The sequence below is a fragment of the Bombyx mori genome, chromosome 28 (genome assembly GCF_030269925.1).
Source record: "Bombyx mori chromosome 28, ASM3026992v2".
NCBI classification, from domain to species: domain Eukaryota; kingdom Metazoa; phylum Arthropoda; class Insecta; order Lepidoptera; family Bombycidae; genus Bombyx; species Bombyx mori.
Window position 1 is genome coordinate 7,978,575 of NC_085134.1, and position 72,089 is coordinate 8,050,663.

The 72,089-nt window shown below is 40.9% G+C and overlaps 1 protein-coding gene across 1 annotated transcript; it reads right to left on the bottom strand.

Moving 5' to 3' along the window:
• Positions 1-34,569: 34,569 nt before the first annotated feature.
• LOC134201577 (uncharacterized G-patch domain protein DDB_G0278987-like) lies at positions 34,570-50,506 on the bottom strand. The gene is made up of 5 exons (XM_062676713.1): positions 50,407-50,506; positions 49,764-50,075; positions 48,793-49,184; positions 35,124-35,313; positions 34,570-34,592 (listed from the first exon to the last, which is right to left on the bottom strand). Exons 1-5 carry the CDS (start codon positions 50,504-50,506, stop codon positions 34,570-34,572), a joined length of 1,017 nt encoding a protein of 338 aa, XP_062532697.1.
• Positions 50,507-72,089: the final 21,583 nt, after the last annotated feature.

A 72,089-nucleotide genomic window follows, 5' to 3' on the forward strand; every position in this document is an offset into this window, starting at 1 on the left:
CACAAAATACAAAATGCGTCACACCACAATACAAGCTTTCTCCAAAGTGAAGATGGCGCCTCGACCACGCTCGAGACAAGACGCTCTGCTCTGATTGGTCGCTGCCTACGTGATTTACAGTTATGGGACCTTTTATTACAGTTTATTTTTATGAAAGGTTTTAAAGTTATAGAAAAAACGTAACAAACAAGATAAAATAGAATTAGGAATTATAAAAGTAATTACAACGTAAAACTAATAATAATAAACATTAAGCATGTAAACAAGAATCAACTCGACTCATTGCTTCCTCTGACATATATATAAAAATGAATTGCTGTTCATTAGTCTCGCTAAAACATGAGAACAGCTGGACCGAGTTGGCTAATTTTGGTCTTGAATTATTTGTGGAAGTCCGGAGAAGGTTTAAAAGGTAGATAAACATGAAAATGCTCGGAATTAAATAAAAATAACAAATTTGTTTTCCCTTTGATGCGTCCCCCGTTGGACGGATTCCTTTTGTTTGTTTTAAATTTAATACAAAAGTTTAGGTCTTTTATTTATCGACTGAGGCACTACGAAGTCTGCCGGGTCAGCTAGTCAGTAATATAAAGCAAAGTCGGCAATGTCACAACTCCGAGTACCTACACTGGGCGACTTATCCTTTAAGCCACGATGACTTCAAAAGACATAAGATTGAAGATAAAATTGCGTAATCTGTTAAGGAAACTTAAAACGAACCTTATTATTTAACGCGCAAGCACAATTTTTAAGCAAATGAAGACGCGTGAAAAATTACGCAAACTAATTTACACGCTTTATTGTTCTATGTTAACTATCAAAGTCACCTCTCAAATATATCTCATCATCAAACCTCGTCGAAATACATTTGGAGGTCCATAACTTTTAAGTTTACAGAAATACAAACAGACTCGCCTTTGTTCATACTATGTTGAGATAATAAAGAGCCTCGCCCAGTTTTAGTATGATTGTGATACCGTGTTAGGGAATGGTTGACAAAAGTGATGTGATAGTTTTCAGAGATTTGACTGGTTTTTTATTACTATTATTATTATTATGATTCTGTACGAAATCTGTTGCAACTGTTGACTATTCATTTATATTGTAATTGTTGCTTTGAGAATTTAGGTAATGCTAATTCTAACAACGACAAAGTACTGTGCCAATTATGGCTTTTTTTTAATTTTCATTTCATTGCGCACCTGGTGTTTAGTGGTTACCGAAGCCCTACAACGTAAATGCCTCCATCCACCTTGACATATGAGTTCTAAGGTCTCAGTATAGTTACAACGGCTGCCCCACCCTTCAAGCCGAAAGGCATTACTGTTTCACGGCAGAAATAGGCGGTGGCACCTACAAATGCGAACTCTTAAGAGGTCCTACAATCAGCATTTAGATGAAGTCATTAAAAAATTTGGGAATTTCAATTTGGGAATTTCTTTTTGTATGAAATCATAGTGGCCTATAGGATAAGACGCCAGGTGCATTCGTATCAAACGATGCGACTGTGCCGGTGTTTGAATTCGTCAGGCAGTTACCAATTTTTTTTCTAATGAAATATTCGCTCCTTTAGTACGTATGTTGGTAATATTTGTACTCTATTGATTCCGATAAAGACTTAAAACCAAGTAGCCATGAGTGCGTCTACTCATATAAGTAATAAAAAAAGCAATAAAATTAATAATACGTAAACCTTTCTACGGCTTTATTATTGGTTCGAAAGATTCGACTTTAAAGTTAACTTTACCTACTATAACTTTGAGACGTAGATAAAACCTTAAATTGAATTTTTCAAAGCTGTTCAAGCTCCAAGGTGCTCTGCAAAGTCTGCTGATACATTTACAGCATTAAAAAAAATCAATACCAATAAATTTAAAATGATCTTAGTATCTCTAAGTTAAAGCCGTTGGCATGTACCAGTCTTAATCTTCAGAGGCAAAACCCAAGGTAGCTCAACCTAATGCTATATTGAAAGTCAAATATAAATTGCCCAAAGGCTTGGCCGTTCCCAGAAATTTTAAAACAATATCACATAATATTCATTATTTAAATCAATTTAGAACGAAACAGTATTCAGAGCACTCCAGTTTCAAACTTTTAATTAATTGTAACAATTTCGCAATTTATAACATACACTCTAATCTCATTTGATTCAGTACACAGAACTATGAAAATTTGTGGATAGGTCTTTTTGGGACACAAAAGCATCTAAATTTGGCTTTATTATAATTGTTATCGAAGATAGACCTTCGCCTTTGTGATCTGAAATCGGTGGGGATTAAGTGGCTGAGGCTACTCGGAGATCATCAACAGCACTCTGAGTATGGTTGAGGCTTTTTACGGAATCATTTAAGCTACGTTTGTATATCTGGATGTTATGGATACCGATATCTGTATCGATAATATTGCATATTCTGAACTGGAAGGGTAAGTTTTTTTTTATTGCCCAATCAGAGGAGCATACGGCCCACCTGATGGTGAGTGACCACCGTCACCCATAGATCTTAGCAATGCCAGGGGCAGGGTCAAGCCAAGTACCAAAATTATGTCTATTTATACCACGTAGTGGTCTTGCGTCCCAGATTTAGAGATGGGTCTCTTACATATATACTCCAATTAAGACTTTATAACGTGCCTGTGTCTAAGGGTGCCCCTGGTATGCTGATGTTACATGAGGCCCAGTCGCGTCACTCCCGAAAAGGTGGTCTATGGGTCGAGAGACACGGGGCCGAGTCACACCACTTCTAGACACGTCACCACCGGTAGACAACCGGTGAACAGGAGACTCTGTGAGAAGGATCTCAGGGCGCCACCACTTACCGCTCTGGGAGACACACACCAATAAATAAAAACAATTATAATATAGCAATGTTGTGTTTATTCTATACAAATAACACGGTTTACAAAGATTTAATTACTGGTCAGGTACAATGTTACAGGTGTGTCGGTAGGTATACCGAACACACGAGAAAGTTATCAACGAAAATTAGTTTAAAATTAAATAACCAGAAACAATGAAGGTTTCACCAATTTAGTTAAAAAAAGACGATGAAGGTTCACCGGATCGTTTCCCCGCAACTGGGGTTACTGGATCCGAGCAAGGCTGTGTATGCAGGTGTGTTCTTGGTCTACCGTAGTCAAGTACTCTTTCTTGGATCGCCTAGCCAGAGCACCTCGCTTCCGGCAGCGTCCACACAGAAAGGTACTGCGGGATCTTGAAGGTGATCTAAAGGTCACTCTCCGCACCCTAACTGATGTTCATATAAAGTACCAGTTACTAGGACCTAGACGATAAGACATAGTGATGTTAGCTTCTAGTTAATTATAGTTTGTGGACACAGTGTGGAGAATAAATTATAAAACACTTATCCTGGTTTAATACAAGACACCAAGGAACTATTAAAATGACTTAGGACAAGGAACTATTAAAATGCTTAAGAATACTTTCACTGCAGCTCGAGAGATGTTGATAGAAAAAGGTCTTGGACAAAGTGACTTGTCCTTTTATAGTAATCGTCTGACGGTTCTCGAATATTCTGCATGATAGTGCTGTGCCAATTTCGCCTTCGAACTATAGACAAGATCATACAGTCACGTCATGCAGCGTCGAGTGAGAGAACTAATTAGTGTGTCATAATCATTTTACTTCCCCACACTGCGCCACGTATACGCTAGATGGCGTTAATTTAAAAAAAATGAAATTTAATTTTTCCAGCGTTACAACTTCAGCTGTATATTTCTGGGTGGTAGGCCGAATTCACCTTGTTCATATAGGCTTTGCTAATGACATAACAAAACCGATTTCATACATACAAAAAAAAAATTCAGTTTCAGCTCAGTACAACAAGTACGCCGTAATGATGTCGAATAAATGTAACTAGAGGTCCCGCAGTAGTCGAAATTCGACTATAATTAATTGATATTGTAAGTTTGTACACTACTATGATTGTATTTTATACTTCTATAATCACAAATTTCGCCAAGACTACTCTATAAAAAATATTAACAAAGACAAACAATATTTAATCTCAATTTGACAACAGACGTCAAGAACAAAAGTTTGACAATAAATAGTATGCATGCGTGTGTGCGTCAAATACATGGTATGTAGTGTGTGTAATGCTTTCTTTATTGATTTAATGAATCTTATATGCATTATTTTAAAAAAAAATTAGCATTGTGCACTTCTTCTCTATATTCTCTGTAAGTATGGAAAATTTCATACTCCTCCGTCCGCGCAATTTTCGTAAAAAGGGATACAAAGTTTTTGCTTCACGTATTAATATATAGATATTTTGCCTGCCTAACTTCAAATAGCAATAGAAAGTAATCTTCGCATAAGACGAAAGCTTTATCAAAAACAAGACGATAGAAAAAACGGTTTTTGGTGAAATTAAATTCAAATTAACTACAGCTGGCTACAGAATAATTGGATTCGCTTTTGGATAATTCAAACTGAAGGCATTACCCCTGTAAAGCTGTCTGGAGATTACTATACGGTAATGAAATGGAATTGAGCAAAATTCAGAAAAGCACTGGAGTGAAGACGTTGTACTGGACGTCGTAACGTAGGCAGACAGCCAGTGAGCTGGACTGATGACCTGGTCACAGTGGCTGGTTGAAACTGGATGCGAAAGGCGGAGACCGAAAAGAATGGAGTCTTTTTGAAGAGACTTACACTCAGCATTGAATGGACACGGAAGAAGGGAATGAAAATGCAGCAGTGACTTTTAATCTTGTAATTGACACTCATGACAAACCATGGCGATCAAAGCGATCCAGAAATAAACATATTGTTACGCGCTGGGGTTCGGGATAAATAAAATTTCACCAAAGTACGACTTAAAAACTGTATTCAGCACTTGAAAACACTTTAAAACTCTCAATTCGCTTGTTCCGCTTCGCTTCAGGTGATCCGTTCGCTGTTTCGCTTCGAGTAGTTCCGATTACTGACTCACTGCGTGCCATCTCTGCAACGCTTTTATAGCCGATACCTCATTCCTAGAACTATCGAGAATATTCTACACGCCTCTAGTCGTAGTTTCCGCTATCTGTCAACAGATGGCGTTGAAATTCTCGAGCATTCTGGATCCTTCGATATTTGTTCGACTATTCGGCGATAGATGGCGTTACTCTTACCGGCGTAACAATATCAACATTTGAGATTAGAATTAAAGCTCACACGTTTTGTAGCTCCAAGATAGTTTTGGAGAGAATTTGAATATCCACGTGTGGAATTAATTAAAATCCTGGAACTCATCCAATGGACCTGGTTTGTTTCCTCCTATGCTACCTAATCTCAAATTGTGCATGGTAATACCTCAACATTTCCTTCAAAATTGAATCAAAACATTAGGATTAAAATCATATTAACAAGATTATAATTGAAGGTAGATTTTCGTATATACTTCTTTCTAAGTAATTGCGCTAGAACCGATTCACGCACTAGACGGCACAATGTGAATTCCTTCATCCACCTTGAGGTGTGAGGTCGAATTTTTTATTTTACTGGTGGTAGGACCTCTTGTGAGTCCGCACGTGTAGGTACCACCACCCTGCCTATTTCTGCCGTGAAGCAGTAATGCGTTTCGGTTTGAAGGGTGGGGCAGCCGTTGTAACTATACTTGAGACCTTACAACTTATATCTCAAGGTGGGTGGCGCATTTACATTGTAGATGTCTATGGGCTCCAGTAACCACTTTACATCAGGTGGGCGGTGAGCTCGTGCAATCATCTAAGCAATAAAAAATAAAAAATAAAAAATTACTGCATTTTTTTATTTATTTAATCAGTATTTAATCAGTATTTAATTATTTAAATTTTAATGCGTATACTTATAAGAATAAAATACAAGTCACAGCACCAAAAAAATAGATAGTCCTTTCCTCTGGCGCGTTGCAATGGATATGCTATTGTAGATATCGCCCAAGGAAGGTTGACCTCAGGGAGGCGACCGGTCGTAAAGCTCATGCCAGATCCTTCCGTAGCTTGATAAGAGAACATGCTACGCCGACCACACATCATGTGCAATAAGGATACGAAGAAGAATAAAACATTGCGAGATTAGACATTTTTAATAATAATAAGTCGTCGTGGCCTAAAGGATAAGACGATAAGACCAGTGTTCGAATCCCAGGCGGGTACCAATTTTCGTAATGAAATTCGTACTTAACAAATGTTCACGATTGACTTCCACGGTGAAGGAATAACATCGTGTAATAAAAATGAAACCTGCAAAAATTTTAATTTGCGTAATTACTGGTGGTAGCACCTCTTCTGAGTACACACGGGTAGGTACCACCACCCTGCCTATTTCAGCCGTGAAGCAGTAATGCGTTTCGGTTTGAAGGGCGGGGCAGCCGTTGTAACTATACTTGAGACCTTAGAACTTATATCTCAAGGTGGGTGGCGCATTTACGTTGTAGATGTCTATTGGCTCCAGTAATCACTGAACACCAGATGGGCTGTGAGCTCGTCCATCCATCTAAGCAACAAAAAATAAAAAGCTCTTACAGTAAACAAGGAACTTCCATGATGCGTTAACTCAATTGCAGAGAATTTAAATCACTTAAATGTGCTATAAATTCACGAACGGTAAAGCTATGAATCGAAAATTTAATATAAAGCCGTATTTACATAACAACAAAGAGCCGTAGCGGACCGATAGTGTGTAACTGACCGGCGTGGCACGCTACTGTGTGTTGGAGATAAAACCTTTAATTCGAATTCAATTCATAGAGCGTTAAATTTATATTTGATTACGATTGTTCATTTTATATGTAACAATATGTGACTTGCGTTGATTACTGGTGGATAAAATGTCATTAAATATTTATTTTATTGCTTTGATGGGTGGACTTAGCTCTTATCCCACCTGGTGTTAAATTGTCACTGGAACCTATAGACATCTACAATGTAAGTGCGCCACCCACCTTGAGATATGAGTTCTAAGGTCTCAGTATAGTTACAACGTCTGTCGCGCCCTTCAAACCGAAACGCATTACTGCTTCACGGCTGAAATAGGCAGGGCGGTGGTACCTACCCGTGCGGACTCACAACAGATCGTACCACCAGTAATTACGCGAATTATATTTTTGCGGGTTTGATTTTTATTACACGATGTTATTTTCCTTCACCGTGGAAGTCAATCGTGAACATTTGTTAAGTACGTATTTCATTAGAAAAATTGGTACCCGCCTGCGGGATTCGAACACCGTTGCATCGCTACATACGAATGCACCGGACGTCTTATCTTTTAGACCACGACGACTTTGTTTAAATGGAAGTTTTATTTATATTGTACAATCAATGTACTACCTTAAAATCAACCAATGTTGGTATCTATCCGCGCGGGCTCAAAATAGAAAGTACCAAGTCAAAATATCAAGAAAGTCAGAAAAAGAAAAATATTCGGTGTTCGGAATCGCTAATATGTTCTTTCCGTAAATATTTCCGGCATACATAGAGGAAAATCATAGCCTGTGGCATCAGCATGTACTTACTTCCTCTACTACCTTTATTTTTCGAACGCATATTTCTTATTGAAATGTTTTGGGTTATTGAAAACTCGACTTTAACAATTGAGCCGTTGTTTTGTTTTCTGTCAAAAGCAGTAACAAAGTGAACTAGCTGACAGGCGCGCAGTGACGGAGGGCACAAACTTCTCACACGACAACCCTTCGTCACCGATGCCTTATTAACACTAAAGTTATAGTTTGGTCGGTACTGAACAGCAGTGAAGCAAGAAATAAATTTTAATTTGAAAATATTTAATTTTATTGCATACTTAGTTCCTCGAACGAGCCTGTAGTCCTCCTCAAGTTTGATGGTTATCGGAGCGCATAAGCTTCCTAATACGTGATGCGGCCAATCTTGAGACATAAGGTCTAACACTCAATTATCTAGTATAGCGGTTGTCCAAACCTTCAAACCGACGAACCTGCGCACGAAAACAGCCTAGGGTGGTGGAATCATTCACGGGGCCACCTGAGTAAAAGTCGTAAGTTTTTTTTTTTATTGCTTTAATAGGTAGACGAGCTCACAGCCCACCTGGTATTAAATGGTTACTGGAGCCCATAGACATCTACGACGTAAATGGACCATCCCCCTTGAGATATCAGTTCTAAGGTCTCAGTATAGTTACAACGGCTACCCCGCCCTTCAAACCGAAACCCATTACTGCTTCACGGCAGAAACAGGCAGGGTGATGGTACCTGCCCGCGCGGACTCACAAGAGGTCCTACCACCAGTAATAAGAGCGACCGGTTGTCGGTATATCGCGTCCCGATCTGGCAGGCTAGTTCCAGCCCAGCGGGGTATTCCGAGACACTAGCGGCACCGCCTGGGCGACTCGCGGGCCGCTCTCAGCACTTACGGACTGTCCAATCCCACATACCCCGCGCGCCTCCTGGGCATAGGAACCTCGTAGGAAGTTCGGCCATCGGCCAAAAAAAACGGGTGGTAGTACAAAATACTCTTCTACCAGTGATGTACGAAAATTATAATTTTTATCGTATTTCTTCAGAAAAATTGGTACCTTTTTATTTTTCCTTGATCAATTATAAAAATTTGTACCCGCCTGCGGGATTCAAAAACCGGCAGGAAGTGTATGCTTTTTCTTGGTTTGTCTCTTTATATTTTTTGGGTGGAGGATCGAATTTATTGCACGATTCCCGTGCCGATGAGGCTGCCGGAGCAATTTACTTCCGTCCACAAAACGACTTCCTTGTACTCTCCGCACGCCTCGCCAACGTCACTAATCGGTGGTCTTTCGAGATACCAAAAGTAGCCTGCCGATATTGAACGCATTACACAATCAACACGGAGGGCCTTTAGCGCGCCGCATGGTCTTCGGTAGCTCCAAACCGAGACGCACCTTGCTGCAGAGGCTGTATTATGACATAGACCCTGCTCTTTCCCTGGCTTGATATTGACGGATCAGAAAGGACAGAGAAGGGCTCCCTCTCTTACGTTCCGCCATATCCTTTTGCGAGATATTGACTCGTTACTGTTGACCACGGCAGCTACGATCTTTGACAAAGCACGAAGCTGCTTTTCCCAGATGGACCAAGCTCCAATTGCTCCGACATGAACTCATCACAGCCTTAAGGCTTTCTCCATAATTTAACGTAAATTAATCTACTTTAAGTTTTATCAAAATCCAACTGATTTGAATGTAAGCGAAGCCGGAGTTATGAAAATAGTAAAAACAATAATTTTAAATGAGTAATATTTGTTTATAGCAGGGCCTAGGCAAGTAAAAAATATAGTCGTTCTTGTTTAAAATGTATTTCATATTTCACATTTCCACCAGCAAGATGCTCAATAAGTCTGCCATAATTTAAATGAAGAAAGACATCCGCATGAGAAGTCGGCAAAAAACAGAAATACGAAATTCGCAATAACTCATGCGTATCCTTTCTCTGTGGTTTTCCCGTATACAATTAGGGAAATCCTCCTCCGAGCTCAATTTCCCATGGAAACATGGAAACACCCACAGGAAGCCTGTGGCAGGAAGCCACAAAATTGCGTACGTGATTAAAAGTCGTATTGGATTCCTGTTCGCTTCGATAACATTCCGAACCCATTTAACTTTGGTGCTTTGGAAATATTGTCTGTTTTGAAACTACAACTAAAAAGATTAGTTCTTTTTTATTGCTTACACGTGTGGACGAGGTGATTCGACGGAGAACCAAAGTTAGGGACATAACAGAGCGATTTAGTAAGTTGAAGTGGCAATGGACTGGCCGTATTATCAGGACAACCATAACCTTTGGGATAAACGCGTTCATGAGTGGAGACTGCGTATTGGAAAACGCGGTGCAGGAAGCCCTCAGGTTCGGTGGAGTGATGATCTGTGCTTGGTGGCTGGCAGGGGATGGACGAGAGAAGCCGAGGATCGTGCTCAATGGCAAGCAATTGGAAAGGCCAATGTCCAGCATTTGACTGCTATAGGCTGATGATGATGATGACGTGTGGACGAGCTCGTGGCCCACCTAAAGAAAGGCAAGTGGTTGCCGAAACCCGCAGACATCAGCTACGTAAATGCCACCACCAATATTGAAATATGATTTCTGAGGTTCACTTATAATACATACTACAACGGCGAGAGAGACCTTATGAAATTAAAATTTCTTCCATTTTAGACTGTGACCTCACGAAAGTAGGAAAAAAAGATGTGTGGTGTCGTGGGACACCGGATAGTAACTAATTATAAAAATATTAATTTTAAGTTCTATTCGAGGTATATAGAAAATAATTATTCGGGTATACATTTTTTTATTATGATTTTTTTATTGATAAAAATAAAAATAATCGCGAGGGTCAACCACTCCGCAGTACAATGAAGCAGCCTAGCCCTGGGGAAACCGCCTTCATGATCACGGTATCCCCTACGTCAGCTAAGTATGATTTAGTAACAGAAATACGGGAACGTCTATCAACTGTGTAACTTCTCGTCACCGCGATTCAGGAATTCTTGAATTTACGTGCAGTGACATCTGTTGATAACAAACTAAATAGAAACAATCTTACGTTACGGACGTTTTTCCCGGTTAGAGTACCCCTCCGCATCGTCCCATAAGGAACTTTGTTCCTAAAAAATGCATATATTAGTTATAGTAGTATATTCCTTGAAGTAGTTTATTCAAGCGATTCCCGTTCACTTTATAATTGTCCAATAGACAATCATCTACCGCCCTCAACGATCAAGTTTGATCGTTCAAAATAAATATAAGCCAGCCGCGTCCTGCGGTCGACTCAAATTAATTACTCTATGAATATTAATCGTTGGTCAGGGGTTCCTGGATAGAGTGTGGTACAAGACAAAGGAGATAGAAAAAAAAAGATGTGTGGTGTCGTGGGACACCGGATAGGAACGAAGTTACTTTTTATAAAAAATATTAATTTTAAGTTCTATTCGAGGTATAAAGAAAATAATTATTCGGGTATACATTATTTATTATGATTTTTTTGTGATGATAAAAAAAACTGCTTTACAAAGTTACGGCTTTATTTTATTCACAATGATTTATAAAAAATATGTTATTTTTAGTATGTTTTTACAAAGTTAAGTCGTCGTACACTGTGTGCATTACTAATAAAAATCTTACGTTACGGACGTTTTTTCTCGGTTAGGGTACCCCTCCGCATTGTCCCATCAGGAACTTCGTTCCAAAGTATAGCAATTTACTAAATTACATTGTTGATCAAGAGAAAAAAGAAAAAAACGCTTCTCTAAATCTTGAAGCAAAATTTGGTTTTTCGTGGCCTTAGCACTAGTGGCCTTATATCAATTTATGGGATTCTCTCTCTCCCTCTTTTCCTAGCTACTTATCCTACATGGAGGTGGGGTCAGCTTTCCTTACTTTACTCCTCCATTTCGCTCTGTCTTCGACATCTTCGTCAGCAATAATATCAATTTATGGGATTATGTGAGTATTTAAAACCCGCAGGTACGCTTCGAATTACGCCTTAATTAATTAGGAAATACGCACTTAACGTATTTTCACGAACGAGTTCACGATGAAGGAATTAACGTCGTGTAATAAATCAATACTTCATTCATATTTCAAAGACAAAATCGTTTAAAGACCACAGAATCCACGGCATATCTGAATTTTGAGTGATTAGTAAAGCAGTTGTTTTAGTTGACAGAGCAAATTGTGAGTTAACGTTAGTAGATGTCCCCGCTCTCATCGCACTTGCCGAATATGACGAAGAGTTTGATGTATTACCCAACCAATAGACACAACCCACTAAGTTTCTCGCCTAATTTTCTCAATCGGTCGCGATTTCGATCCTGAGCTAGATTCAGCGAAGTACTGCTCTTGCTATTATTATTTTTTTTTTGGTCAGGAGGAAATCGCCGGACTCCCACCCTCCACTGGGGATGGAGGGTGGGGCATGTCGGAGTCGAACCGACTAAAACCTCCTGTCGCTCAACAACCAACGTCCAAAACTCGCATGAGACAGAACTCATGAAAAAGCAAAGAGAGGAAAGTGAAGCGTTTAGTGCGGAGCACATCTCTCCCTTCACCCTCCCCCTCGGGACGCCGGGCCAGCGATCGTCGGCGCCACGACCACCAGCCCTCTCGGAGTGCTGGCAAACTCTTAGATTGAGCCTGTGACCTCATCTATTCGTCCAAGCGTAGCTGAAATAGCCTCTTTTAGGCTACCAGCAATTAAATAGGTGAAATTCATCAAATACCCCATCACATTTTGTTAATCGCCCGCGCTTGTCCCTCGCAGGCTTAATGTGGGCCAAATCTGTATATCGATGTAATGCGTAATTGGGATCAAGGGTGAGTGTGTTGAGACATGTTTTAAACGCGTATCCCGTGGCCCGACGTCCTCATGTTGACCGGTCAATTATTGTTCAACGATGAATTTAATCGGAAATTCTGGCCCATTTTGTTTGAAGCAATTGTTGTGTGCTGACATGCCGGCAGCTTAATTTTACCGAATTAGGGTACATTAAAATTTAACTATGCCCGAATGGGTAATTGGTTTGGAAGCCGGCTTTGTCTAATTTGGGATGTTATTTTATCCGCTTAGGATACACGGGTCATTGGTGAGTCAATTCGTTGTTGTTTGAACGAAATAGACTTAGCTTTAAATATCCGACCCAGACGAGACAGCGAACATTCGCCGTCGCCCCAGATATGTTCTCTTGGACCCTTACGATCCACTCTCTGTGCTTTTAGGCATTATAGTTACAGTGTTGAACTTGTTGAATATTCGAAGTGCGACTTAACTTAAGTGCGCAATAGTGATTACTTCCCACAGTTCATAAATAGTTACACATTCCCAGTATCTCAATCGAAAAATACTTTTTGGAACGGAGTTCCTTATGGGACGATGCGGAGGGGTACCCTAACCGGGAAAAAACGTCCGTAACGTAAGATTTTTATTAGTAATGCACACAGTGTACGACTTAGCTTTGTCTTTAATAACGTACAAAAAATCACATATTTTTTATTATAATATATTTTTTATAAATCATTGTGAATAAAATAAAGTTGATAACTTTGTAAAGTTTTTTTTTTATTAATAAAAAAACGATGATAAAAAATGTATATCCGAATAATTATTTTCTTTATACCTTGAATAGAACATAACATTAATATTTTTATAATAAGGAACTTCGTTCCTATGCGGTGTCCCACGATACCGAACATCTTTTTTATTCATTTACCGTTGCACCAACAATGTTTTGATAGAAGCTGAAAGGCGACATTAAAACTTCGCCTCGACTACATCTCAACACGCAAATCCACCAAGAATCTTCCGTAATGACTTCCACCGTCACTTACGGTTCGAAGCTCAAGATAATCCTAGCTCGAACGTAAATTGGAACGTTCAGACCTAAATGGTCAGTAGATAAGTTAATGAGACCTCTAATGAGTCGGTGTGACCCGGTACAAGAATTTAAGCCAGTGCTTCTGGAGCTTTACCTTCCAAGGGAGCCAAAGATCCGATAATGTTGACGGCAGCTCATGGCTATCAATACCGGAGCCACAATGTAGCTACTGAGGAATTTTCTGCCAGAATTGAATGGTGGTGATGGTATGTGGCAAAAAGTATCTCTTCAATTGTTTTGATAATAAGCACTGTGGGACTAGGAAGTACTGATGAACTCTGTTTCGGTAGCTGGTGGTGCGATTATCACATAGAGAGAGATAATTGGATCTGAACTCTGTTTCATTAGCTGGTGTGGTGGTGAAATAGAGAGAGATGATTGGGTCATCTGGTAGATAAAACATTGAAAGTTTGATATATCGCTCAAGAGTGTACTACCTATCCTTCTTTACAACATAATTAACAACTACCGCGCTGTCGAACTAGCGACGCTAGGTGGGGGAATAAAATCCTCGAATGGAGGCAAGGATGGGTACCAGGAGCGTGGGGGGTCCTTCAACCAGGTGGACCGACGACTTAGTGCGCACGGCGGAAAGTCGTTAGATGCGGAAGGCGGAGGACCGCATTCTGTGGAAGGCATTGGGGAAGGCCTATGTGCAGCAGTGGGCAGATAAAGGCTGATGATGATGATGATGCGCTTCATTAAATACGAAAATCAAATTAATTTATTGATATAGCCTGCGCACCATATTCCTTACCAATTTAGACGAGTGACAGCTCATCTGGTTCTAAGTGTTTTTTTTTTATTTTTTTTTATTGCCCTTGTAGGCAGACGAGCATACGGCCCACCTGATGGTGAGTGGTTACCGTCGCCCATGGACTTCAGCAATGCCAGGGGCAGAGCCAAGTCGCTGCCTACCGCTAATGTTTAACAGAACCCTTAAGATTTTTTTTTGCTTTCTTTTTCCCTACGTATTCGCTGGTAGTATAAGATATTCCAATTACGTCCGGACGGGTAGGTGAGCTCACGGGCGCAACCTGAGAGAATTTGCTAACCCTAGCCCTAGCAAGAGCAGGGCTTAAGCAGAATCTACCGCATCGGCATCGCGACCTACTGAGAGGATCCAGCGAGAAACTCAATGGGCGTTGGAGATCATTAGATTCTAAATTACCGAGATATTATAATGGTTTTGATAGTCATCAAATCAGACTAATTCGCGATAGGAAGAATGATGATGCATTATGATGTTAAACCTATGATAAATTTACTTTCATGACAGCTTAAGATTGTTTTTTTTTTTATTTCTTGACGGTCACACAGCCTATATAGTGTTGTGGTTACTAAAGCCCATAGATGTCCACAACGTAAATTCTGCCACCCAAATTGAGGTATGAGCTTGCAGAAAATGTTATACCTATCCGTGTATTTCTGTCCCCAATCTACCAAACAACAGCTCTTTGTGGAAATAGCGGATTCAAATAAAGTTTTACTAGATTCCTGTGCCGCCTCATACGTATCTAACCGTCAGACGTCTTGATAAGGAATGCTTGGTATGTTCATATTACATTCTCGTGTCTCGCCGCCCTCTGGTTTCCTTCTGGATTTCGTAACCCGTATAACTCGATGTTAATTTAGGAAGGTGTGTTTCGGCTACAGAATTTACATTTAGATTTATGTGGTGATTGTTTGTATTAAATTCTGTGAGTGCAGTGATTTATGAACAAAGCGTTGGAAACGACTCTATTTCGGTAGGTTTGAATTTCGAAATCAAATTAAATCAAATCAAAAAAAAAATTGTTCAACATAAATGAAAGTACATACTTGTTGAACGTCAAAAAGAACTACCGCTAATTCAAAAAAATTAGCCTCCGTCCTGAGAAGAACTGGCAAGACACTCAGCGGAAATGTCTTTTTTTTTAATTATTAGGCAATTTTTTTTAAATATTACATTTTTTTAAATATTCATTTTAAAGTTAAAACGACGAATATCTGACTAGCATGTAAAGATGAAACACGGCTGAATTAATATCTATTTAGAAATAGCTCGTAGCGCAAATAAATATTTAGACTAAACTTATAAACATAACTTCGCTCTAAGCTCACGCTTTTAATAATGACGTCACTGTTCAGATTCGCTTCGTACACTTTCCACAGGAAAAGGATAGAGCATCGCTCTAAAGCCTCACCAAAACAACTCCTGTATCTCAGAGAGCGTCTTATTGATTTCAAGTAACACTTACATAAATGCAACTTCTAGTCTAGTAAATCTATTGTTTTCGTAAACACGGTATCAGCTAACTAACTTGTCTATTTAACCCAGTGTCTATTTTTACTAGCATGAAAATCTGTAGATTATAATATAATTTCAGAAATAATAGTTAATTATTCAACTCCGAACACGTGTCTACATAATTGTATTTATCAGAAAAAATAATTTGATTTGAATGCAAATACAAATTTTTATTTTATTTTTGTTGCTTAGATGGATGGACGAGCTCACAGCCCACCTGGTGTTAAGTGGTTACTGGAGCCCATAGACATCTGCAACGTAAATGCGCCACCCACCTCGAGATATAAGTTGTAAGATCTCAGTATAGTTACAACGGCTGCCCCACCCTTCAAACCGAAACGCATTACTGCTTCATGGCAGAAAATAGGCGGGGCGGTGGTACCTACCCGTGCGGACTCCCAAGAGGTCCTACCACCAGTGATAAATAAAAAATAAAAACTATCCTGAATCTTTTTGAATATGAAATAACACAAAGGAGACCATTTTGAACAAACATTGCGAGTTGAATTTCAATGTTTTTAAATTGCCTTAAAAAGGCTCGCTTAATGCATTCGGGTGGATATCTTGAAACGCTTTACTTACTGTCATACGAAACCTAGTCAAACGACAGCTTATTATCGCGAGAACTGTACGTTAGGTTGCTGTCTCACTGCCAAAGCGATTACACTACTGTAGTTATAAGCGAAGTTTTACAAAGATACACCAACTATATGTTTTTTTTTTTCGGGCTGGGGCCGAACCTCCTACGAGGTCCCCGCGCCTAGGGGGCGCGCGGGGTATGTGGGACTTGACGTTCTGCAAGGAGCTGGGAGCAGACCGCGGGCCCAAGGAATTTTAGGGCCCACCCACTAAACGACTCCCCTGCACTCTTCGCCCAAGCGTCCGATCCCCTCCGAGGTCAGAACCCGGATGAGGTAGGGGGTTACCGCGGTCAATACTACAACTAGACAGCGCGGCTCACCCCAAGGACGCCCAGCCGACGGAGCCTTCGAAGCAAATCGAAGAACGTCAGTCGTCTCGGTACGGCAGATCGTCAGGCCGCCCAGACGGTGCTGCTGGTGTCCCGGAATACCCCGCTGGAACAGAACCAGCCTGCCGGGTCGGGATGCGATACACCGCCAACCGGTTGCTCTTTCGTATCTCCTTGGCAGTGCGCTAGAGTGCTGGTAGCGCGCCGCGCGGCCTCTACCCCTCAGGTCGCCCCTTGACTTTCACCGGGGGAAGCCGCCATCTTCAGGGGCCGGGACGTACGGGCGTATTTCCTCCTCTGGCCCCCGGCTTGACGGCGACGGATCGGTGTGGAAAGGGAAGAGCTACCAACTATATCTACCCAACTCTTTCATTGCCCTTTAATTTTTTGTATGGCTTAGCTAGACGAACGGGACCATGATGGACTTGGCATAAAGTGGGGGTCCATAGAGATCGTAGCCACCTCGAGACAGGAAGTCAAACTCCGAATTTGTATACATGAATACTTTCGTGTTGTTTAATTTGCAACTAAATGATTTTTTTACATGTAGCTCGCCTTTCAATAGGACGAAACCCTAAAACCCTTTAGAAAAAAACGAGGAGAAATCTTTTCACATCTGCAGTCTGGCGAGATCCATTTAGCTTTGAAACGTTTCCATTTAAAACAGCAGGCACAGAAACTTTTCCTGCATTATACGCAAGGAAATCTAGATTAAATTCGTAGATTTTCAGTCTTTCTACAAACATTGTTCCTTGGATTTCGTACAGGAAATAGGTGAGAGGAATGGCATTTTTCGCTGAGTTCTTCTTCTTACCTTAAGATATAAACCTTTCAAAAACGAGTCAAAAGTGAGAGTGGCAGTTTATTTCCGTCTGTGATTTTCTAAGTTTGATCCATAAAAAAAATCGTTCCGCATTTAAGGACCTGAAGCTACCTTTCATTTTCTGTGTTATATAGGAATTAAAAATATACCGATCGCTTATACAGACACCCAGACTCCAAATTGTGACCAGGGATGTAACTCAGGCACACATTGTGTAGCGATTAGAATCGGGTTGATCAAAATTGCGCTGTGGATCAAATGAATTCCCTGAAACCGGAGGTTTTTTAAACAAACAAGTAAATAATATTAATTTAAACAAACACACTATTAGGCTTCGAGAAAACAAAAAGAAGATGATATTTGATTTGAAAATAAAGGAATGTGTATACAAAATTCAGCAGAAGATGAACATGGAGAAAAAGGTGGGACTTAGGTTCCAAAAGCAACCACAGACAGCTAATAAAGTATTATTGAAAAATAAAGTTCTATTGTGCAACTTTGATTAGCAGACCTAAAGTGAAACTATTGTTAACGCATTGTCTATACCGATTGATTAGGTACTTTTAACAGTTGCTATAGGCACTTTCGAGAAAGTATTTGTGTCAAGCACATCAAAGAGTGGTAATCCAGTCACAGTCCTCGCCGAACCCGTCGCTTGCTACGACGAAGGGCTCGACGAGTAAATCAACCCATAGATACAGCCCACTGAGTTTCTCGCCGGATCTTCTCAGTGGGTCGCGTTTCCGATCCGGTGGTAAATTCTGCGAATCACTGCTCTTCCTAGGGCCATTGTTTGCAACACATCCGGTTTGAGCTCCGTGAGCTCACCTACACGCTAGGGTGAAGCTGAAATAGCCTCTCAAGGCTATCAGCATAAGTAGAAAAAAAGGGCGGTAATATAGAATAGTCACAGTACGAAAGTAAAAAAAATTAAGGGCGTATTAAACAAACTAGTGGTCCCGCAATAGTCGAAATTCGACTATAATTAATTGAAATTATAAGTTTTAACATTATTATGGTTCTATTGTCAAACACTATAATATAAATCACTGGTTTCGCCAAAACTACATTATAGATAAATAATATTAAAGACAAACAATATTATTCTATTCTCAATATGACCACAGACTTTAAATGATAATAAAGTTTGACAATAAACAAAGAGTATATTAATATGTATGTGTTGTATCAAATACATGGTAGTGTGCGTAATCTATTTTTTATTAATTTATTGTATTTTTTATGCATCATTTAAAAAAAATACTAACATTCTACACTTCTTCTCTATATTCTCTATAAGTGTGGGAAATTCCATATTTCTCCGTCCGCGCAATTTTCGTAAAAAGGGATACAAAATTTTTGCTTCACGTATTATTATATAGATTACATAAAGTCACGGCGAAGAGTAACAAATATCTCTATCACTGTAATATAGTATTTTTCATTACCAACTGCAGACTGTGCGCTCAATACAAGTTTACACTTATGATAGGAACGCTCATGCCCAAAACGACCGCTGGAAGTATTCAAGTCATTTTAATTTTGTGAGGGTTTTGGACCCTTTTGTTTATGTGGCCGCAGCGGAAACTAAATGCCGTTTGTCTGACAAATATTACGATATTACTTTTGTACGTTGCGGAGATTAATTAGAAATGTTTTAATGGTTCATTTAATACGTAAAATGGATAGGACTTTGTTTTTTTTTTTCAGCGATTCTACTAATAATCAAGGCTCATAGCATAACTGATGGAGAGTTTTGTTTGTAAGCGTTACACAGGGTGCCACAGTTTCCGAGATTTAACGATGTGTCTGAGGAATTATTTGAGATGATTCCGTCTTCACAGTTTTACCATCGCACCGCCCGCCACAGGAGTAGAGTTCATCCATACTACCTGGAGCCACTGCGGTCATCCACAGTGCGTTTCCAGAGATCTTTTTTGGCAACCGGCTTTGGAATGAGCTCCCCTCCACGGTGTTTCCCGAGCGTTATGACATGTCTTTCTTCAAACGAGGCTTGTGGAAAGGACTTTACGGTAGGCAGCGGCTTGGCTCTGCCCCTTTGGCATTGCTTCAGTTCATGGGAGACGTAACGACTCACCATTAGGTGGGCCGTATGTTCCTCTGCCTATAAAGGCGGTAAAAAATGAAAGAAAAGGATTAGCATAAGTACATCAGATGAGGGCCTTTGCACAAACATCATCAAAGCTTCTGACTTATTTTAACATATATTATAGATTTTTCATATTCATAGATAATTTTATGAATTTCAATGTTAATTTCATAAAGATAACAGAGACTAGAGTACATATTACATGTGGTAGGATCACTTGTAAATACGCACGGGTAGGTACCACCACCCCACCCATTCCTACCGTGAAGCAGTTATGCGTTTCGGTCTGAAGCGTGGGGCAGCCGTTGTAACTATACTGAGACCTTGGAACTCATATCTCAAGGTGGGTGGCGGCATTTATGTTGCAGATGTCCACGGGCTCCTGTAACCACTTAATACAAGATGGGCTGTAAGCTCATCCACCCATCTAAGCAATACAAAAAAATGCAAAATTTTAAGCCCAAACTTTTTAAATCTCAAGATACTATTAATTACTAGTCGGGTCAGGTACAGTTTGGGAAGCTAGTCAAAAATATTATTTCAAATACTTTTTAATAGCAGTTATAAAACCCAAGCTTTAATTACAAAACGAAACCGTTTAAATCAAACACAGGAAACGGAAGTGGAACGCTAATAAATATGGAGGCCACTGAACCACTAACTTCCGGGGAATATTACTCGTTTATCTATTACAGTACTTTCCTTTTAGTTTTATTATTAGGTTTAAATAAATCTTTAGTTGAGTATAGTAGATGAATCACAAAGACCTTGGGATTATTTTCCAAATACAATATCTTACTTTTCATCGTAATACCCTTTCAATTCGATTTATTTCAGTAATAGCGCTTTGTTCCTTAGTCCTTAGATTGGATTTGGCTCATAAGATACTACGTTTCTTAGTTTAGAGATAGAAGTTATCTTTTTTATTACGAACGTAGTTAAACTAAGTTACCAATCAAAACTATCCAAAGACTTCATAACTTACAAAAAATCCTCTTTGAGGCTTGAAGTTGAAATTTACATTCCAATGTGTCTCCAATCCAAAAATATCAAATCCAATTATTCAACACTTGCTATATTGCTTCCAATCCAACCAATCCATCCAATTCCGATGCTTCTAATCCAATCCAAACCCACTTAATTTTTTGGTCTATTTAAATGGACAACGACCAGAATTCTGCACATATTTAACTCTATAAATGAAACAAAACTAAAACCGCTTCTATGTCATAAAATTTTGCTCGTTTTGCGGAGCTTACAGAAACGACGGAACCAGAAACAGCCTAGAGGCATTCCAGTAAAATGTCTCTTAATTTAAATGTCCCTTTGGACCTCTATGTAAATGACAAATATTTCACATGCTGAGGGGTTCTTCGGGGGGTATTCAAAGAGAACCGAGGATTTCAGTAGCTTTTAATATGCTCTGGAGATTACAAAATTCCTACGAGTATTGTAGGATTGTATTCTATGTAATATGGATGGTGAAACTTTGACTCTCGGAAGCATCGGAAGCATTTTCAATGACAATGACAGCGCAATCAATTAATTTGGTCTAAAATCATGACAAGGTTCTAAGAATATATTTATTTTATTGTTTACTGCTTTTTTTATTGCTTAGATGGGTGGACGAGCTCAGAGCCCACCTGGTGTTAAGTGGTTACTGGAGCCCACTTTCAGATATAAGTTCTAAGGTCTCAAGTACAACGGCTGCCCCACACTTCAAACCGAAACGCATTACTGCTTCACGGCATAAATAGGCCGGATTGTGGCACCTACCCGCGCGGAATCACAAGAGGTCCTACCATGTTTTTAAACTACATATAATATCTGCTTATTTTAGCTAAGCACTCCTCTTGACTCGAAGGAACATTTTTAGCTCGAGTGAACTCTAAGCTCGTGAAACATTAAATCAGATGCTATATTTTACAAGCAACGAACCTGACACGGTCTTGAAATAGGGCAATATTTTTATAGTGCGACCAACGACCATAATTCCTCGTACCTAAGAATCGCCACTTTATTTACTTTTATAGCTGAAAGCGTCAAGTAATGCTTTCGAGAAAAATAAAATGATAAATCGTTTTTTGCGATCTTAAAATTGGCTCTGGATGTTGCCATTCGTTGTGTTGTATGAAATTTGGAAACAAAATAAAATAACTTGTCGCATATTTTGTTTAAATATCCAATCAATCAATTACCTCCACGCTTTTCAAGTCATCAGTGAGATGCTATACTAAAGTATCTAGGTTTGACTCCGATCAGAGTTCTTATTTCTCTGAACGATATTTGGTGTACGTGTTTAATTGTCCTAGTTGTTGTCTTGTATGTCTATTATATATGTATAACCGCTGTTTCTTCCTTTAAGAACCTGATGGCATAGTGCTAATATAAGATCCAGCGAAAATTAATCACGCAAAAGATAAAAAAAATCGATTTTTCGGTCATTTATAATGTAGAAAATTCAGTTTTAGCGGATAACTGTTGGAACGAAGTTCCTTACGGCAGGCTTGGAGGGGATAGGGATTTTGCTGCGCGACCGAACTGAAAAAAATGAGATAGTAGTAGACCGTAAGAAAAAATCCGTGGAAAAAAGTACGGGGAATAAAACCGTTAAATGAGACGTGCGCAGGCGCGACAGTCGCATACACAAGCGAGTAGTGTATAATACCTTTCTCTTTCTCCCTCTTTCTTTTCGTTCTCTCATCCATTCTCTTTCTATTTTAAGTAATTTATTATTTTTCCTAAAATACTGAATTTCCTAAATACTTTCTTGTACTTAAATAAAAAGTAATCAGCAAAATTTAAGAGAAAAATCAAGAAAACCTACATAAAATTGAGCACGATTTTTTTTTCAATTTGTGTCGATTCTACATTAGCCGAAGGAACTTCGTTCCTACCTGGTGTCCCACGACACCATATATCATTTTTTCCTAATCTTCACAACGCATTCTCGAAGTTACATTTTAAGTTTCTTACATGAAAAATATTAAAAATAATAATTTTTCGTTTTTAAAGAATTACCGTCACGTACCTACTTTCAGTACAATATCCTGATGCGCCAGTGCGAAACCGGGCCGTTGGATACCCAATATCCTACCCAGTATCGCGCGAAAAAAACCACTGCTAAATTACTTTCAACCCAGCAAATACCTTAGAGATATTGTAAAGAAAATCGCCGAGATCATGAAGCGTATACCACTTAGACGTCATCGCGAAAATCCGACACGGAATAAGGTGGGAATGCTCAAGCGATATGCTTAAAATTGTCTAAAGGTATTTTTTTGAGATTTCTCACGAACTTGGGCGAGCCTTTTCGAGTTTCAATGCTGATGCGAATTAGCCGTGGAGTCTGAGAGCTTCCGTAAATGCTCACGTATAGCTGTAGTATATTAAGCGTTTATTATATAAAAGTGATATTAATAAAAATATTTGATTACAGTATATTATAATGTCTGTAGCCTAATCGATATTAAGCTTATATCGAATGACACGATTATGTCAAGGATCAATTCTTAGAATGTTAGTTTTTTTATATGTAAACTAGCTTTTGCCCGCGACTTTTGTGAAGTCGTCGTGGTCTAAAGGATAAGACGTCTAGTGCATTCGTATGTAGCGATGCACCGGTGTTCGAATCTCGCTGGCGGGTACCAATTTTTCTAATGAAATACGTACTCAACAAATGTTCACGATTGACTTCCACGGTGAAGGAATAACATCGTGCAGTAAAAATCAAACCCGCAAAATAATAATTTGCGTAATTACTGGTGGTAGGACCTCTTGTGAGTCCGCACGGGTAGGTACCACCGCCCCGCCTATTTCTGCCGTGAAGCAGTAATGCGTTTCGGTGTGAAGGGTGGGGTAGCCGTTGTGACTATACTGAGACCTTAGAACTATATCTCAAGGTGTGTGGCGCATTTACGTTGTAGATGTCTATGAGCTCCAGTAACCACTTAACACCAGGTGGGCTGCGAGCTCGTCCACACATCTAAGCAATAAAAAATAAATAAATAAAACCTCGTCCACGTGGAATAGTTCACAAATAATGGTTTATTTTAGAACAAATTTGGTTAGTATAAAAAACGTTATAGTGAACCAACCTTAACATAATATGCTGTCACGGATTTTTTTAGATCTTTTAAAGGGGAACAATTCTGTCATACATTATTTTAGCGAAACTTTAACCGTTTCCGCAGCGCACGCAGCGGAAGCTCTCAAAGAGAAAAAAAAACCCGATTTAGAAACATTCTTTAATGGTGCTCTTATTTTAGCGTGATGTTATATAGCCTATAGCCTTCCTCGGTGAATGGGCTATCTAACACTGAAATAATTTTTCAAATTGGACCAGTAGTTTCTGAGATTAACGCGTTCAAACAAACAAACCCTTCAGCTTTGTTATATTAGTACAGATAAATACGACAACTATTTTCACCATGGACTTTTTAGATGATGAACATTAAACAAAATTAGGCGCATAAAATCAATTAATACATATGCGGTCATAATGAAATTCGATACACTTCTTGATGACAATCCAGCTAAGGTTTCTGTCAAAGTACCATCAAACTTATCACTATATAATATTATAAAATAAAGAACTCCGTCGCGTCTGTTTGTCTTTTTATATGTTCGCGATAAACACAAAAACTGCTGCACAGATTTTTATGCGATTTTTAACAATTGATATAGTGATTCTCGAGAAAAGATTTTGGTATTTAATTTGTTAAGATTTTATAATTTGCCAACTTACTATACGAAATATAAGTTTTAGAAAATTGGTCATGTATAATGCGGTAATTGTAAAGCTAATTAGACGGATACAGTATTGATCCTTATCATTTTAACATCATTACGGGTCTTTTAATTTATTTTAAGTTCTAAATATACACTTCTTAAGTTTTTTTTTCTTGCTTAGACGAGCTCACAGCCCCCCTGGTGTAAAGTGGTTACTGGAGCCCATAGACATCTACAACGTAAATGCCTCACCCACCTTGAGATATAAGCTCTAAGGTCTCAGTATAGTTACAACGGCTGCTCCACCCTTCAAACCGAAACGCATTACTGCTTCACGCCAGAAATAGGCGGGGTGGTGGTACCTACCCGTGCGGATTCACAAGAGGTCCTACCACCAGTAAGTAACTTACCACCAGTAATCTAAACCAATATAATAAAGAGGATAGATTCGATTTTTAGTTTGGTACGTTCTTTTTCTATTATCTTTGTTACTGCGAGGGCCAGATTTGTATAAAAGAAAATTGAATAAGATCTATAATAAATTATAGTCCCCGAAGCGAAGGAAAGGCGGGTCGATGGTGATTTATATACAATCAGAGAGAATCACACAGGTAAAATTTAACACACAATGTACCTATTTATCTATACTAGTGGTCCCCCAGTAGTCGCAATTCGACTATAATTAATATTATAAGTTTGAGCATTATTATTGGTTCTATTGTCAAAGACTATGGTTCTGTAATCACAGATTTGGCCAAGACTATACTATAGACATGTAATATTAAAGATAAATTCGCTGTTTCGCTTCGAGTAGTTCCGATTACTGACTGACTGCGTGCCATCCCTGCAACGCTTTTATGGCCGATACCACATCCCTAGAATTATCGAGAATATTCCACACATTTCGAGTATTATGTTTCCGCTATCTGACAATAGATGGCGTTGTACTTCTCGAGCGTTCTAGACTCTACTAAATCCTTCGATATTCGTTCGACTATTCGGCCATCGATGGCGTTACTCTTACCGGCGTAACAATACCATAAATATGTAAATTTTTTATTCTGTTTTTTTTTTCTATGTATAGTATACACATTATACAGTATACACGGTTTCAAATATGAAACCCCAATGTGTGTATACTATACTCACAATAGTGAGTTATAATTTTCAAGTTGACATTATTTTGCGAATAAAATTTAAATATTTTTATTGTCAAAATTTCTTAGAGGTATAATATTTTATAACCAATATTATAGACAATCTTACGGGAATTTGATCTGGATTCGAGAGTCAAAAAAATTGTCTTGAAACTAAATTTTAGTCGGTCGGTCTCGTGATCCGCTGACAGTGCGAATAGAAACTTTCAATTACAGATCTTGCCAGTCCCTTTGTGCGTTCTTGCATACACAAATCTGCATGCGCCCAGTAGCTTATCACCTTGACTTAAGACTTGAAATTGCATACTCACTAAAAAGCAGAGTTGTACCCTGAAACAGTGATGAAACGACATGCAAAGTTAGATTTGCTGTTGTTAGAGGTTTAGCTTTAGAGGAAACGCAAAGGGATTCTTGTTTTTGAACGGCAACCGTAAGTTTGCGCAGTTTGTCGCCTAGATTAGGATCTTGTGATAAGTACAAGATGAGTTTTAATTGCTTTCGGATGAACATACGACGCATAGTGGGTAATCATTAAGCCCCGAGAGAGAATATAAAATTTAAACGAAGATTAAAACACATGTCAGACGAGCCAAGTTGAGATACGACATTTTCTGGGTTCGAAGCATCTTAGAATTGCCAGAACGATAAGTTTATGTAGATGCTTATAAATTTCCAAAATTGGTTAGTTTAAGAACAATTTAAAAGTGGATCATTTAAAACAGGCACCGTGTGAATAGGGGCACAGGTGTAGCGCAGTATAGCAAAGCAGAGTGTAGGCATTGATATAATAATATAATAAATCATAGCACCATTCTTAATAAAGAATCATCAATCATCATTATCCTGCCCTCCTCCCAGTCACCTGGGGTCGGTGCAATATGTTTTCTCCTTCCATACTCTTCTATCATATACCATTTCTTCACTCACTCCCCTCTTACCCATATCGTCTTTCACACAATCTATCCATTTCTTCTTAGGTCTACCTCTTCCTCTATATCCTTCCACATTCATAATTAACACTCTCTTACCAACCCCATTTTCATTTCGTCGCATCACATGTCCATACCATCCCAAACGCGCACTCCTCAGCTTCTCTTCTTAATAAAGAATAATAACATAAAATAACAATAACTGGGAACTAATCGCAGACGCTCTGACCCCAATTTAGGATTCCCTGTGTTATTGGTACCAGAGACTGACATACATACTTACATGCGTTTAAATATATATGACGGATTAAGGCTGGTTCCATAGTGTTTTTAAAATGATGACGTCAGCGTTGCTGACGCCATTTTCTTTGTCATAATCATTGCCTTCTATAGAGTCGGAAACCCAACAAATTAGCATAAAACCTTTTTTATTGTTGTGGTTGTGGTTTTTGACATTACATTTGAATTTTGGAATGTCTTAGATTTGTCATTCTCTTTTTTCCGTGCTATTTATTGTACGCGAATTATAAAATTTCTAAAATATAAAAATTTTATACGTGCAATCCTCGCGATTTTATTTATCAAGTTCCTTACCCATCCTAATAACTAGGGTCGGCAGACTAAAGCACATAAGTCAAAATATTCAATTTATTTTTTATTACATCATCGGTTTACATTTTGCTCAACACACAATCTGACTAAAGCACATAAATCAAACTCAAGTATTTCATGGCGTATTCAAGCGGCGTTCTGTATCAACCTTATCAAATCCTAATATAATCAAACGAACTAAAAAACATAACTGGACTTATGTTCTAAGGAACACCATAAGTACAAAGTTATTAACGTAAGAAGTCTGACTTATGTTATAAAGAACATCAAAATGTAACATTTCTTTAGAGAAAGTGGTTACTTAAAAATATTTATAACGTAAACAATACTTCGGTAAGTGGTTTTAATTTACTAATGTTGTCGATTGTGCACAGTTTGTTGGTTACTTAGTTGTGTGTGAGTGCTTAAGTATTTTAATTATTTAAGATGGATATTCAAAGAGGCAAGAAATTAGTTGAAATGGCGTTATCCACTCATCTGGAAAGCAATGAAGGTATATTTTCATATATCTTCAAAATTATGATTTGCAATTTACGTAATTATATCAATATTATATCAATATAAATAGATAATTGTCTTATCCTTTTTCAGAAAATGTAAATCAATAGTCGATTTTGAACACAGAGAACCTAGTAGTAGACGATCCTATACCGTCAACATCATCAGATCAAGTCAGTAGTTTAACATACTATTCTGTACTTGACTTCTTTAGTGATGATTCTGTACGAGATCCATGTTATGAATTACCGAGACTTCCAATCACATCAAGTTCAAGTACTTGTGATGAAATTTCACTGAATCCTAATGTGTCTCCAAAAAAGAGTATACGTACTATAAAAAGAGAAAAATAAATAAAACGTAACTTGGACAGGCATACAAAACTTTAAAAGGAAAATGTATATCAGATCGCACTATGAAAAAAATATATATATGAGAAAAAACAAAAAAAAAAGCCCGCTGAGTTTGTTTCGCTGGTTCTTCTCAGGACTGTGGCTTTTTTTGGAACCGGTGGTAGAGATAACATTGTTATTTATATTTTGACATTCAACAAGTGTGTTATACTGACATCTAAGTTGAAATAAATGAATTTGAATTTGAAAGAGTTACCTGTTTGCAGAATGAAATGTAAAGAACGTATACCATTAACTGATAGGCATGCCATATTTGCAGAATATTGGCAAATGGGGTCATATGCAAAAAGATCTGCATACTTGGCGTCTTTAATGGAAATTCAAGATAAATCTAAGCAAAGAATACAAGCTATTGAACCTGAAAAGCAAAAGCTTAGAATGAAGACATAAAAATACTTTTTTACTGTGCATGGTAAACGTGAACCTGTCTGCCGAGGATGTTTAATGAAACCGTTAGATGAAAGTGACAATTTTATAAAGACAGTTGCTATGAAAAGGAGATCATCCATAGGGGGTTCTCAAACTGATGATATAATATCTATACAGCCATTACCCATATCCATCGAGAAAAAAAAAAGATTTAATTTCGCTGCTTCCTTTAATACTAGATATTTTCCATGAATTTTACATAAGTCTTCCCACGTTGGAAACTTTACGAAATACTGACCCAGATATTTTAGAACTCTATGAAGAAGAAGAATTTTAATTAACCATTGAGTTGTTATTTATATTTATGACTTATATTATTATAATATATATCTTAATTGTTGATCTTTTTCACTTAACTCATACTATTATTGTGTTCCTTATAACTTAAGTCATCTAATTATTAAATAATCACATTTACTTTAAAATATTTAATTTTAATAATAAGTTAGTGTTATAGACTTATATAATTCAAATAAACATTATTAAGTTTGTTAATGTATAAGATTCTAAATAGTTTTTTTTAATTCCTGTAAAGTAGAGTTTTTTGACTTATGTGCTTTAGTCTGCTGACCCTAGTATTTATTTATTTATTACTACAGTCCACTACACATAGTGACAGTAATTAAGACTCACTTTTCCAATGAATTCCATTTATTACGTTTCGGTCGTACAAAGATAACAACTGAGGGTACGGCCATGAATATAATTTAAATACTTTAAAAATGTTGTTTTTCGTATGGAAACTATCGACTTTTAGCGGATGCCCCTAAAGTTAAATGTTGTTAAAGCTAAGGCTAAGGCAATTATTGTATAACTAAACACAGAAAATAAAATATTAATAAATCATAACTAACTTTATTTGTTATTGACAAATTAATGAAATTTTATCATTTTGTGGTTTTGGTGTTGTGTTGGTACACAGTGTGTACCGCCAGTTGGATTTCCTAAATTTGCCTTCTTTTGTTTGTTAATGTATGTTTTAGTCCCTTATGTCTCTTAGAAATAGATTCATTCTCAGTATCGTGCGGATTCGTATTTCCTAGAGTCTATTAAATATTCCGGCGCCTTAATAAGAAGATCGAAGAGAGAAACCTACAAAGTCGTTTCAGCGTGCGCCGCGTAGGTCACCGGTGACCTGCACGGCAGTCAAAGGGTTAAAGTTTTTGTGTTAAAGAAACAATATAATTTTGTTATGATTTTTTTTTTTTTTTTTTTTTTTTTTTTTTTTTTTTTTTTTTTTTTTTTTTTTTTTTTTTTTTTTTTTTTTTTATTGCCTTTGTAGGCAGACGAGCATACGGCCCACCTGATGGTAAGTGGTCACCGTCGCTCATGGACGTCAGCAATGCCAGGGGCAGAGCCAAGCCGCTGCTTACCATAAAGAACTCTCCGCAAGCCTCGTTTGAAGAAGGACATGTCATAGCGCTCGGAAAACACCGTGGAGGGGAGTTCATTCCAAAGCCGGATGGTACGTGGCAAAAAAGATCTTTGGAAACGCACTGTCGATGAACGCAGCGGTTCCAGATAATATGGATGAACTCTGCTCCGATGGCGGGAGGTGCGATGATAAAAAGGAGATGAGGGAATCATCTCGAATAATTCCTCAGAGCATTCCCCATGGACCATGCGGTATAAAACACAGAGAGAACCGAAGTCCCTCCGTAGACCCAGAGGTTCCAAGCGATCCGCGAGAGCAGGACTATCGACCATCCGAACAGCCCGTTTCTGTATGGAGTCAAATGGAAGTAGCTGGTATTTGGGAGCCCCGGCCCAGAGGTGAGAGCAGTACTCCACGCGAGGTCGGACCTGCGCTTTATAAAGCGCAAGTCTCTGTCCAGGCGTGAAATACCGCTTCGCTCTGTTGAGAACTCCCAACATTTTAGAGGCCAATTTGGCTTTACCTTCCAAATGACTCCGAAACTGGACATCGCTCGAAATATCGACCCCCAGAATCCCGATACTCGCGGAAAGCTGCAGGGATACTCCTTGAAATTCCGGCGCCATGACAAAAGGGTCCTTCTTCGCAGTGAACGCGCAAACCTGTGTCTTCAATGGGTTGAACTGAACTGAATTCAGTTCACCCCACTTGGAGACCCGCCCCAAAGAGTTCTCCACTTCAGACACAAGTTTTAATCGCCTCTCGTGTACAACGCTTCGAGAGAGACTCTGATGGCCGATATATCGCGCATCCCCCGTGCTGTCATCCGCATAGCAATGCATGCCATCAATAGATAGCATGTCATTGATATGCAGTATGAAAAGCGTGGGGGAGAGCACCGAACCTTGTGGAACACCAGCGTTGATGGTCATGGTATCGGAGCAGCAGCCGTCAACGACAACTGCGATGCTCCGTCCATCCAAAAAGCTAGCGATCCACTTGCAGAGTCCCTCAGGGATCCCGTATGCTGGAAGCTTCGATAGAAGTGCCCTATGCCAGACCCTGTCGAAGGCCTTCGCGATGTCAAGGCTCACAGCGAGAGCCTCGCCCTTACTTTCCAAGGCTTCAGCCCATTTATGTGTGAGGTATACAAGAAGATCGCCAGCTGAGCGACCATGACGGAAACCGTACTGCCGGTCACTGATCAGCTGGCGATCCTCAAGATACTTAAGAAGTTGGATGTTTATGATTCGCTCCATCACCTTGGAAAGCAAGGAAGTTATCGCGATAGGTCTGTAATTCGAGGGGTCCGACCGGTCACCCTTCTTGGGGATAGGGTGGACATGAGCAGTCTTCCATGAAGACGGAACCCTGTTGGTATTGTACGAGAGGCGATATAGACGCGTTAGCGCGGGTGTCAATTCAGGGGCGCATGTTTTTAAAACCACTGCGGGGATGCAATCTGGCCCACTCGACTTATGGACATCAAGAAGCCGAAGCTCCTGCCTGACCGCACGCTGTGTGATGCGAATCTCAGGCATGGAGCTGTCACACCGGGAGATGTTGGGCGGCGTGGCTCCCCCGTCATCCAAAGTCGAGTATGAGGCAAAGAGCTTGACCAGAAGGTCAGCCTTCTCCTTCGCACTATGAGCCAGACTGTCATTGGACTTACGCAGTGGTGGAAGGCTAGACCTGCAGAAGTTACCTTCTGCAGCCTTAGCTAGCGACCAGAAAGCACGGCTCCCAGAGGGATAGCTATTCAGTCGCTCGCCAATTCTGGCAACGTGCTCCGACTTCGCCTTGGCAATAGCCCTCTTATAGGACCTAGAGGCGGCGTTAAATTTCCGCCTTTTCTCCGAGATATCAGGATCCCGGCATCTCCTAGCAACATTAAATGCTACGTATGCAGACCGCTTGAGGCGTGCAGCATCCCTACTGGCTTTATTATACCAGGGTTTGCTGCGACCCCCAACGGGCACCTCAGAAGAAGGAATGAATAATTCCATTCCCTGAAGCACCACGTCTTTAAGTCGGTCCGCACAGACGTCAGGATCATCGGAGGAAAAGCAGAGCCGCCCCCATGGGTAGGATGCGTAAAATTCACGCATTCCATCCCAGTCTGCTGACCTGTACCGCCAAACTCTTCGCCTGAATGCGTTATCGGCAAATATTCATGGTAATTCATAAAAAGTTTAAGCCAAATCGTACGCGACAATCTTCGTTTCCGAACATACTTGTTCGCGTTTTTCAGTGACACTCTTCGGGGAATCCCCTCAAATAAAAAGTTTGATTGCTTGTTATACAAACATTCGTGGATTTGTTTGCTCTTTGTCTGGGCGTTTATTATCTTTAATGCCTTTTATTTATGTGTATGTTTATGTTATGTACAAAAAATTTAACTTTTGAAGTCGTCGTGGCCTAACGGATGATACGTCCGGTGCATTCGTGTTGAGCGATGCAACGGTGTTCGAATCCCGCAAGCGGGTACCAATTTTTCTAATAAAATATGCTCTTAACAGCTATTCACGATTGACTTCCACGGTGAAGGAATAATATCGTGCAATAAGAATCAAACCTGCAAAATTATAATTTGCGTAATTACTTACTGGTGGCACGACCTCTTGTGAGTCCGCACGGGTAGGTACCACCACCCCGCCTATTTCTGCCCTGAAACAGTAACGCGTTTCGGTTTGAAGGGTGGGGTAGCCGTTGTAACTATACTGAGACCTTAGAGCTCATATCAAGTTGGGTGGCGGCATTTACGTTGTAGATGTCTATGGGCTCCAGTAAACACTTAACACCAGATGGGCTGTGAGCTCATCCACCTATTTAAGCAAGAAAAATAAATAAATAAAAACCAAGCCCTTAGTAACAGTAATCGACATAATTACTTCAGTGCGCCGCGTAGGACACCGGTGACCTACACGGCAGTCAAAGGACTAATTTTTTTTATTATCCTTGTATGCAGATGTGCATACGGCCCACCTGATGGTGAGAGGTTACCGTCGCCCATGGACTTCAGAAATGCCAGGGGCAGAGCCAAACCGCTGCCTACCGCTTAATACTCTCCACAAGCCTCGTTTGAAGAAAGACTAATCATAGCGCTCGTGAAACACCGTGGAAGGGAGCTCATTCCATAGCCGGTCATTAATATGGACTATAATCACGTAATTGTGGAAAAGTAAACGCGAGATAAAATCTTCTCAACCGAGTTTTGACCATATGCGTGACCCGTGAATAGTGAGTGCGGAAGTTAAAAACGCCCACACATCACAGGCGGCTAATAAACAGTTTCACTTTCACCAACAACACATAACAAGCTACACAACAAGGATCTTTCTAATTACGTCGATACGCTAGCTATTGTGTCCGTACGAAGTAAGTCGAAACAATTATTAAGGTACGCTAAGAACTTCGGAAACAAGGCACCGAGTTTCGGATTTCATTACAGAGAAAAACGCGATGGGTGCGGGGCGGCTTTACTTTCAGTATCATTATTTTTTTATTACCACGCCTGGCCATTTAAATCGTGTTGTGGTTTATTGATATCTACTAAGAAACATACACTTAAGTGCATTGAAATGGTAACAAGCAAAAAATTATTGGTTGTCTGTAAAGGAGCCCATGACATCTACAAAGTTAATGCGCCACCCACCTTGAGATATAAGTTCTAAGGTCTGAGTATAGTTACAACGGCTGCCCCACCCTTCAAACCGAAACCCATTACTGCTTCACGGCAAAAATAGGCGGGGTGGTGGTACCTACCCGTGCGAACTCACAAGAGGTCCTACCACCAGTAGTCTTGTCTAAGGCTTGGGCCAAATGTCATTAAATTACCGCTAGAATTCCTTGTTTGGTATTTATGTTGTTCCTAACTTATATGTCTTATTTTTTATACTAAAAACAATTAATGATCCGCCCTCATCAAGACCACACCCTACATCTTTAGCGAAACTCTGGCGTAGATGTGATTGAGGAAGTTCATGGGGCAACGTGAAAACATTGCTAATTTAACAAACGAGATTATACTCATAGTCATCGTAACCAATTGACCACAGTAAATCAGTTTGATATGATATTGCTGACTTAAGTCTATTTTTATAATGAAATCGCCCAATATTATCTATATATTAATATGTGAAGCAAAAACTTTGTATCCCTTTTTACGAAAATTGCGCGGACGGAGGAGTATGAAATTTCTCACACTTATAGAGAATATAGAGAAGGAGTGCACAATGCTAATATTTTTTTTTTAAATAATGCATAAAAGATAAATTAAATCAATAAAGAAAACATTACACACACTACCATGTATTTGACACACACACGCATGCATACTATTTGTTTATTGCTAAACATTTCTTTGCAATCTGTCAGTTATAGATTTTTTTTAAGTGATTTTATGACCTGGTAACTAAGACCTTTAAGTCATGTCTTATTTTAGTTTATATTCTTATTTTTATGAAAAATGATAATATGGAGTGAAATGAAATGAAAATGAAATGAAAATGATTAATTTGAGACGTTAATCAACTGGGATGAAATTAAATGAAATGAGATGATATGGAATGAAATATAATCTTAGTAAAATGGTGGTCATTTACTAAGATTTTTTCAGTGGACTTTTTGGAGGATCCCGAGAAGTTGCGTCCAGCGGCTTTGTTTCATTTTCCCACATTTGTGCACTTTCACAGATATTAAACAGTTAATAAACCACCGTTATTACACATTTAAACCTGAAGAAACACTAAATAGACAAAATAAAACAAATCACACAACTTCACTCCTCGCGTTCCCGCCAAAAATCCTGTCAGTTATAGTCTGTCAAATTGAGTATAGATTAAATATTGTTTTCTCTTTATTAATATTTGTTTAAAGTGTAGTCTTGATGAAATCTGCGATTAAAAAGAAGTATAATAGTTCTTGACAATAGGATCATAATAGAGTACAAACTTATAATTTCCATTAGTTATAGTCGAATTTCGACTACCAGGGGACCATAGTACTGAAAAATTCTCAATCAAAATATATAAAATATTTTTTCGTGAAATAATTAATACACGCGTGAAACTACACCCGATCGATTTCACAGCACTGGCCCGTACGGAATTCGTCGGTGGAGCCGTCAATTGATTTCCGGGTCGCTGGGCTGATGATAATACGTTTTGTATTTTTGTGCTTCTGCACATAATAGGGTTCTTAAGACAGTTTAAGCGGCCATTGTTGTCCCACGATTTATTAGGGTTAACGGTGAATTAAAATTTTAGGGTATTGAAATCTGATCGTCGGTTGTGTCAAATCAATTCGAGGGGTATTAAGGGGAGGCTTAGAATAATAATCGTTTGTATCGAAATAATTCAATTTGGATTACCACTATAAGTTGTCGTGGCCTAAATAGATGTCCAAATATAATCGTATTGAGTGACCGGTGTTCAAGTCCCGCATCTTCTTCTTCTTTTTTCCTATTATCTTCTGCTGGGGTGTAGGGCTCGAATGAAATTCTTCCATTTGCATCGGTCTTGGGTAGCATGTTCTACCACCTTCCACGTCGTGCTCAAGACGCCCAGTTCCTGCTTTACTGAGCGACGCCAAGCTGTTCTGGTACGGCCTCTTTTCCTTTTACCAGATGCTTTCTAGGTCAGTGCTCTCTTGGATAGGTGGACATCGGGGTTTTCTTAATGTGGAAACAATCCAATGCCACTTCCGCATACAATTTTTCAAATTCAACACTTACTTAAAGCATTTTCAAGACTTCCACGATGAAGGAATAACATCGTGTAATCAAAGTCAAGAGGCGCAAAAATTACAATTTGGGTAATTACTAGTGATAATTAAATGATTGATTACTTAACAATTGTGACAAAGACCTATTTTCAATACAGTTTTTAAACGACCCACCTATATCGGTTTCCTTAAGCATTACTAAAAGTAATATTTCACCTCAAAAACACCCCGTATGGGGGCTTAATAATAGGTCGCGTGAACTATAGCGGTTATTTACAAGCATTTTATTAACAACGAAGTCTCTGCAGTGGAAAATATAAAGCCAAATTTATCATTTTTCTAGTTTGTCTTTTAAATAGCAATATTCGATAATGTTTTACTTGATTTGAAGTACCTATATCGTAGTGTTTTGCGCGATGTGTTTTGATTACATTTTGTCCAGAGGTCTTTACAGTATCTGGCCAGAATGTGCGGAGTATGGACCTCGAGCATTTTTTTACAAACACCTGTAGTTGGTTCTTGAGTGTCTTCATAACTCTCCAGGTCCCACTTGAATAAACAGAAGAACACTTCTGACAATGTGGTCGAACAGTGTCAGCTTGATTTGGCGTGTTCGGGCATTTGAATCCCAGATTGGTTTCTACTGGTGGCAGGAGAAGACCTGGTCGCCCTGTACACACTTGGCGGCGCACCGTGGAGTGCGAGATGAGGGCTGCCGGCCAGACCTGGAATGACGTTAAGGAGCAAATACAAGACAGGGTGAGGTGGAAACAACTTGTGAGGGCCCTATGTACCAGCGGGGTATCCCAGGACTCCAACCTCCTCCTCGCGTCGTTTCCTCACTGCTGAGGGTCGTGATCATTATATGTCGACAGAATTTTGCTCCTTGTAATGTCACGCCAGCGCCTCCGATCATTGGCCGCATGAAGGGCGTCATGGAATGGGATCTCTAGTGTGGTGCGAATTTGGTCGAACCACCTTGTCGGACTGCGCCCGCGCAGTCTCTTTCCCTCGATTTTATTTGAGGTATCATTATCATCCTCAGCCTATAGCAGTCCACTGCTGGACATAGGCCTCTCCAATTGCTTGCCACTGAGCACGAACCTCGGCTTCTCTCATCCAGCTCCTGCTAGCCACCCTGCACAGATCTCCACCTAGCGTGAGGGCGTCGGGCATTTGAGGTATTAAGTCAAAATTATTATTGCCAAACAGAAAACTTGATCTGAAGTTACTACCGGATTATAGAACACATCAGCTAGGCACCACTATTGTTTTTGATTCAGCGCACTTCTCTTGACCCATGGTGGCATTCACATTGTCTTTAAGCTCCGTAATAATTAGCACAAAATGGGCCGTGAGCACACTCATACATGTACACAATAAAAAAAGCTCTCTGCTCCAATATTGCAATAAATAAACAGTTTATCAGAGTCCATAGTAATCCTGACGCATCATCTACGAGTGCCTAGAGAAACGAATTCCAAGAATACATATAGTAATAACCGCTATATTACCCTCCAAATATTTAATATCCATTTTATTTCCCCATAAAAACGAGGTTATGACGTAATTTTAATATTTAAAAGAGAAAAAAATAATACAGTAACGCATAAAATCGGTCCCAGAAGTAATATGTTGGCTCGACTACGTAAATAAATTGGTTATCTGAGTGCTACCGAGAAATTCTACGAGATTGTATTTAAAAAAAAAAAACTGCTATTGTGTCACGAATATTACACGATAAAAGATGAGGGAAACTACAAAGGGAAGATCTTCCACTGAGCGGGTGAAATTTCTCGGTAGATTGACAATAATGTTTTTATTTTTCCTACCTAAGCTGATGGTCTGAGACCATATCAGCGTAACCGGACGAGTAGGTGAGCTCACGCGGCTCAAACCTGCCGTTGTTGCTAACGGGAACCCTAGCAAGAGCCGTGCCTCGCAGAATCTACCACCGGATCGGAAACGCGACCCACTGAGAAGATCCGGCGAGAAACTCAGTGTGCTGTGTCTGTGGGTTAAATTACTTGTAGAGCCCTTCGTCGCAAGCGGCGGGTCCGACGAGAACGATGACCGGTGCTTGGGGTACCTAGAAGCACCGTTAGTGGATCGGAAGACCATATTGTTTTTCGTAACTTGTATAATAATATATGCAAGCTTATTTTGAGAATGTCGTTAGCGCGTTTCAGACTTCTGTCAAATATCTTCTAATCTATCACAGCTACTGCGACAAGGCATCGCATCGTGTAGTAAATTCAGAAGCGCAAATTTCACTTCATCTCACAGCCAAACAGTAATTTACCACTAAGGGCACTTCAATACCGTGCCCAATCTAAAGAGACAGAGTATGATGTAACAACTGTCCCACTCTTCAAACACGATGCATGGCGATTCGCCATCGCAATTATAATTTGCGTAATTACTGGTGGTAGGACCTCTTGTGAGTCCGCACGAGTAAATGCCAACTTTTCTAATAAAATACGTACTTAACAAATGTTCAAGACTGACTTCCTCGGTGAAGGCATAACATCGTGTAATAAAAATCAAGCCCGCAAAATTATAATTTGCGTAAATACTGGTGACAGGACCTCTTGTGAGTCAGCACGGGTAGGCACCACCACCACCCCACCTATTTCTGCCGTGAAGCAGTAATGCGTTTCGATTTGAAGGGTGGGTCAGCCGTTGTAGCTATACTTGAGACCTTAGAACTGATATCTCAAGGTGGGTGGCGGCATTTACATTGTAGATGTCTATGTGCTCCAGTAACCAATTAACACCAGGTGGACTGTGAGCTCGACCACCCATCTAAGCAATAAACATGACATCTTGGAATTCAGAAGTTCAGCTCTTTACACGTTTAAAATAACTAGTCAAGCGTGTTCCATAATGATATTATCGGAATTATCGATATAACAATATCCCACCTCACCCAGAAATGTAATGCTCTCGACATTAGCACAGTAGACATTCTAATTTGAGATCAAACGTGGATTAATTGACTGCATTAATTACGTCTTGTTCATTCGTCTGTGATAATATAGGCTTATGCAGCCGATTACGTCGGCAGCTTCCGGTATGGAGATTCTAGGCTATTTTACACTCGAGAGACAGTGAAATCTTCGTTGTTGTCATCAACACAGCGCTTAATTGAGTGCCATTATGAGTAATGTGATAAATATACTAGCGGTCCCCCAGTAGTAGAAATTCGATTATAATTAATTGAAATTATAAGTTGGACCACAGACTTTATCAAACAAAAGAGCATATAATAATATGTGTGTGCGTGCGTGCGTGCGTGCGAGCGTGCGTGCGTGCGAGCGTGCGTGTGAGCGTGCGTGCGTGCGTTCGTGCGTGCGTGCGTGCTTGCGTGCGTGCGTGCGTGCGTGCGTGCGTGCGTGTGTGTGTGTGTGTTGTATGTGTTGTGTGTGTATTAATATAAAGATAATAACACATCGCACATGTCACGCAACGTCATACGCCACTTCATTTTGGCAGCTAGGATTCCCTATGTTATGGAAATCAGAGACTGATATGCGTTTAATAAATACCTAGACAAAGAGAAAAAACACCCTGATATAGAAATCAAATCGACGGTCTTGGGCCTGGCAGTCAAGGTTACAAAGCTACTGTACCATCGTGTCATGCTATCTACCGTAGTCCAATGCTATTTAAACTTCAATATACCTCAATGTTAGTGTCAGAATTCAGATGACGAATGAACTTACCAGCAGTTAGGCGGTGACCTTTACTGGTGGTTGAACCTCTTGTGAGTCCGCACGGGTAGGTACCACCACCCCACCTATTTCTGCCGTGAAGCAGCCGTTGTAACTATACTGAGACCTTAGAACTTATATCTCAAGGTGGGTGGCGCATTTAGGTTGTAGATGTCTATCGGCTCCAATAATCACTTAACACCAGGTCGGCTGTGAGCTCATCCACCCATCTAAGCAATAAATAAATAAATAAAACTCTTTCATCGTAATGCTGTTTTGCAATTAATTAACAGCGTTGGATGTATAAGGGGCATCAAACTTCAACTACTAATGGACTCTTTTAAAATTCATGAAACTTGTCGAATTTCCCGATAATTACCTCGAACATTGTGCGAAGTCTATTTCAAGGTAGACTGAATAATGGTTCCGAGGCGTTATTCCGGTGGTCTTTTATAAAGAGGTGTCCGGACCGGCAATGTCACTGTCATCATTAATATCGCTCGGGCTAGGTATAACAGTGGAAGCAATCAGAATAAAAATGTAGGTTTTATTCGAACTACGCTTTTCACTGTTCAATTAAAAACATTGATGTTGGTAAATCTGTTATAGATAGATTCATTTACGAGTCAAAATATAATACAATTATTGTTAATTAATTAATCTATTTCTCAGATGTATCTTGAGGTGGCCAAGAAAATGAATAAATGCGTTTACTTCTTCAAACACTCATTTTATTATTTTTAATTATTTTACAATTATAGAATTGAAATGCGCGTCCATCATTTTTCTTCGTGTTATAATTTTTTAAATTTTGACAATTGGTGCCGCCACTATTGCGTTTCCTGTTTTGTGATTGGTTCGTGCGATATGACGTCATCGTTGGCCAATCACAGCCATCAATGTATGACGCGACGTTAATTCGTTAACATACCGTCTAAAACAAATCTAACGGCCGTCTGGTGTAGTGGTAAGTGACATGGTCACTAAACAAGGGGGTCGCGGGTTCGAATCCCGCCAAGGGGAGATATTTGTATGATAAATATAAATGTCTTTTCCAGGGTTATGGATGTATATTAAATATATGTATGTGTATAATAAAAATCTTACATTTATTTCCGTTATCTGGTACCTGTAACACAAGTTCTTTACGAACTTATCACGGGAACAGTTAACGTGGCGTGATTGTTTAAAAAAAAAACAAAAAAAAAATATTGTAATAATTATGGGGAGTATTTTAAGCGGTAGGCATCCGCTTGGCTCTGCCCCTGGTACTGGCGTAACGGTAACCACTCACCATCAGGTGGGCGGTGTGCACGTCTGCCTACGAGGACAATAAAATAAAAGCAAATTCATGAAATGAATGAGTAATAAAAAGAAAAAGAAATACTGAAAAATATAGGTTCGACAATGATGAGCACTAAGCTGTTAGAAGACTTATCAATAGAGAATCGTACTGTGAGTTTAGTAATGTGTGAACAAATTTAAGTATTCTGTTGTTTAATTTTGTATATGTTTATAAGAAAGATTAAAAAAATCAGACACACAAAAATAAGAGAAAAAACAAAATCTATAGATTCTCTTGAATATGCCAGAAACTGGAAATGGAAGTGGGCTGGTCATGTAGCAAGACTTAAGGACCAGAGATGGACTGCAAGGATAACTGCATGGGAAGGGCCAAAAGGAAAAAGAAAAAAGGGTCGCCCGATATCAAAATGGGAGGACGATATTAAAGCTATTGCTGGCCCTCGATGGATACAGTTAGCCCAAAATAGAACCAAATGGAAAGACTTGGAGGAGGCCTCACCATGTTTAATGGGTTCCTGCCAAACATTAGTTAAGAAAAATAAAACTATTATATACCTATTTACTTTGTATTTTGGCAGGAAATAAAAGGCTTTTTATTTTATTTATTTATTTATCAGAGCCCATAGACTTCCACAAAACGCGCCACCCACGTTCAGATATGAGGTCTAAGTCTCAGTTGTATAGTGTCATCTTTTAAGTCCGAAATAACTACTTCGTGGCCAAAATGGACAGGAAGATGATTTTTACCCGTGCGGAGTTAAACGACGCCCAACCATCTCTTCTCGATTCCTCTTATTTAAGCTATATCTCAAATTTCTAAACCAAGGTTATATATAAATATTTCGGTAACTTCACAAACATTCTATGATTTAAATGGGTTCATTAATATGTCATTGATAAACAAAAACAACCTACAAAAAACCACTAATATACATATAATTTTGATATTTTAATATCATTGTTTCAACATAATTGTGTGGGCAGAAATTTAATTACGAGTATTAGTCTGTTTGTTTTATAGACCAAATTGCCGGCTAAAACTTCCACGGTTTGTGAATATGTTAGGAATCTGCCAGTCAACAATTTAAACCATATAGGGGTACTTATGCTTTATCGCTTAGGTTTCTTTTCACAGAAGCTACCATAATTCAGGCTATTTCTGTAGCGAACCAGCAATTCCTTCCAATTTGCTGGATGGAACAGTCATTATACAACACATCTGATAATTCGACGTCATGTTTCGAAGTTAATAATAATTTCGATAAAATGCCCAAGAGCTTCGTGACCCGAAATTACAAACAAAGTCATAATCAAAATAAATTGATCAGATATATTCGTTGGCATTAAAATAATAAAACAAACACAATTTCCCTTCATTACCATTAAGCTCCGTGATAAATGAACAAAGCTTTTCCCTGGATGACGAAAACCAATAACACGGATCATTATTGTTAGTTGACATACGTTTCCACGTAGCTCTAATTACGTGGCTCGTTCATTTAAAAACTACGTATTATGAATCATTGAGGATAACTTACGAAATTAAGGTATTTTTCTTTGGGCAGTCCAAGGATCAAACAACATTTGGGGTTCGAGGCAGAATAAACAAGGCCATAAATGGAAAAATAATGTTAGGCACTGGGGTGTTTAGTAGGTAAAACAAATTATTGGTGGTAGGGCCTAATTATTTGAAGCTTAATGTCTTCTTGCGCCGATAATCCTTAATTTTTATTTTTTTTATGATTGAGGGTTTACTGGTAGCCCTGAGGCCTTTCCAGTTTCACCAGGACTAGTGGGCGAGCAAAGGCTCAGCCAGGAGTGGTGGGATTTGCTAATAGCTGCACGAGCGCCTCCGAAAGAGGCCTAACAACTCAAGAGCAGCTGCTTCGCGAATGAATTTACTACCGGATCGGAATCGCGACCCGCTGATAAGATCCGGCGAGAAACTCAGCGAGCTGATTCATTGATCAGGTTGCACGTCGAACTCTTTGCCGAGTTCGACGAGTACATTTACCGGGGTCCCTGAGCCTGCTCCTAGTGTTAGAGCTGAAGGTGTCAGATAATCCTTAATACTGGCGGTCTAAGTCTTTCTGATCTATTGTAAGGCTGTACTGCTCCTGCCAAAAAAACAGTCACACGTTCTGGTTTAAGTGACAGAGTCAGCGTCATACTATACAACTGAGATTTTGACCACATCTGTCAGAGCAGTTGACGCGACTCATACTGTAATTATTCGTCCTTTTACACATCAATATCAAATCTTCTTAATTGCTTTCTGTCGAATTTTCGGCCCCATTTTTTTTTCTTTCTAATTTCACTAGGAACATTTTAAGCTTGCAAGGACGGGTGCCGTCTTCAGTGTGTATAGCGCAAATATTCGTCCTATTTTAGTATAACTACCTAAATATAAATAGGCGATGATATTAATACCGCTTTTTCCTCTTATGTCTGTCAACTGGTTTTATTTCTTTTTTATTTAGAAAAAATCGTATCAAAATTTGTTTAGTAGTATTATTGTAACTATTTTGTAATCCTCTACAAAAAATTCAGATGACAAAAAGTAATTTATCAAAAGAATTTAAACCTTGAGATGTCAATGATTATAGTCGAATATCGATCATCGGGAGTACACCACTAATTACATAAATTACAATACAACTCGGACAATATGGTGGGCCTTTCCCGTTCACTGTGATTTTCATGCGCTCTAGTCAACAAACAAAGCTAAGTGGACCATGCGTGTCAAAGAAAAAAAAAAAAAATTTTTAAACTAAATTACGTCTTTCGATATAATACCATCATCAGCTGATATTAAAATGGTCACAAACGCGCCCTTTAAAAACCCGATAACGCATCCGCACGTGTCTAATCTTGAACTGAAAGCGTCAATTGACAAACGACTTAAAAAAAAACCCACAACAATATTACTGATAACAAACACCAACAATCTCTCGATATTTTTCCTGGAAAATAACACAGTTTACAATCGTCCCTTAAAACATTTTGCGTCGACGGCTGCCGAGTCATCGGGGAAATGGGGTGCGTTGCCATGACAACCGACACTGAGGAATGAAGCTGCCAGTATTCCCGCACGACCGTTTACTTACCGTAATCATTTATCAAGATAATACGGAGACTTCGTTGACACTGTCAACACTTAAAGGCTAATGAAAGTTGTGTATCTTTTATCGATCGCATCTGCGTTTGTATTGGTCGTTGTGGGTAGGTTAGTAAATCTGTGGATACATGGTTACCGTCACACAAAAAAAAATCACACCGCTAATGTCGCCACGGAACTTGAGTCAACTGCACACTTCATTCTGTTGTCGTCGTGGCCTAAAGGATAAGACGTCCGGTGCATTCGTATCTAGCGACGCACAGGTGTTCGAATCCCGCAGGCAAGTACCAATTTTTCTAATGAAATTCGAACTTAGCAAGTATTCACGATTGACTTCCACGGTGAAGGAATAATGTCGTGTAGTAAAAATAAAACCCGCACAATTCTAATTTACGTAATTACTGGTGATAAGACGTCTTGTGAGTCCGCACGATTAGGTACAACCGCCCTGCCTATTTCAGCCGTGAAGCAGTAATGCGTTTCGGTTTGCAGGGTGGGGCAGCCGTTGTAACAATACTGAGACTTTAGAACTCATCACTAAAGCGTTGTAATGGATATAATAATATACTCTATTAATCAATATTTTATTAAAATATTCGATAAATAACTTTGAACACGAATATATTTCTCGGTCATAAGCTCCTATAGTATTTGGAACAATGGAAATACATACGGGTATATCTGTATTCAGAATTGTAGATGTAACTAGAGAGGTCGGCGCTGGACCAAATACTCGCTTAAACCTGTCGGAGTATTTTCAGTGATGGAACAATGACTGCCTTGGCATTGTGTAGGTATCGATAAATGCATTCCTTGAGGAGTGCTCTGAGGAATTGTTATTTTTTTATTGCTTAGACGGGTGGACGAGCTCACAGCCCACCTGGTGTTAAGTGGTTACTGGAGTCCATAGACATCTACCACGTAAATGCGCTACCCACCTTGAAATATAAGTTCTAAGGTCTCAGTATAGTTACAACGGCTGCCCCACTCTTCAAACCGAAACGCATTACTGCTTTACGACAGAAATAGGCAAGGTGGTGGTACCTACCCGCGCAGACTCACAAGAGGTCCTACCATCAGTAAAGTTTTTTGAGATGATTTCATCCTCTCGTTTTTGTCATCGCAATGTCTGCCAACGGAGTAGAGTTCATCCGTATTACCTGGAGCCACTGCGTTCATCCACAGTGCTTTTCCAGATATCTTTTTTGCCACCTAACATCCGGCTATGAAATGAGCTCCCCTCCACGGTGTTTCCCGAGCGCTATGACATGTCCTTCTTCAAACGAACGCCTCGTTTCGAGGTTGAGAGTACTTCACGGTAGACAGCGGCTTGGCTCTGCCCCTGGCATCGCTGAAGTCCATGGACAACGGTAACCACTCACCATCAATTGTATCGTATGCTCATCTGCGTACAAGGGCAATATTAAAAAAAATGCATTTTAGAGACTTTTATTGTAATATATTAAAACAGATTACACTGAAACTAAGTAACTTATATAAGTATCGCATATTCACAAGAGAATCCACAAAAGTCATTTAATTAGGGTCAGACTAATAAGGATATGAAACCGTTGGAATATTAATTTTAATATTTTTGAGTGTCTTAATAATTTCCATCATAGTTAATTAGCAAATAAACGTTCTACATTGATGGTCCATTTCCAAGATAATCTGCTTAGTTATGGATAGTTACATATACGAGGAAAGTGCAACTCAGACATGAATTCAAACCACATTTCAAAATTCGATCAATCCCATCAATCCTAGACCATGTGGCACACTCACGACCGATCAAAACTTTCAAGGTAAAATTTATTGCATGACTCATTTAAATCAATTAGCAAGACATTGTTTGTTCTATTTAGAATTACAGTTAACATCTAACTATTACCACTAAAAGTGCTTTGCCAAGGCAAGCCAATAGGTCAACTTTCTGCTACGCCATACATGCGACCTCACTACTGTCTAGTTTAAAGCATCTAATTCCTCTAGTACTAAATTTCTTCTGCTTGCGTCAAAAATCCTCAATGCTGAGGGTCGTGACCTCCTATAATAACTTTATCTTGCGCCAGTCCTGTCTATCCTCAGCTCTGCCAATGGCATCGTGGACTGAAGTCTTGAGAGTAGAGCGTATCTGGTCCGACCAACGCATTGGACTTCAGCCTCTGGGCCTTCTTCCGTATACCTTACCTTAGTGCTTAATTTAGATCATTCAAAAAAGATTTTACATTATCGACATCAATCATCGACAATTTCCCATGCCTACCGAGCCATCGAAGCGTGTAATCAGGTGACTGTTCGTCCCGAGACCGAATAACGAACGCAAGAGAATCGTTCCTCTTTTGAACTCAATTGTAGGTTCCTATTTCCAGCGTTACGTCTTAACGCAATAACCATAAAAGAGGCTGAATGCAAACAAATCAATCTTAATCTAGAATTCGAGATCCTTGAAAGGCTTCAAAATAAAACTTTCAGAACAATGCTAAGAATACCGCATTACATAAGCACAAAAGATCAGACAAATGGACCTAAATATTCCCACAGTGAAAGAGGAAATAGTAACTTACAGCAAAAAATACCAAGTCAGGTTATCGATACACGTCAATAAATTGGCGTCGGACCTAGGAGGCACAGTATACCTACCTTACAGAATAGAAATTAAATCTTACAATAAAAGATTAATAATGATTATGATGATAAAAGATGAAGATGTCACTGGACATCTGATTCTGTTTATATTACTATTAAGATTAAATCAGCCAAAGGAATAAGCTCATTGTTAACTGAAACATATCGTTACGAGACAATAAAATAAAAGAGAAGAAAAATATCTATAATAGAATTACCAAGTGCTTTCAAATAACATGAATAGGAATGTAACTGAAATCAATAATGTATTTAATTTTATTTGATAGGCTCTCACGATATCCATGGCCAGAAGTGTAGTGATGCTACTCTAGGCCTTTCAGTATATAGATGGTTTAATTGTTACACCCCATTTCCAATCGGAATGGATGCTTCTTTTGGGGTAAGATGGATTTCCTAACCCGTGTCTTCAACGTGCTCCACTGCCTCTAAATACGCAAAATTATTAAGCCTATCTTATTTTATCTTATCTGGTTTTATTTTTATGCCATCCTGCTGATCCTTTGTCGGATTATTCATTGTTTACAATACGTTTATTTCCATTGAAGCTGAAACAGATTTCACGACTGAATGTCGACCTTAAACATTGTTTACTCCCACAGTGAAAACGCTGCAACTAGAGCCAGACTTATTTTTAAAGTGCTTGCAGAATGTTTTTGGACAACAACGGTATTACTTCGGAATATAGAACTCTCCCAATCTTTGAGTTTCAATTGCACTGTGATTTATTCACTTCTTGAGTGAGATTCGAATAGCTGTTTTGTCAAAATTTTGACGTCGTGGTAATTTGAATTATGAAAGCTATGATAGCTACGATAATTATTATTGATTCAAAGATGTTAAAATTGTTAGGAACGTTTTATCGTCAAATCAAATCAAATCAAACTTTATTAGCTAAAACACGGTTTACAAAGTTGTTGATAGTTATTTTATAGAACAGCGTGTTTCTACCAGGCTGGCAGCAAATATTATTCAAAATTATTTACATTAAATGCACTCAGTAAATATATTAATTAATTAAAATATCAGACAACAAAATAAATTAATTGAATAAGAATTAGTTATTTATGTCATAAAATGAAAACAAAGAACAGAAAGAAGCGAATTTAAAATTAACATAATGATTTATCATTTAAAAAATCGTGAACTGTATAATAACATCTTAAGGTTAATAATTCTTTCAAGTTCTTTTTAAATAAAAATAATTTGTCTTTTTTCATAGCATCAGGTAGCTTATTATATCGCTGGTTTGCGAGAATAGCGACGGAACTAAAAATGATTAATTTTAGAGAATAGCATTTTTAAATTACTTTATAAATGTTTTAGTGCATACTGCAAAATGTACATGATTTATTGAGGGTTTGACTTTACTGATTAAAGGACAATTTATCGTAGTATTAAAACACATAAAAATATTTTAGAACTTTTAATAAAATTTAAAAAAAAATCGACATATAAAGGGGGGTTTCAGACATCAGTCTTTATTCACGATATTGAAAATTATAAAAATCAAGTTATGTCATTAATTTCACTTTAAACCCTCTTAAAAAATACTAATTAAAAATATACAACAGTGTTTAGAACTTTTGTACTTATAACAAATAAAATTAGTTTTATAATCAATAATAGTAGCTTTAGAATTAGGTATTAAAAACAATGTTCTTCAAAATTAATGAGATCAAAATAAACATGAATTCTTCAAATTAAAACGAATTCTTTAAGATAGGTGGGTAATCAAAAAAGTAAAAAACAGAAAAATCAATTCCTACAAGGAAATGTAAGTAAAATAAATAATTTATTTTATAACCCTTCGTAAAATTGTCGATAATAGTTTGGAATTATATTTTTGTTAACCAAATCTAGTAGTCCTCTCTTCTTATTTTCTGAAATTCCGTTACTTTTTTTATAAGCAGATTGCAATCTGTAATTTCCGTACAAAGATTTTGATGCTCGGCTAATAACTTTCACAAATTTAAATTCATTTTCACCGTAAGAAGTTTTATACAAAAAGAACCCTTTGTGGTCAGCATCTACTTTCAGAATCTTTATATCTGTCATCTTCACAGTCTCATTATCAGTATTTTTATTAAAATTTCTTCCCACATCAGAGGCTAGCGATTTTAAATCGTAAAAATTTGTATGATTCATTTCTATGACTTTGTAAGGAGATCCTTTCTTTTTTGCAGTGCGAATTATAGAAATGTACTGATCGGGTGTATAGATAGGCCCAGATTTCAAAGTCTTTTTAATGTTTTTTTCAATGACAGAATGCACACTGTCACCTTCGTTTTGCGTGTGACCTTTTATTAGAAATTTATGCGTGATACTATTGATATAATCAAAAGTAGAAACAGCGAACATGTACAGACTAATAATAAACTTATTCTTTTGCTGTCCGCAGCAGTTGTCAGAATAAAAAATAATATCTAGTTTCGCTTCAGTTGTTAAATCCCTGCCAAGATTTTTTAAATATTCTAAAACACAGGTCCCTATTTCTATAGCTCCTCTGTTTGCTTCTCCTTCATGCCACACGTAGCAGAGCGCATTTTTATTATTCATGTCATAGATTGTAAAGTTTAAGGTATTTACCTTTGAAACATAGTAGAAATTTGACACATCTCCCCTAGGACATGGCATCACAGCCTGTAAGTCATAAACCGCTACTATAGTTGATTCTTTATCTTCTGCGTCTGACTTGTCTTTTGCCTTCTCTATTCTTGATAGCTCTTTTTCTTTTAGATGGTTTTCATATTTCGGCTTCAGTCGGTTTTTATCTTCTCCAGTTGCGTTATTATAGGCAACACAGTCCTCACACTGATCCTTCTTAGGTTGGTAAAATGCTATATTAAATTCTCCATTAAATATTCTATTAAACATGATATAATTAGCACTTGTTTCTCTTTTCTCTTCACATTGTTTCACATAATCTCTATAAATATCTGCAATAGTCTTACTTCCATCAATATATTCTTTTCGCGTATCTGCTCGACAGTAATGGCTTTCTATTTTTGGTATCGCCTTAATAAAATTTCTCAAATTATCTTTGACATTATTATTTACATGGCTGTGATTACCATGTTTCCCTCTCTGATCCTCCAGTATAATACCTGAAACATCACTTCTTGATTTTTCTGTAACCGTTCGAATAAATCTGTCAGATACATCCAGCGTAGACATAAAAAAACTCTTACAAACGCGAATTTTTTCGCCATCTTTATCATTGAAATAAAATGCGTTGTTATTTCGACGTGTTCCTTTTTTATATTGATACGTAGGTACAATAGAGGACATATTGAATGCTACAAAAGTTCTTTTACTTTGCAGATCCGGTAATTTATAATATGCATCAAAAATATGGCGTCGAGTCTCATCATCAAACCTTGTGTTACACTTTAACTTGCACTTTTCTGTACAGCCTGGTCCTAATCGTCTTTCTCGCATAACTTTGTTATTTTTGCCTACATATTCTTTCCCTGCATTTCGTAGACGCTTTGCTACATTCGTTTTCCAAAGTGCTGGCTGTCCTTTCCTCCTTCGTGTAATGTTTTGGTTTGATTCACGTGAAATATTTTCTTCTTCATTCTGTTCTACTGTTTCATCCGAATCTGACGATAAATCATTCTTTTCAATCTGATAATGAGGATCTGCGATACTATCATCTGATGAAAAATCTTTTTCTTCCTTATCTTCTTCACTTTCATCATTAATATTGGTCAATTCGATAGTTTTTGGTTCAGCTTCTATTTGTAAATTACTTTCTACTGCAGTCGAAGACGAGCAGGAAGATGAGCTAGAAGACGAGGATGACGATGAAGACGATGTAGATGGTGATCTTTGTCGCGAAACCAACTTATTTTCTTCTGAATTATTGCCTGAAACTCAATAAGCAATTATTTATTTACATAATAAATCCCAAAAAACTGCAACTATTTGCAACAAGACGAACTACACATATTCTGAATAAAATAATATCAAAAAAATCTTCAACCGATTGAATTAAAAGATGTATTTTCTTTTGCTTACCTGATGTGTTAATATAATTTATATCATTTTCTATATTTTCATCGCGACTACTTGCACATAGCGGCAAGCTGCTTTTATGTATATTGGTACCTAAATTAATTTTAATAGTTAAATACTTAGTTGAAATAATAAATAAAATTGAGACAAAATTACAAATACATAAAATTTTAGGGAGGTGACCTTCTTGTTCACTATTCGTTAAATCATGTTGATCCTCATTTTCTTTATTTTTACTGGCCGCTTTTTTCAACTTTTCCAAGAATAGCATTCTTTCTGCCATCTTGAATAGCTCCAATATAGTTAATATTGCCTAAAACTAGAAATAACGTAAATAATTAATTATCAATGAATATCACGTAAAAAATTAACTCAATATTTCTACCCCAAAATACCTTGAACACAGACGCATTTCGTAATAAGAAGCAAAAACATATCCATGTTTTTCAAAAATAACGACGTTTCTTATTTACGATACGAATAAAATCTGTTTATTTTTCATGAATATGGGCTCAAGTAAGATAAAGTCGGTATAAAATACGATATCATAAGCAATTACCCACATTTATTCAAGAATACAGGTGTAAATAAAAATAAGACATAAAAAGATACTTACTTTTGTCAAAAACAACGACTAATCACCAAATATGATACTATTCTTGAAAATTTTCAACAATTATTGCAAACGAACTATAAATACGTCGGTATTTACGAAAAATGACCGTGCATTCACTCTGCTGTCATCGGCTCAACTGAGATCAGCCTCTATTTGTGATTACGCTACCAGTGTTTTGTCTCAAACGAATAATGACGCTGTCTCTTTTTAACAAATGTTTGCGCGAAATCGGCGTTACGTCTCTGTTTACGATAAAATATCAAAGATTTATGATCGTTTGGCATACAGTATTCAATTTGACAGAATTTTGAATTACGTCGATATTCTCGCAAACCAGCGATATATTTTCGGTGCCATACACAATATACTTTTTTGCATAAGAGTTGTCTTAGCACAGTGAAAACACAATTTATTTTGGTCGCGCGCCGGTTACGTTGGGTAATGAATTAAAAAAGGCTTTCGGTAAAAGCTATGATCTTTAGTAGTACTTTTCGATTTTCACGAGTCGTACATTTATTTAAAGCTTTCAAATGTCGCGTTTATTATTTTCATTTTACTATTTCCGACGTTTCCTATTCGAAGTTGTTAAGTGTTCTTTAAGCTTTTTATGGTCACAGACGACTAAAGCGCTCTCAACATTTGAATATTTTACTTAGTACCGTACAGTTTTCTGTTATTATTTATTGACATCTACGTAGGACTTTTTGACGGGAACGCGAGGAGTGATTTTTTTGTGATTAAAATTTGTTTTATTTTGTCTATTTAATGTTTCTTCAGGTTTAAATGTGTAATAACGGTGGTTTATTAACTGTTTAGTATCTGTGATAGTGCACAAACGTGGGAAAATGAAACAAAGCCGCCGAACGTAACTTTTCGGGATCCTCCAAAAGTCCACTGAAAATGTCTCAGTAAATGACCACCATTTTACTGAGATCTTAGTAATTGAAGACAAATTAAAGATGCGCGCAGATGAGCCGCAGCCGTTTCAGCCGTTCCTGCTACTAAGGTTGAACTTACACTTATTATCTCAAGCAATCGCCCGTTAAAAATACCCCGTTTAAAGTATGAAAGTCCCAACAAAATACTGCTCAATCTATAACCTCTGGCTTGGACGTAGTAGCAAAGCTACTGTTACGCCCGTAAGAGTAACGTCATCTATCGCTGAATAGTCGAACGAATATCGAAGGATCTAGCAGCACCTAGAATGCTTGAGAAGTACAACGCCATCTATTGTCAGATAGCGAAAATACAATACTCGACTTGTGTGGAATATTCTCGATAATTCTAGGGATGTGGTATCGACTTTATAAGCGTTGCAGAGATGGCACGCAGTCAGTCAATAATAGGAGCTACTCGAAGCGAAACAGCAAACACCTGAAGTGAAGTGGAAGAAGCGAATTGAGAGTTTTAAAGTGTTTTAAGTGTTCTGAGTGCTATAATACAGTGTTAAAATGTAATTCGGTAGAATTTTATTTATCCCGAACCCCAGCGCGTAAGACTTCTAAACCAAAACAATTCGAACAATACCATACACCAACATAAAGTACACGAGAAATAAATAAAATCGTACAAATTTAAATAAATATAAATTTTCATCGTGACAAAGCTGATATTGCCTTGGTTCAATAAGATACGTACAGTGGGACAGTTTGTTTTTATTATGCATAGATACGAGATTACTTTTCGTATTGTATTCTTTATATGAGTTTTGTTGTTAAATGTGTTTTTTATTTGAGTATTATTATGAAGCAATAAAGGTTTTAGATGTTTATCATTTTGGTGAATAAAATTATCATAGTCCCAAAAAAATTTATTGTTCAAATTTCAGACAGAATTTGAAATGCTTCAATTATAATCAAGACTATAGATTTTGATATTTAAGATGGTTTTATTGTTATTATCGATTGCGAATCCTAATGGCCAATAAATACGGCCATCAAACAGTTCAGTGCTTATTCTTTTTCGGACCGTAAGACAGATTTCATTCAAACTTTGTAGTTTTATCGAGGACCGATGACAATTCAATAGTGTAAAAAAAAATGATTTTATTGTAAAAAAAGCGTGGGGTGCTTGGTGTTATTAGTTTTAAATATTTTTCTGGCAGATATGAGTAAAAGAATTATTATTTCAATAATAACTTAAAAAGCAACCCACGCTTTTTTTTAAATAAAATATATATATTTTTAGATTGTTTTCAATTTAAATTTATTAAAATATATTTTCTAATTTTTAGTTGAATTTTATTTAAAGCGTGTTTTTTAGTTTTTTTTAAACTATTATTTATTATTATACACATGGCCAAATTACTAAAACAATCAGGGATTGCCATAATAATTGGTGATTTAGAGCCAATAGGTTTGTGAATGACCACCGCATGCGACAGCTGTCAACAAGATAATAATATTTAATGACTTTAGGTTTACCCGCCATGACACAACGCAACTGCATTCAGTGTTGCCCGCTCTTAGTTAAAATTACCTTTTAGTCAAATACAAGACGATTAATCTTTATCAAATTTACAGAAAAAAAATTATAAAAATAACAAAACATATTCCCCAAAATTGAGTGATTTTCATTATTCAAAAAAATGTCACGCGCCGTTATATGTAAGCTTTATATATATATTTATTCTGTGCGTGTGTTTGTCACTGAACTGCTCCTAAACGACTGGACCGGTTTTAATGAAATTTTCTGTATACCTTCAGGTGGATTCGAGAATGGTTTAGATTTACAAATCAGCTCAACAGATGACGCTGCAGTCGGTATCTAGGTTATTTATCTTTCCTAGAAAAAATTTATATGGCAAAACAACGTTTGCCGGACCAGCTAGTTTTCATGTAAAATTCTGTCAACCTAATGATATTAAAGCAGAATACGCTCTTTCAAAATTTTAAAGTAATATCGTATTATTATTCTCGGCGATAAGTTCGTTTTCCGAACAAACACATTCCTTTAAATTAATTTAGATAACCCGGAGAAAGCTGCCGGTAAACTAAAGTTAATGTCAACAAGACAAAAGCGGGATTGGCTGCTGCACGAAAGTTTCCAAACTTAAACGCGACTAACCTATATCTGAGGAGACGATAGCATTCTAGTAACTCTGTTTTCACGCGTTACTTATAGTGCAATTTTGCAATTTGCATTCTATTATTTTTTCATTTTAATTACATACTAGCTGATCCGGCAGACTTCGTAGTGCCTCAATCGATAAATAAAAGACGTAAACTTTTGTATAAAATAAACTTAAAACAAACAACGTCAAAGGAAAAACAAAATTGTTATTTTTATTTAATTCCGAGCATTCTCTGGACCTTCTCTGGACTTCCACAAATAATTCAAGATCAAAATTAGCCAAATCGGTATAGCCGTTCTCGAATTTTAGCGAGACTAACGAATAGCAATTCATTTTTATATATGTATATAGATTATTTAAGTTGAAATATTATACTTTCGTGTGATGAGTGTTAATATACAAACATATTATGTAAAGCATCCATGATACAGATACTTCTAGGAGCTAGGGGCTAAGAGTCGAAAAAACATTGAGCGAATCTGTTGGAAAAACTATAGATTTTTTATTAGTTCCATTTATGAGCGAAGGACCATGACTTGTGGGGTATATTTTTCCACCGAAGCCCATAGAACCCACACCGTAAATGCATGCAGAATTTGCTTTGAATCGTGGGCACTAAGTCCCAATTAAATTAACGGCTGTCCCACCATATAAACTGGTACGCATGACTTCTTTACACATGACGTACTACAATACGCCTTACCACCAGTAATTACATATTTCCTTAGAAAAACTGGTATTCTCATACATATCTCTGGGATTTGGAAACCAGAATTTTCGCAACGGTCACGAAAATCAGTCAGGTCTTGAGAATTAGTATCTTCTTATTTATTGAGAAAGGTGAATTTAGGGTCTTTCATGGGTATTCTTTTAAGATATCGCTATCCCGTTCTTGTAAAGCGAGTTCTTATCTGATCTAAAAATTGAGGGCACTGGTCAATCTGATTCTCTCTGTCCAGTAAGATTTCAATTAGGTTTTCGTTAGTCTGCGCCATTTATGGTCATATTTCTAAACGACTGAAACCACCACTTAATTTACTTTTTAGGTGGACCATTAGAGTCAAGTACTTTAGCCAGATAATTTTAAATACACGTAATATTCTGTTTAAGAGTGTGTCAAGTCAAATCAGGTCCAGACCAGACAAATAGATCAGCGAGAACAGTGGTTCACGAAGATTGGTAAGAGTATCATAACGCTTATGCTATTTTTGTTTTTCACCACCTTATCCCGCTAGGTGGGGTCCGCATAGCGAATTTTTCTATTCCATTCTCTTCTATCAGCCGTTATCACACCACTCACTGCTCTTTCTCTAATATCGTCATTCATTAACTCCATCCATGTCTTTTTCGGTCGACCTCTTCCCTCCTACCTTGCACTCCCATTTCCATCTCCTAGTCACATACATCTCCTCTCTACGCATCACATGTCCATTCCACACTAACCATCCGCTTTTCAATTTATTAATGACCGGGGTCACTTTCATACTTCCTCTGATCTATACCGCTCATACCACACGATCGCATTTAAAGAAGAATATTTGACCTTTGTTCGCTATCGACGTGTAAAATATAGTCTTATAAACAAAACTTTTAAATAAAATCCCTTTAGTGTAGGTACGTGTGAAACTTGCAAATAACATATTATTATATTTATGGTCACTTCCGCCGAAACTAAGTAACAAAAGCAAGTAACCGAAACTATAGACTTTTTCTATCTAAATGTTAATTTTATTGTAGTTTCGCTCCTACCACGACGCTCGGATTACGTGGTGCTTAGTTTTTTTTATTTTTATTGCTTAGATGTGCGGACGAGCTCACCGCCCACCTGGTGTTAAGTGGTTACTGGAGCCCATAGACATCTACGACGTAAATTCGCCACTCACCTTAAAATATAAGTTCTAAGGTCTCAAGTATAGTTACAACGGCTGCCTCACCATTCAAACCGAAACGCATTACTGCTTCACTGCAGAAATAGGCAGGGTGGTGGTACCTACCCGTGCGGACTCACAAGAGGTCCTACCACCAGTTTCGGCGAGAAGTATTTTGTGTTTATATTTTTGAACACTGTTCATGCTTACAGTAAAATTAATTCTTTACAACAACTGCTTGCTTTTGCTGTAACCAGTTTTTGCTGTTAACTTGTCATTGATTTTTTTTTCATTTCACTCACTAACAGATTGATAGCTGAGTGATGAATTGATCCACCAGATATTGAGGAGATTTTATTATTCCATCAACTTAGTCGAAGAATGCGGTCCTGGTGATGACGCCAGCAATTAGCAATGCCAGGACCACAGCCAAGTGCTTCTTAGTGCTGCGGAGTCTGCCTAAATTTCATTGTTTCCTGAGCCCTAGTCTTCGTTCTGCTTCGGTGGCTTTTACTTCTGCATCTTCTGTCATTGAACATTCAACATTGAACTCATATATGCTGTTCGAAACCAATCCGTTAGTTTTTGAATTTTAACCCGGCAACACGGGTCGCGATTTGACGGTGCCGTCGCGAATTGACATCTGTCACTTTGTCTTGCTTCTCGAACGGGACGGTACCTGTATATTGACGGTCTACGCTAAAGTATTGTATCATCGCTAATCCTTATCCATTCCTGCCCTATACCCTTCTCCCTAAGTGATACGGCGTGAGAAGACGAAGGCATCGGTTCCGGTGAGTGATTGCATGATATTTTGTTAAAATAGTACATACGGCGCCGCGAATCGCGGCACATGTTCGACGCGCACCTCGTGCTGGTTTCCGTAGCCCTAGGCTGCCACGAGGTCGCTGGGTTCGAATCGAACATATGCGATGTGTAATTTTTTATTGCTTACACGGGTGCACGGGTTGAAAGAGAAAAAGCTGAAGCTGTGCGTCTTGAGACATGAGGTTGACATGAGGTCTCAATTGTATTGTGGCGGTAGCACTTTTCGAATCGGGAGGCTTAAACGATTCACGGCTGTGTCTGTGTGGGCTTCCATTCCGGTCCTCTTTCTTTTTTTCCTACCATGATGGCCTTGAGAGGATATTTCAGCGTAACTTTAACTAGTAGGTGAGCTCACGGGGCTTAAACCTGACGACGTTGCTAACACGAACCCTAGCAAGAGCAGTGCTTCGCAGAATCTACCACCGGATCGGAAATGCGACCCACTGAGAAGATCCGGCGAGAAACTCAGTGGGCTGTGTCTGTTTAATTTACTCGTTGGGCCCTTCGTCGCAAGCGACGGGTTCGACGAGAACGATGACCGCAGCTTGAGATACCTTAAAGCACCGTTAGTGGATCGAGAAGATCCGAAATGACGTGCATTCCAGTCCCTTAGTCGCCCTTTACTACACCCACTGGAAGAGATGGGGTGGTGTCATTCTAAACCGATACCACTAAGCCGATACATATCTTTTTGTAATTTGCTAAAATCATCAAAATTCCTTTGATGTAGCATTCCAATAAAATGTTCTAATTTGAGATTAATGAGTCATCTCCTGATTTGTAAAGACTGGTGTTTTCTTTCATGTAATTCGTAGATTATAATTCTATTGGAATATCTTATCTGTGTTCCGATTAATTTATTAGAGTGAATCGGCCAAGGAAATTTGCTTTGATGTGAATCAGTAACGACCTGTGTACTCTGGCTGTGAGTCTTTGAGGTTATGACTGAGTTAGAGTACCGTTTCAAATAAACGAAATTCATGAACGATACTGACGATTTCGAAAGATAGAAAGAGCTTTGGTCACATAAACAAAATAAAAATAAAAAACGCAAGAGTCAGAGAAGAAGCAATACAATATTAAATAGTAGCTGCCTTTTATTAAAAAACACAAAACATCGTCCTTTGTGCATAAATATAGAAAAATCTACTGTTATTATCTTCACAATACTAATGGCTGAGAGGTTGATATTACTGTTTGCTAAATTTTTATTGCATTACTACATACTACTTTACTTACTGGTGGTAGGACCTCTTGTGTGTCCGCGTGGGTGGGTACCACCACCCTTTTTTTTTTTTTTTTTTTTTTCGGGTAGCGGGCCGAACCTCCTACGAGGTCCCCGCGCAAATGGGGCGCGCGAGGTATGTGAGACTCAACGATCTGACTCCCCTGCACTCTTACACCCGACGTCCGATCCCCTCCGAGGTCAGAACCCGGATGAGGTAGGGGGGCTACCGCGGTCAACAGTACAACCAGACGGCGCGGCTCACCCCAAGGACGCCCAGCCGACGGAGCCTTCGAGGCGAATCGAAGGCTCTGAAACGTCGGCCGTCTCGGTACGGCAGCCCGTCGGGCCACCCAGACGGTGCCGCTGGTGTCCCGGAATACCCCGCTGGACCAGAACCAGCCTGCCGGGTCGGGACGCGATACACCGTCGACCGGTCGCTCTATTCACTCCACGGCAGCGCGCTAGAGTGCTGGTAGCGCGCCGCGCGGCCTCACCCCCTCAGGTCGCCCCTTGACCTTCACCGGGGGGAGACCGCCACCTACAGGGGCCGGGACGTACGGGCGTATTCCCGCCTCCGGCCCCCGGCTCGACGGCGACGGATCGGTGCGGAGAGGGAAGAGCTCTCCCTCTCTCGCTCCGCCGCCTCCTTCTGCGAGATGGTGGACTCGCAGAAGTCGAGCATCGCCTTCCAGGACGCGTCGCTGCCGAGCATCGTAGCCACGACGCGCGCAGCGAGAGGTCCTCTCCTATGACCGCGACGAGGGCGGCGCGTTGCTCGTCGAATCCAGAGCAACGCGCCAATGTATGTTCCGCTGTGTCTTCCTCGTCGCGGTCCGCGCAGTGGTGGCACTGCGCCGTCGGTTCCCTTCCGGCTATCTTGTGCAGGTACCGGCCGAAACAACCATGGCCGGTAAGCATCTGCGTTAGCCGGAAGGTGAGGCATCCGCGGTCGCGGCCCACCCAGTCCGCGAGAACCGGGCGGACCGCCTCGACGGTTCGGAGGCCGGCCGACGGGTCCGCCAAGCGGCGAGACCACGCCTCCAGCACGGACCGCCGAGAGTGGAGCCTCCGCGCTCGAACTACACCTTCGCCGGGGCGCCCTTCCCTCCTAGAGCGAAGGTCGCTACGCCACCGGTAATCGGCAGCGAGCGCCTCCGCCTCCAGGTCCCAGGGTGGCGCCCCGGCGAGCAAGCACGCCGCCTCGAAGGAGACGGTGCGGTATCCTCGGATCGCCCTGACCGCGATCGCGCGCTGCGGACGTCGCAGCGCCGCGACGTTCTTGCGGGTCAGGGCGTGGCACCATACGGGAGCCCCGTATAGTGCCATCGACCGCACCACCCCCATGTAGAGGCGGCGCGCCACCTGATCGGGACCCCCGACGTTTGGAAGCAGCCGGCTCAAAGAGCCGGCCGTCGCCATCAGTCGAGGGCCCAACTTCGCAAAGTGAGCGTGGAAGTTCCACCGACCATCCAGTTCAAGGCCGAGGTACCGAAGACCGGTCACCCCGACCCCGACGCGGACGCCTCCGATCACGAGGTGGGCACCCAGAGGCGGCGCTCGTCCCGGCCCGTGAAACAACAGGGCCTGGGTTTTGTCGAGCGCCACCTCGAGTCCCAGCCGTCGGATCCTTGTGACGACGTGTGCCACGCCTGCGCACGCCAGACGGGCAGACTCCCGGTAGTCCCTCCCCGGAGCCACGACCAACGTGTCGTCGGCGTAACAAATTACGCTCAGCCCGGGGAGGGGACCCCGTACGACGCCCCGCAGGACCCAGTCGTAGCCGATGTTCCACAGCAGGGGACCCAGGACAGACCCCTGCGGAACACCGCGCTCGACGGGGAAGCGGTACATCGCCCCACCGTGTCCGATGCACTGGATCGACCTGCCCTCGAGATAGGAGCCGATCAGTCGGCGGAGGTATGCGGGGACGCCGTGATACTCCAGCGCCCCCGCGATCACCGACCAGGGCAGGGTGTTGAAGGCGTTCCTTACATCTAAGGATAACGCCATCGCCACCCCGCCCCGGGATACGGCTTCATCGGAGAGGGCCCGCACGCGCAGAATTGCGTCGATAGTCGAGCGGCCCTCTCTGAAGCCGTATTGCTCCGCCGAAAGATCGGGACCCGTCTCGGTCAGGTGCCGGACGATGCGGGCCGCGACGATCCTCTCGAGCATCTTGCCCGCCTCGTCCAGCAACACGATGGGGCGATAGCCCGCGGGTGAGTCCGCGGGGCGCCCGTCCTTCCGCAGAAGGACCAGTCTGCCCGTCTTCCATTTCGACGGGAACCGTCCCGACTCGAGGCACGCTTCGAAAAGCCCCCCGAGCCGGTCCCCTAGGGCCTTGAAGGCCAAGCTCCAGACCCGGCCGTGAACGCCGTCAGGGTCGGGGGCCGTGTCCTTTTTTTTTTTTTAATCCGTACCTCTAGCAAACAACAAAGCCAGAGATTCATGTTTACATTTTTTGTTTTGTTTTAATTTTAATTATACTTTATACTCCTGCCCATAAGGGGCTTAAAAACTAGGTCACGCATTCATTCCGAGCCTCTTTATCATACCAGTTCTCGCATTTATTCCTCTCGTACTTTCATTCATTCCATTCATACTTTGCATTCCTAGCTGCGGTTACTAAAAGGAGGGGAGGGGAGTAGGGCTGTTGGGACTCTTTATTTCTATAATTATTTACATTTCCTTATTCTACCTTCAACCTAGTACATGTACACTTAATCCTATTTACTTAAGCTAGGTTATTTACAACAGTAATAATATGTTAAAATATTATATGTTATAAAAATTTCTTATGTTCTATTTCTTTTATTAACCTCCTTTATAATTTTTATAGCATATTTTAGGAACAAGTTCCTCGCACAGGTTTTTTTCATTAAATTGGGGAGTTCTCGCGCATGGAGTCTTTGGCCCAGTTCGACCTCCAAGTCGAATCGTGCTGAGCCAAAGACTGGACACTCCAGAAGCACGTGGGCCACTGACTCGTCGACGTAAGGGTCACAGATGCATGCTGGGCTCTCCTTGCACTTGAACCTGGCCAAGTACTCGGAGAACCCACCATGCCCTGTGAAGGCCTGTGCTACCTCCTTGGTCATTTCGATCTTTCTGATTATCCTGTATGCCTCGGACGCGATTGGGAAGTACAGCTTGGTGACTGAGGCCGTTTGTTCGGCGCTGTACCTCCGATCCCATTCGGCGAGCGTGTCCATGCGGATTACACGCTTCGCGAATGAGACCGGACACCGGTCATAGTTGGGTTTCTTCTTCAACCTCAGGGCGGCCGCTTTAGCCAGGGCATCGGCCCTCTCATTCCCCTCAAGTCCCGCGTGAGCCTTAATCCAAAACAAGGAGACGCTCTTGCCCTGCGTTTTGCAGTGACTAAGAGCGCCCCTCATCCGGACCGCAAGGACGTGAAGGGAATCCGGGTCAGCCACTGTCTGAAGGGCCGCCATGGAGTCGCTGAAGATGGCGAAAACGTTCTCTTTTCGCCGGCTGATCTCATTTGCAGCTTCACAAAGGGCCAAGAGCTCTGCCTGGTAGACGGTACAGTGGGGCGAGAGAGCAAGTTTGAGGGTTTTGGCTTCGGCCTCGCCAGTCCAGATGGATAGCGCGGCCCCGACCTTGCCCTCAATCTTGCTCCCGTCCGTAAATATACGCACCTCATATCCTCGATGTTCGAGGTATTGCTCCTCGTCTACCAGGCTTCGTAGCTCCATCCCAACTCGTTCCGCTGGATGAGGCCTCTCCAGTGCCGATGCCACCCGCTCGATATCCCTGTCTCCCAGCACCGGCAGATGCGCCCCCCTCTTGGCCACGTATAGCGAGGCCATCTCGCGTACGCGTAGGTCAAGGGGGAGCACCCCTGCCAGCACCAGTGCTGAGTTCAGGGATACCGTTCGGTAGGCTCGACAGAGCTTCTGTGCGAAGCTACGCTGGACCGCGTTGAGGCGCTTCCGCACTCCCAGTTTGTTTGCGGCCGGCGCCCACGCGCTCGAGGCATACAGGATCACGGGTTCAACCACTGCGATGTATATGGTCTTGATAACTTCGGGGTGCAGACCCCAGCCAACTTTGGCTGCCCTGGTTAGCCTTTTGTATAGGTTTGCGGCTTTAGCGCAAACATTGGCAACATGGGTGTTAAATGTAAGTTTATGGTCGATGGTGAGCCCTAACAACAGTACCTCCTTAGACATGCCAATGTCTACCCCGCCCATGCTCAGGCGCGGGGTGTCATGCTTCAGCTTCCGCGTGATTACCATCGCACAGGTTTTGTGCGGAGCGAATTTCAGCTTGTTCATGACACCCCACGCCCGAACATACTCGAGGGCGGCATTGGCACGTCTCTGAACGTCCATCGCTGTATCCCCGTCGAAGAGGAGGACAACGTCGTCAGCAAACGCCTGGACGTAGTCCCCTCTGGTACTGAGTCCCTTAAGCAGAGGATCGAGCAAGAGGTTCCACAGGATAGGGCCTCCTATGGAGCCCTGGACGCATCCTTTTCCCGTGGCTCTCAGATGTTCGGCGCCCATGTAGCGGACTCCAACCGTCCTGTCGCTCATATAACTATTCATTACTACCCGTATACCAACCGGGCACGACTCCTCGACGAGCCTCACCTTTATGGCCGGCCACCAGGCGCTGTCGAAGGCCCCCTCTATATCCAGCGAGACCATTAGGATCAGTTTCTTGTCAAGAAGCTTTTCTCTAATGCGTTCCAACAGGGTATATAGGGCGTCTTCGGTGCTCCTCTGTGGCATAAAGCCATATTGGTGAGCGCTCATGCTCGGCAAAATATGGTACTTTAGACGTGCCACTATCATCTTCTCATATACCTTCCCCAGCACAGGCAAAAGGCCAATCGGTCTGTGCGCTTTGGGGATGGCGTAGTTGTTCTTGCCAGGTTTTCTGAGTATGATGACCGTGGCCGCCTTCCACACCTTCGGGAAGTAACGGAGCTCGAGGCACTTGTTTACGAGCGCCAGGAACAGCTCGGGATCACTGTTGACCGCTTCCTTACAAATGTCGGCGGTCAATCCATCGGCGCCTGGAGCCTTCTTGGGGTTGAAGGACCTCACCGATCTGTCGAGCTCGTGCATGGTGAACGGGGGGTCTCGAGCGCCGCCACTGTCGCTATCTAGTTCAGCGGCTCGCCTCCTCGTCTCGCCATGCCCGGGATCGTCCAAATCGGCCGTGTCCTTCGCTCTCATTTTGGACACGGCCGCATGGATCTCCGCCCCCGTGATAGGGGGAGGGGGCTCCTCTGCAGCGGGAACGCTCGGGCGACGCGGCGGCGTGCCCCACGTGGCGTCCATCTGGGGGGGCTCAAAGTCCCCCCCCGCTGCCGGCGGGAAAAGCGCGGAAACTATTTCCCGCAGCTGCCGAGGCTGGAGCCGCTCGGTCACCGGGAGCGCCCACGGCTGCAGTTTCCTGCGAACCATCTTGTATGGGCGCCCCCAGGGATCTTCGTCGAGCGACTCCAGGAGAGTCTTCATGCTCTGCTTCTTGGCCTCGCCGATGGCCAGCTGCAGCGCCGTCTGCTTTTGACGACAGTCAGCGTGCAGCCGGGCCGCCGTCTCCGCGAACGTAGCGTCGCGACGACGGCGGCGGCGGTGGCGTGCGCTCCGGCGGCGCGCCCTCACGCACTCCTCGCGGAGTCTTGCGATCTCGGGCGACCACCAGAACGCACCCCCACGTGGTGCTCGGGGGCCGACCCGGGGCATGGCGGCATCACAGATGTTTGCCATGGTGCCCCGGAACCAGTCGACCTCCGCATCCACGTCCGCGAGCCGCGCAGGTTTTGGCGCCCACGCAGCAACAGCGGCCGCCTCCATCAGCAACTCCTTGTTCATTCGTTTCAAGGCCCACCTGGGGAACGAACGGGGCGCACCTTGCGGGAGCTCCTCCTCACCGCGGGCGCCCGCGGCTGACGACGACGACAAGGAGGAGGCGGAGAGCTCAAATCGGACGTATCGGTGGTCCGAGAGCGTCTCCGCCCCCTCGAGTACGCGCCAGCCGCGGGTGCGGCGCACGGCGGACGGGGACGCGAACGTCACGTCCACGTGAGATTGCCCGTTCCACCGCACGCAAGTCGCGACCGTGCCTCTGTTTAGGAGACAGAGGCCGGTCGCGATCGCCCACTCCGAAAGGGCCTCGCCTCGCGAATCCGTGCGGGGGGAGCCCCAAGCCGTACACTTGGCATTGAGGTCCCCCGCGACGATGACTGGGCGGGACCCGAGGCGGTGTAAAAGCGCCTCGAGCCCGCCCAGAAACCGTTCGAATTCAGCGAGGCTCCTGCTCGGAGAAAAGTACGCCCCGATCACGACGGTCCCGTCGATCCTAGCCGCGACGTACCCGGGTCCCCTGGCCACCATATCCAAGGGGGGTAACGCCGCGGACTGTCTCAGTACGATGGCCACGGAGCCGTCGACGTCCCCCATCCAGCAGTCCTGGTCGGTGGGGACGAAGTACGGCTCCGCGGTGACAGCGACGTCGATTGACCACTCCGCCATGGTGTGGACGAGGAGATCCTGTGCCCTGGCGGAGTGGTTCAAATTGCACTGGAGGAAGCGGTGGACGCAACCCATTACGGGGCTACGTCCATCGCTCCCTCGTCTGTCCCGCCCTGCGGCTCGACAATAGCCGCGGCGGGAACTGACTCGCCGGCTGCCCTTGTTGCAGCCGGCCTCTCCTTATTCTTTTTATTTTTCTTTCCGCCCCTCCTCGTTTTGGTAGAGGAGGGGGCGGATTTACACGCCGGGCCCCCGGCCCGGTGGTCGGCCTTCCTTTTAGCCGCGTCGCACAAGACGCAGTGCGGCGCGGCTGTGGTGCAGGAGGCTGCCTTGTGTCCCGGTTGGCCGCAGCGGAAACACAGGTCGCTGCGGTCCACGGTCGAGGGGCACTTGGCGAGGCCGTAGCCGGTGCCGAAGCACCGAAGACAACGCCACGGCCTGCTCTCCTGCAGTTGCACGTGGGCCACTACCCAGCCCACGCGCAGCCATCCTGGGCTGTCCGAAGGCCGACCCTGTGGAGGAGTGGCCAGGAGGTTCGCCGTTGCGATGGGGCAACGCGCCCACGCCGTCCGGGTTCCGGAGTACGTCACCCGGAGCTCCCCGACTTTGACGTCGGCGAGGGCGCAGTTGCCCTGTGACGCGATGGCCGCGGCGACCTCCTCCTTTGTGGCGCACTCGTCAAGGCCCGTGATTTTCACTTCTCCCATCTTCACGGGCCGCGCAATGCGCACCACCTCGGGGTCCGGCAGGATCTCCCTCAGCCGGGCTGCCAGTTTTTCGGCCGCGGCGTTAGTGTTTGGGCCGGGGCACTCTATGAGACGGGCCCCGTTGGCCGTCTGCCGGACCTTGATGCCCCCCTCCACGCCGAGGGCGTCCACATTTACGCCGCCACGCGCCTGGGTCATCACCTCGTGGTAGGTGATGCCCTTTTCTTTGCCGGCCGGCAGCAGCTCCACTACCACTGCAGCCGACCGCGGGGCGCGCGGCCTCGGGTACCACCACCCTGCCTATTTCTGCCGTGAAGCAGTAATGCGTTTCGATTTGAAGGGTGGGGCAGCCGTTGTAACTACACTGAGAGCTTAGAACTTGCATCTCAAGATGGGTGGCGCATTTACGTTATAGATGTCCATGGGCTCCAGTAACCACTTTACACCTGGTGGGCTGTGAGCTCGTCCACCCATCTAAGCAATAAAAAATAAATTATTGGAAAAAAATGTAATGTTTGTTTGATAAATTTTAATATGCTATGCGTAAATTTATTTAAGAATAAAACTCGTAAATTGTTTGATGATAATATTCTAATATGTATTTCTTTGCTTATTACGTATATGTATGTTGTGTGATAATAAAATATTTTAAGCTATTGCATAGCTTTTATCGCGGGCTTTGAGCGCGGCGACCGAATCAAGAAATTCCGTAACGAAAATAAAGCCTAACACCCCCCACTCCGCCTACCATATAGCTCGCGTTCAACAGATTCACACGTTGCGCTTGTGTAGTATTTGTGAATAAGCGCGCAGCGTCGCACTCCATCAGATCCAATAACTCATGCATTAGATACTTTCAGCTCTAACACTAGGAGCAGTCTGAGGAACCCCGGTAACCCAACTCGTCGAACTCGACAAAGAGGTCAACGTGCAACTTAAACTCATGCATCAGCCCGCTGAGTTTCTCGCCGGATCTTCTCAGCGGGTTGCGATTCCGTTTCGGTAGTAGATTCATTCGCGAAGCAATTGCTTTTGAGTTGTTAGGTCTCCTTCGCAAGCGCTCAGGCCGCTGTTAGCAAATCCCACCCCTCCTGGCTGAGCCTTCGCTCGCCCACCTAACCTGGTGAAACTGGAATATTTTTTTTCATTTTTTTTAAATATTGAATTGTCATCGATCCTTAATAAGTATACCAAATTTCGAGTTAATCCGACGTTTTGAAGGGGGTCAAAATCATGTTCGTAGATTCCGTTACAAACATACATACGTCTGAAGCTAATAAAAGCGTATTAAAAACATGAAGTTTAATTTGATTCAAAAACAAAATCATCAGATGTTTATATGAAACGCGCTCCCAATCGACACATCAACAAATACGTGGTTCTCTTAAACAAGAACTATACGTAACAGGTGTCAAATCGCATTGCTCGGATTCAAAGAGAGATCCACACTCATTAACTCGACGGTACTGTCGCACACGAAAGCGTTTTTATTTTGTCTCCTTACCCTCATAATGGGGACTGTTTGCCTTTTTGTAAGTGGAAATCTCGTTTTTCTTCATAAACTCTTTTGTTGGGAATTATGTTGGGAAATAGACAGACTCATTACTATTTGCTTAACCATTTTGTTTTACACGTATATTCAGCACCGTTATTACTAGTTCTATGAAACTCCTGTAAAAAAACTCTCCACGAGACAGGCAGTGCCTAGTGTGGAGAGTTTTTAGCAAGCTGTTATGTGTAAATGTTTTCAAGGTTAATAAATAATAAATAAATAAATTATCAAATTATTGAGTTGAAACCAGAGTCTATGAGCACCATAAGGTGAAGACCACAACGGGCTTTTAAAAATTACATAGAAATTTCAAATAATCTATATAATATATAAAAATGAATTGCTGTTCGTTAGTCTCGCTAAAACTCGAGAACGGCTGGACCGATTTGGCTAATGGCTTGGAATTATTTGTGGAAGTCCAGAGAAGGTTTAAAAGGTAGATAAATATAAAAATGCTCGGAATTAAATAAAAATAACAATTTTGTTTTCCCTTTGATGTGTCCCCCGTCGGACGGATTCGTTTGGTTTGTTTTAAGTTTATTTTATACTAAAGTTTAGGTCTTTTATTTATCGATTGAGGCACCACGAAGTCTGCCGGGTCAACTAGTTCGTAATAGAAAGAAATGTTATCGTATTAACACCTTCTGATTCTAGTTTTATTTATTGCTTAGATGGGTGGACGAGCTCGCAGCTCATCTGTTGTTAATTGACCACTGAAGCCCATAGACAAAGACAACATAATTACCGCCAAACCACCTTATGAGATGAGTTCTAAGGTCTCGGTTTTAACAGAATGACGACTGCGCCACCCTTCAAACCGAAACGCATTTTTTTTTATTGCCCTTGTAGACAGACCGGCATACGGCCCACCTGATGGTGAGTGGTTACCGTTGCCCATGGACCTCAGCAACGCCAGGGGAAGAGCCAAGCCGCTGCCTACCGCATTACTGCTTCACGGCAGAAATAGGCAGGGTAGCGGTAGTATTTGAGAAATTAATGAGGCTTTTCAGTGGGGTACATAAGAAGATGAAGATAAAATTACTGTTATTTTATAACACTAAGTTTAGTTTGAAAAAAAAAACTTTTTTAAATCAAGCCAAACTAACAATTTAAGTTTTTTTTACTATTATGATATTAAGGTACATTAACAACCTCATTTATTGTTAAAGCTGGTAAAAATCAAGTTGAAAGATTTCTTTACATCGCTAATTAACTGGTCAAAGTAATAAAAACGTGTTGAATTAATGATTGGTTTGCAATTACAGTCAAATGCCGTCCGTCGCCAAATTAATCGTTAATCTGTGATTTGTTTTTTACTACCACGTTAGCGGGAAATTCACACTCAGAAATCAATAAGTAAATTTAACACTATTTAACAAACAAATTTATATTATAATGTTACGCCGGTACGAGTAACGCCATCTATCGCCGAATAGCAGAAACGAAGAGCAAATACAATAGTAAAATCTAAAACTATCGAGAAGTACAACGCCATCTATTGTCAAATGGCGGAAACGCATATCAAAGATACTCGACTTGTGAGGAATGTTCTCGATAAATCTAGGGATGTCGTATCGACTATAAAAGCGCTGCAGAGATGGCTCGAAGTCAGTTAGTAATCGGAAGTACTCGAAGCGAAACAGCGAACTGGTCACCTGAAGCGAAGCGGAAGAAGTGAAATTGAGAATTTTAAAGTGTTCGTTAAGTGTTAATACAGTTGTAATTTTCACTTCGGTAGAATTTTTATTTATCCCGAACCCCAGCGCGTAACAATAATATTAACAAGAAATGAAGAAAACGAACTTAGGCACTAGGAGATAGTAATCATGTTATATTCTGAATATATTATTTCTAAATTAAGCGTTAAATCGGCACGCGATTCTTGTCGATTGGCATATAGGTATTCGGGAATTCCGATCGCGCCCAATGACGCCCGATTGCAATCAAGATATTCCAGTGTTGCACGCTACAATCAAACACCACGATTCCTCTATACATTGACATACATATTGACCTTTCGAAATATTTGCTATGGGCATGAACGTTGAAACACACCACGCTTACTGGTGGTAGGACCTTTTGTGAGTTTGCACGGGTAGGTACCACCACCCTGCCTATTTCTGCCGTGAAGCAGTGATGCGTTTCGGTTTGAAGGGTCTGGCAGTCGTTGTAACCAAACTGAGATCTTAGAACTTATATTACTTCAAGGTGAGTGGCGCATTTACGTTGTAGATGTCTATGGGCTCCAGTAACCACTTAACACCAGGTGGCTTAGTTTTTACTTAATATGCATACGGACAGACAAAACAGCCTTGCATTTTACGAACGGAAGAACACCACAAACATAAATCCTCCCACTAAAACTGAGACATAACTTTGGCTTGCGAAATTAGCGACCACCAGCCATGAATCCCTCCCAATTCGGGTCGCCGCCGAACTTCCCCGAGCCTCTATGCAGGGGGCGATTTATGCATAAAACACAACAGTCAAATAAACAATAACCCTCCGGGGCTTTACATTCAGATGTAAATGAAGCGACACCTTTTCTAAATTTGACAACGCCGGAATGCGTTCACACTGTAACGTAATTTATTTTATTGCTCTTGAAGTCCCGATTTTTCTGAATAAGTGACTTCGATGAGCTCGTAAGACTCACAAATGAGCTCTAATTCTCAAGGCACACCCTTCAAGCCAGAATGCATGAAGATATCGCAACAGAAAGGCAAGATCTAGTTTAGTTATCTAGTCAAATGCAAAGCTTGTTGGATCTGATGGGTCCGTAAGGGCGTCGACGGTGACTGGCTCCCGCGTGATCAGGGTTCGGGAAGTAGTTAGCGGTGGCATCGTTAAGGCGATTATCATGACGCATAGCCTTATCGAAGTACCGTTTCCACGCTGACTTCGTGATTTTCGGATTGATTCGAGGCCCGGGTCGTCGTATAAGTCAACGTTCCTCACGAACCACGGAACTCCGATGGCTAACCTGCAAAACGGTATTATAGGGATTCGAGAATGTCTATGTGTGTGCGAGCCGCGTGAGCGAACACGACATTCGCGTAAGTCATGACGGGTCTTATGCAAATTTTGTAAAGGCTCACCAATTACGGCAGATGCATGTTGATCGAATGGCTGAAGGGGGCGTAGTCCCATGCGCTGGTCCGATCAGATTAAGACGACTTTGGAATCCAGCATCAATGTCGCTATCCACTGCGCGGAGGACAGGAGTGAATAGAGGAACATAGTCCTAACAAAAGTGCTCCGTCATTCATTGGTATTTATTTCATTGGTATTTAGAGCTCATGGCTTAAGATTAGCATTTATATAGCATATATAAGCATTTATGTTGTTAATGTCTATGGGCTCCAGTAGGTAGATACTTAACCCATGTATACCGTCGGCTCCGGCATCAGTCTTTTTTTTATTGCTTTGATGGGTGAACGAGCTCACAGCCCACCTGATGTTGAGTGGTTACTTATACTTATAGACATCTACAACGTAAATACGCCACCCACCTTGAAATATAAGTTCTATGATCTCAGTATAGTTACAACGGCTGTCCCACCCTTCAAACCGAAACGCATTACTGCTTCACGGCAGAAATTGGCAGGATGATGGTACCTACCCGCGCGGACTCTCAAGAGGTCCTACCACCAGTAAAAGAGGTCCTGCCACCAGTAAAGAGGTCCTAACACCAGTACAAGAGGTCCTACCACCAGTAAAAGTGTCTGAGCAATATAAGTGCCATATATAAGCTCTCCATCTGATTTAGGGGTTTTAGTTTCACCGATTATTCCAATATCAATATATCTTACAACAAATGTAACTATATTGTACACTAACCCAATTCCTATGAGAAATATTGTAATATCTTAGCCGCATAAGACTTACGTGCGGCTGGACCACTTTGGAGAAAATCTCGCCTGTTAAAGGTTATTTGGTTTAAGCGTCATTTCCGCAACTTTATAGGAGAGCTATTTATAGTTTAAAATTTGAAAAGAATATCATAACTAAAAACTTATTTAGCTTTTTGAATGGAGTAAACTTAATTGAAGTTCAATTAGAAACATCGAACTGTTGATGCTGATACCAAATAAAAAGCAACTTTAATACGAAGTTAAATGTCGGCTTAATAGTGTTACGTGCTGGGGTTCGGGATAAATAAAATTTCACCAACGTACAACTTAAAAAACTGTATTCAACACATAGAACACTTCACAAACACATTAAAACACTCAACAAACCCTTTAAATTTCTCAATTCGCTCCTTCCGCTTCGCTTCTGGTGATCCGTTCGCTGTTTCGCTTCCAGTAGTTCCGATTACTGACTGACTGCGCGCCATCCCTACAACGCTTTTATAACTGATACTTCATCTCTAGAATCATCGAGACTATTCCACACATCTCTAGTCGTAGTTCCCACTATCTGTCAATAGATGGCATTGTAATTCTCGAGCATTCTGGATCCTTCGATATTTGTTCGACTATTCGGCGATAGATGGCGTTACTCTTACCGGCGTAACAATAGTATTTCACCCCTTGATACTTATTCTCCATGGCTCTTCGATCAGGCTCATTCCGTATCCAATCTTCAAAGCACGGTGAACAATTTCTAAATTATTATCCAAATCTTTCCTTATATTTTATCATCATCTAAAATAATTCGTGGAATATGTCCTGTTAACATCCTTTAGGATTACAATTCGGTGTATCACCTACTCCTGGCACTCCGTAACAATGTAGACAAAAGATACATTATATCCTACAAAACTGTCGTACTGAATTGACTCCGTATTCAAGATAAGGCATGGCTCACGTTACGGATTCTGTTTCAACAATAACTTAAACAACCGTAGTATCACTTTAACCGAAAAATATCGCGTTTAAATGACAAACTTCGCTTTGATACATTGTAACGATAACACACGAGACCTTTGATATCGTAGAAGCTATGTAATAGAGCATCGTTTAAGAGTTCCTAGTATTGAACGAATATGATTTCTCGATTTGTTTACGCAAACAGGAGGAGATGTATGGAAATGGTAGTGCAAGGTAGAGGGGGAAGAGGTCGACCGAAGAAGACATGGATGGAGTGTGTGAATGACGATATGAGAGAGAGAGAGGAGTGAGTGTTGAGATGACGGCTGATAGAAGAGAATGGAAGAGAAAAATTGGCTGTGCCGACCCCACCTAGTGGGATAAGGTGGAGAAAAAGAAGAGTTTACGAAAACAGGAGTTCTTTTGAAGTTAAATTAAAAATGTACTATGTTTTTTTTATTGCTTGGGTGGGTGGACGAGCTCATGGCCCACCTGGGGTTAAGTCGTTACCGGAGTCGATAGTCCATATACATCTACAACGTAAATGCGCCACACACCTTGAGATACGAGTTCTAAGGTCTCAGTATAGTTACAACAGCTATGTACTCTCCCTCTTTCGATTTTACTTTAATAAATGTTTTATTCCCCTATCTATTCACTGGTAGACT

Coding starts and splice junctions, on each gene's coding strand:
- LOC134201577 (XM_062676713.1), bottom strand. CDS start 50,506: ATGGCAGAAAGAATGCTATTCTTGGAAAAGTTGAAAAAAGCGGCCAGT. Junction 50,076..50,406: donor AACGAATAGTGAACAAGAAG/GTCACCTCCCTA, acceptor ATTGAGTTTCAG/GCAATAATTCAGAAGAAAAT. Junction 49,185..49,763: donor TGAAGAAGAAAATATTTCAC/GTGAATCAAACC, acceptor ACTGTCGAGCAG/ATACGCGAAAAGAATATATT.